General features: G+C 39.3%; 1 non-coding gene and 2 pseudogenes across 3 annotated transcripts; 1 reads left to right on the top strand and 2 right to left on the bottom strand.

Annotated features, from left to right (window-relative positions):
- Nucleotides 1–12,510: 12,510 nt before the first annotated feature.
- Nucleotides 12,511–29,986, bottom strand: LOC143860439 (protein LONG AFTER FAR-RED 3 pseudogene; annotated as a pseudogene). Its single transcript, XR_013239714.1, has 2 exons — nucleotides 29,377–29,986; nucleotides 12,511–15,190 (listed from the first exon to the last, which is right to left on the bottom strand). The product of XR_013239714.1 is annotated as a protein LONG AFTER FAR-RED 3 pseudogene (transcript).
- LOC143860438 (protein LONG AFTER FAR-RED 3 pseudogene) lies at nucleotides 26,092–29,382 on the bottom strand (annotated as a pseudogene). The gene is made up of 2 exons (XR_013239713.1): nucleotides 27,574–29,382; nucleotides 26,092–26,688 (listed from the first exon to the last, which is right to left on the bottom strand). The product of XR_013239713.1 is annotated as a protein LONG AFTER FAR-RED 3 pseudogene (transcript).
- A 30,142-nt stretch (nucleotides 29,987–60,128) lies between the features above and the next one.
- On the top strand, nucleotides 60,129–60,235 carry LOC143862776 (small nucleolar RNA R71). The gene has a single exon (XR_013240486.1). It is a non-coding gene; the product is annotated as a small nucleolar RNA R71 (small nucleolar RNA).
- The last annotated feature ends 11,854 nt before the right edge of the window (nucleotides 60,236–72,089 follow it).

Here is a 72,089-nt window from a genome sequence, read left to right on the forward strand (position 1 = left end):
ACGGCCCGGCCGGGGAGAAACGTTGTGGACGCCTCGCCGGCATCACTACCAACACTCCCCTCTGCTGGGAGATAACTATCCGTTAGGAGCGGAGTGGTGTTCAGATCCAAAATCACTTCGTCCCCAAACTCCTCGTCATCACTACCTACGATATCCACACTAACATCAGGACATGCCATCTGAAATACTCAAGAGGGGGGGTGAATTGAATTTAACTCAAAATTAGGCCTTTTGAAAATTACCTATGAACCCTAATTGGAATTTTCTTCACTTAGTTAAATATTTGGTTAGTGTAAATAATTAGAAACAAAAAGGAAATGTCAAACCAAAAGTTAATAATGGAAATGCAAGACAAGAAAGAACACACCGATGTATAGTGGTTCGGGCAAAGCCCTACTCCACTCTTCTTAAGATCGTCCTTAAGGATTTCCACTATTGGAGACCTCCACGATGCCCGGCTCCGAGGCGGTTACACTTCCAAGGGATATTAAATGAGGATGCCCTTACACCTTTACAAAGACTCTCCTTCTCCGCCGAGTTCTAAGCGGTTGCTCTCTAGGGAATTAAAATAAGGAATGCCCTAGCCACCTATACAAGGAATGAAGATTGAATAGCTTGGCTTCTTCTTGAAAGCTTGATGCTCTTTGTAGATCCTTGATTGCTCTTCAATGATGGTTGCAAGTGAAAGCTCTAAAATCCCAACTCAAATAGATTTGCAAGTTGCAAGGCAAGTTTGGGGAAAACAAAAATCTCAAGCAATAATAGGTTGCAAGTTTTCTTTGATGCTCAAGGATGTTTTCAAATGATCAAGAGAGTGAGAAAAACTTCTCTACATATTATATTTATAGCCTCTCCAAAGAATATGACCGTTTGGGGGTGGAAATATCAAAATACAAGAATTAATTCAAATCCCAACGGCTATATTCTGAGCTGTCGCAGGATTCTCGGAGTTCCGAGAATTCTCGGAGTTCCGAGAATTCTCGGAGTTCCGAGAAAATATTCTCGGAGTTCCGAGACAACGGCCAGAAGAAATAAAATTTCTACTGGACCATTTCTCGGAGTTCCGAGAAAATGTCCAGACGCTACTGGACCTTTTCTCGGAGTTCCGAGGGAACTCTCGGAGTTCCGAGCTCGGAGCTCTGAGAAAAATCTCGGAGTTCCGAGAAGCCTAAAAATCCGCAGTTTTTTATTTTTATTGCTTGTTTGATTTTTAGCTTTTGGAACTCAACTCCTATGGTTATTTTGGAATGTTTATGAGGGTCCCAACATGTTGGTCTACCACATAACCATTCACTAATCCATTTTAAGTTCTTAAGTGTTCTTTGAAAAACAAATTGAAAACACTTTGAAAATGTTTTGCCTTGACTTGAAAATCTAAAGAGAAAGGATGTACAATGATACCTATGCAATCTTCGATCCCTCTTTAGCTTTGGTCTTCAAATGATCTTCCATCTTTGGATACTTGCTTGAGTGATGATGTGAGCTACACTTAGCTCCTTTGGCTCTTGTTTGGTACACCTTTAAGCATGACCAAGTTGAGTGTTGGTTTCTTCAACGATCAATCCTATCTTAAACACAACACTTCAAAGCAAATTGATTAGTATTCAAAAACACAATCAATTATGTTTAGAATCATCAAAACAAGATAGGAGAGTAGACCCTTGGGCTTACAATCTCCCCCTTTTTGATGATGACAAACAAAATTGATTATGAGGTGTGTGTGGAGTGACATAGTAGGCAAGTGAATACTGGAACTCCCCCTCAATATATGCACACATATAAATGATACAAGTTATAAGCAAGTGGTGCATATAGTCAATTGAATAGATAATCAATTTCAAACTTCTCCCCCTTTTGTCATCGACAGAAAGGGTGTAAAAAAAAATTTAGGAGTGGATAACTCCCCCTAAATCAATGCTTATGGTATAAAAATATATAACCAAGTAATGCACATATACCTGTTCATGATCGAGATGTTGACATATGTCAAGATGTTAGGTATTTTAATTAAAGTGAAGATACCTCTCCAACTTAGAAAAACTAAGAAGGCTAAGAATATCAATTGAGTGATTTTTAAGATTAAAAATTTGACATCTCATTCATGCAGATACTACCAAACAAAGATTATATATATAAATACTATATAGATAAGCTGGTTAAAGGCACAAAGTATTTATTTGGCAATTTCTTTGATTTGATCCGCACTCCATATGTTTAAGGCACTTCGGATATAGCAAATTCTATCATCACTAAGGGGTTTTGTAAAGATATCCGCTAATTGTTCTTCAGTGTTGATATATTTTAAGCAAATATCCCCTTTTTGTGAGTGATCTCTAATGAAGTGGTGCCTGATCTCAATATGTTTTGTTCTTGAGTGTTGTATGGGGTTCTTTGTTAAGCTTATAACACTAGTGTTGTCACATTGGATGAGAATATTGTCCATTTTAATTGCATAGTCCATCAATGTGCTTTTCATCCATAGGACTTGAGCACAGCAAGCTCCAGCTGCCACATATTCTGCTTCTGTTGTGGACAGAGCTACTGAATTTTGCTTCTTGCTAAACCATGAAACAAGTGATTTACCCAAGAATTGGCAAGTCCCACTAGTGCTTTTCCTATCTACTCTACATCCAGCAAAGTCTGCATCTGAATATCCGATGAGAGTGAAGGAAGATGATCTTTCATACCACAGTCCTAGACTTTGGGTTCCTCTTAAGTACTTGAAGATCTTCTTAACTGCTGATAGGTGAGATTCTTTAGGATCCGATTGAAATCGAGCACAGAGACAGACAGTAAACATAATGTCTGGTCTGCTGGCTGTCAAATAGAGCAAACTACCTATCATACCCCTATACAATTTCTGATCCGCAGATTTGCCAAATTCATCTTTTTCTAGCTTAGCAGTAGTACTCATGGGAATTCTTAATGTCTTACTGCTATCCATGCCATACTTCTTTAATAACTCCTTTGTATATTTTTCTTGATTTAAAAATATTCCATTTTTGTATTGTTTAATTTGGAGTCCTAAGAAGTAGGTTAACTCTCCCATCATGCTCATTTCAAATTCATTTTTCATTAAGGTTGCAAATTCATCACACAATTTTTGATTAGTTGAGCCACAGATGGTATCATCCACATAGATTTGGACAAGGAGGATATCATGATTTTCTCTTTTGATAAATAAGGTTTTATCCACCTTTCCCATTTCGAATCCCTTTTCAACTAAGAAAGTGCAAAGCCTCTCATACCAAGCTCTAGGAGCTTGCTTTAATCCATATAAAGCTTTATCAAGCCTGAAGACATGATTTGGATGTTTGAAGTCTTCAAAACCTGGAGGTTGCTCAACATACACTTCCTCTTGGATATAGCCATTTAGGAAGGCACTTTTGACATCCATTTGATATAGTTTAAATCCTTTATGAGATGCATATGCCAAAAGTATCCTAATAGCCTCCATACGGGCAACAGGAGCAAATGTCTCATCATAATCTATCCCTTCCTCCTGATTGTACCCTTGGGCTACAAGCCTAGCTTTATTCCTAGTGATAATTCCATTTTCATCCAATTTATTTCTATACACCCATCTCGTGCCAATGACTGGATGATCACTAGGTCTAGGCACTAGCCTCCACACTTTGTTCCTTTCGAATTGACTTAGCTCTTCTTGCATAGCCATCAACCAATATTCATCCTTTTCAGCTTCCTTGATGGATTTTGGTTCTAATTCGGATAGGAACGCCAAATTGTTACTCACACTACGATAGTATGATCTAGTTCTTACTGGCAATGTGGCATCGCCTAAAATTTGGGATTCAGGATGATCTACCAATGTTCTCCTATCCCTAGGCAATGAGTCATCATTTTCATTTTCTACTTCCTCACTAGGTAATGTATGACTTGTTGATGCATGAGGAGGAGCACTCAATTTTGGAAAAAGATGTTCAATGGGTTCATCCTCATCATGTGGCATTTCTTGTGGTGTTGGCTCTCTTTCATCAAATGTCACATGCATGGATTCTTCTACTACTAGGGTTCTCCTATTAAATACTCTATATGCCTTACTATGAGAAGAATACCCTAAGAATATTCCATCATCCGATTTCCTATCAAATTTGTGTAAATTATCTTTAATGTTCAAAATGAAGCATTTACATCCAAACACTCTAAAATAGCTTATATTTGGTTTCAAATTTTTCCAAAGCTCATAAGGTGTTTTCTTAGAAATTGGCCTTAAATATACCCTGTTTATAATATAGCAAGCGGTGCTAACCGCTTCCGCCCAAAAATATCTAGGGAGATCATTTTCATGCAACATAGTTCTAGCCATTTCTTGGAGAGTTCGATTCTTTCTTTCTACTACTCCATTTTGTTGAGGTGTTCTAGGTGCGGAAAAATTATGTTTTATGCCATGTTCATTATAATAAGTGTCAAAATGTACATTTTCAAATTCAGTTCCATGATCACTTCTAATGTAAGAGATAGCAACACCTTTTTCATTTTGTATTTGATTGCACAATGTAAGGAAGTTTTCATAAGTTTCATCTTTGTGTGCTAGAAATATGACCCATGTGAATCGTGAGTAGTCATCCACAACTACAAACACATACCTCTTTCCACCTAGGCTACTAGTCTTCATTGGTCCAAAAAGGTCCATATGAAGTAGCTCCAAGGGGTAGGAAGTTGAAATCATATTTTTAGGTGCAAATGAGCATTTCAATTGTTTTCCTAATTGACAAGTTCTACAAATGTGATCCTTGATGAATTTGAACTTAGGCAATCCTCTAACACTTTCTTTTGAGGAGAGGGTCGAAATGAGATCCATTCCGGCATGACCCAACCTCCTATGCCATAGCCAAGAATCCTCACTAATGGCATTAAGACAAGTTACATTTTGGAGTCTAAGATCATCTAATCCAATTGTGTAAATGTTATTGTCTCTAGAACCTATGAATTTGACTACTCCATCTATCTTATTTTTAACAATGCATTTATCGGGATTGAAGACAACTTCAAAACCATTATCACATAATTGACTAATGCTAATAAGATTATGGGACAAGCCATCAACAAATAGTACATCATGTATGGGAGAGGTAGAGTTACCTATGGTGCCTTCACCTTTGACTTTTCCTTTCTTATCATCTCCAAAGGTAACGTCTCCACCATCCTTGAGCGATAGGGATGCGAATTGAGTAAGGTCTCCGGTCATATGTCTAGAGCATCCACTATCAAGGTACCATGTGTTCTTCTTGTTATGGCTTTTAAGGCATACCTACATATGAATAGGCAAGTGAGATCCCTTAGGTACCCAAATCTTCCTAATCTTGCTATGTTCATTTGTTTTCACATTAGAGTTCAACTTAATCTTATCTTGTTTAGCATGTAAGCAAGCAACCTTGTAATGACCTTCTAGACTACAATAAAAGCAAATTTTGGTACCGCTAGAAGAAACCTTTTCAAGTTTAGTTTTATAGTTGGATATTGTGGTGTTCCATTTATGTCCAAGTCCACTTTTGTCACTTGACATTCTTTGAAGAGTTACAAGCCTATCCAATTTTAATGAACTATTTTCAAATTTTTCAAAAAGTTTCTTTAGTTCATCATACTCAAAAGATAATCTACCATTTTCATGCTTTAGATTGTTGTTTTCATTTGAGAGTTCTTGTCGGTTTTTATTTAAGATTTTGATAGAAGCATTTAACTCATTAATTTCTACTTTGTATTTTTCATTCTTATCATCTAAAAATTCATGATCCTTTTTTAACCAACCAAATTCTTTTGTCATGTTAGCAAGAGAATTTTCAAGTGATGCAATTTTATCAAATTGAATTTCAAGTTCATCATTTGCATTTTGTAGGGAATCAAGAACTTCTTTTAAAACAATAACATCATTTAAAGTGTTTACCTCATTGTTGTCGTTTGTTGAGGCCATGAAGCATACGTTCCTTGCTATCAAGCAATCTTCGCCATCATTTTGTTCGCCTTCGCTTTCAATTTCCTCATCCCATGTGGCGGTCATTCCTTTCTTGCCTTCTCTTCTCTTGAAGCGGTTGTTTGAAGTGGGTTCATTGTTGAGTGGACAATCCGGGCGAATGTGTCCAAGCTTCTTGCAACCGTAACATCGTGGTTGAGAAGATCCATCACCGAGTTCTTCTTTCTTCTTGAATGGAGGGTTTGTCCTTCTATTTCTCATCCCTCCCATGTTCCTTTGCAAGAATTTGATCCTTCTTGTTAGGAGGGCAACTTCATCTTCCATGTCTTCTTTTGCATCTTCATTTTCACCTATATTACAAGCAAAAGCAATTCCTTTTCCTTTTTCGATTTTAGTTTCGATTTCGGGTGCTTTTGTTTTGAAAATCATTTCATGGGTGATCAAGGACCCTATTAGTTCATCTAGGTTCAATGTGTTCATGTCCTTGGCTTCGGTGATTGCGGAGGTTTTGGATTCCCAAGACAAAGGTAAGGACCTAAGGATTTTAGTCACTAAATCTCTATTGGAAAATTATTTTCCAAGACCCCTTAATCCATTTACAAGATTGGTGAATCTAGTGTACATATCGGCAATTGTTTCATCGGGTGTCATTTGAAAGAGTTCGTATTGCCGAAAAAGATGGTTCATTTTAGATTCTTTTACTTGATTGGTTCCCTCATGGGTGACTTCTAGAGTGTCCCATATTTCCTTAGCCGAATTCAAATTTGATACTCTATTGAATTCTCCGGGAGATAGAGCACAAATAAGAGAATTCATGGCTTTGGCATTATAATTCGAAGCTTGTTGTTCGGCTTCGGTCCAATCATTTAAATTTCTTGTGGGTAAGATGTATTCATTATTAATTGCTCTCCACATTTGATAGTCTTGGGTTAAAAAGATTTTCATTTTGGTTTTCCAAAAACCATAGTTTGTTCCATCAAAATAGGGTGGCCTAGTGTTTGAATAACCTTCATGGTGTTGAGGGTAGTTTGCCATTTTAGAATCTTTACTCTAGACCGGTTAGGGTTTTCTAAAAATTAGAGACGAGGCTTTGATACCAATTGAAATACTCAAGAGGGGGGGTGAATTGAATTTAACTCAAAATTAGGCCTTTTGAAAATTACCTATGAACCCTAATTGGAATTTTCTTCACTTAGTTAAATATTTGGTTAGTGTAAATAATTAGAAACAAAAAGGAAATGTCAAACCAAAAGTTAATAATGGAAATGCAAGACAAGAAAGAACACACCGATGTATAGTGGTTCGGGCAAAGCCCTACTCCACTCTTCTTAAGATCGTCCTTAAGGATTTCCACTATTGGAGACCTCCACGATGCCCGGCTCCGAGGCGGTTACACTTCCAAGGGATATTAAATGAGGATGCCCTTACACCTTTACAAAGACTCTCCTTCTCCGCCGAGTTCTAAGCGGTTGCTCTCTAGGGAATTAAAATAAGGAATGCCCTAGCCACCTATACAAGGAATGAAGATTGAATAGCTTGGCTTCTTCTTGAAAGCTTGATGCTCTTTGTAGATCCTTGATTGCTCTTCAATGATGGTTGCAAGTGAAAGCTCTAAAATCCCAACTCAAATAGATTTGCAAGTTGCAAGGCAAGTTTGGGGAAAACAAAAATCTCAAGCAATAATAGGTTGCAAGTTTTCTTTGATGCTCAAGGATGTTTTCAAATGATCAAGAGAGTGAGAAAAAATTCTCTACATATTGTATTTATAGCCTCTCCAAAGAATATGACCGTTTGGGGGTGGAAATATCAAAATACAAGAATTAATTCAAATCCCAACGGCTATATTCTGAGCTGTCGCAGGGTTCTCGGAGTTCCGAGACAACGGCCAGAAGAAATAAAATTTCTACTGGACCATTTCTCGGAGTTCCGAGAAAATGTCCAGACGCTACTGGACCTTTTCTCGGAGTTCCGAGGGAACTCTCGGAGTTCCGAGCTCGGAGCTCCGAGAAAAATCTCAGAGTTCCGAGAAGCCTAAAAATCCGCAGTTTTTTATTTTTATTGCTTGTTTGATTTTTAGCTTTTGGAACTCAACTCCTATGGTTATTTTGGAATGTTTATGAGGGTCCCAACATGTTGGTCTACCACATAACCATTCACTAATCCATTTTAAGTTCTTAAGTGTTCTTTGAAAAACAAATTGAAAACACTTTGAAAACGTTTTGCCTTGACTTGAAAATCTAAAGAGAAAGGATGTACAATGATACCTATGCAATCTTCGATCCCTCTTTAGCTTTGGTCTTCAAATGATCTTCCATCTTTGGATACTTGCTTGAGTGATGATGTGAGCTACACTTAGCTCCTTTGGCTCTTGTTTGGTACACCTTTAAGCATGACCAAGTTGAGTGTTGGTTTCTTCAACGATCAATCCTATCTTAAACACAACACTTCAAAGCAAATTGATTAGTATTCAAAAACACAATCAATTATGTTTAGAATCATCAAAACAAGATAGGAGAGTAGACCCTTGGGCTTACAACATCTTTGGGGCTGACGTCCTGGTCGGCCTATCCTGGGTCCTAATTGATGAACTAGACCCCGAGCTACTAGAAGACGACTCCCCTGAACTGGACTCAGAACTAGAGCTATTACTTGACATGAAAGCAGGAAAAGAAACGAATGAAAGGCGCGCTCAAGAAGATTACCAGTCAGAACTGAAATCCCCCGGTTTCTAACTGAAAGTTCCCAAGTAGGCAGCCGTTCACAACAACGAACTACGCGAGCCGAACTGGTATGAACCGAATTGGCAAAGCAAAAAAAAAAAAACAGGAGGAGTGAAAAGTGAAAAGTAAGAAACGAAGGGTGAAAACCCTCCTTTTATAAACCTTGGCGATGGGGGTGTGCATTTAATGAAGGGCACGTGCGTTGAGGGCACCTGTACGGTGCCACGTATCTTTCATTAATGACGGGCGCGAAGGATAGCCCTCAAAGCAATTGAGTCCGGCTCAAAAATCAGTCCGGCCCAAGCCGGACTGGATATGACGCGTCTCGCTAGGCGACAAAAATCAGTCCGGCCCAAGCCGGACTGGATATGACGCGTCTCGCTACACGACAAAATCAGTCCGGCCCAAGCCGGACTGGATATGACGCGTCTCGCTAGACGACAAAAATCAGTCCGGCCCAAGCCGGACTGGATATGACGCGTCTCGCTTCACGAAAAAAATCAGTCCGGCCCAATCTGGACTGGATATGACGCGTCTCACTACACGACAAAAATTAGTCCGGCCCAAGCCGGACTGGATATGACGCATCTCGCTACACGACAAAAATCAGTCCAGCCCAAGCCGGACTGGATATGACGCGTCTCGCTACACGACAAAAATCAGTCCGGCTCAAGCCGGACTGGATATGACGCGTCTCGCTACACGACAAAAAATCAGTCCGGCCCAAGCCGGACTGGATATGACGCGTCTCGCTACACGACAAAAATCAGTCCGGCCCAAGCCGGACTGACAAATTTCCGGACTGACAAAATTTCCGGACTGATTCACAAGCTAGACTGGCAAATTTCCGGACTGATTCTCAGGCCGGACTGGCAAATTTCCGGACTGATTCACAGGCCGGACTGGCAAATTTCCGGACTGATTCACAGGCCGGACAGGAAGATTTCCGGACTGATTCTCAGGCCGGACTGGCAAATTTTCGGACTGATTCACAGGCCGGACTGGCAAATTTCCAGACTGATTCTCAGGCCGGACTGGCAAATTTCCGGACTGGTTCACAGGCCGGTGTGGACCCCGATCCGAGGACGAGTGCCGAGGGACACGAGATCCCTCCTGCGATCCTCTAAGATCTCCACAACGTGAAGGAGAGCTCTGCCAAGGAACTCTCGAAACTGGTGCCACCCTCACAGCATAGCACGAGTGGCGATACAAAACGAAAGAGATACATCCTGATCCGGAGCCAGGGCTCGAAACCAAGATATACCTAAAAATAACTCAGAGTCGCCATCCATGGACACGCCATGGAACCAAAACAAATGCTCTGTTTGCAATGGATAACCAGAGATACAAAAGGTCCGTGCCTGATGACGAATGGAGAAGGTCCGAAGAGCGCCCCCAATTCGCCCGAGTGCGAACACTTGGTCTCTTATGCCATTTATTATTAACCTCGAAGAGTTTTGGGCAAATATCATGTGAAATGGGAACAATCCTCAGGAGTCGTCTACCTAAGCATGCATTTCCTGAGGATAAAGATAATAAACACCCATAAAATAAAATGAAAGATGTGTTTCCTAAGCATAGCTAGGTTATGAGTGACATGCCTAAAGGGTGTCTAAGTTCTGATGTACAAACACATGCAAGCTATAGCTAAAGGTATAAGATCAGTACAAGAAAGTAAGAAAACACAACAAAATACACAATATAACAACACCACAAATCGTAAGACTCTAAAACGATTTAGCCCGAGTCCTCGGATGGTCTGATATTCATCCAAAGAAGCCTACGTATTCCCGCCTCCACGAGAATCAAGGCAACGTAGTTCTTCGCGCCTATTCTAAACTAGGATGCCTGAGACACCTAGACCTCTATCCTAGACTCGATCTAAAAGACCGGACCAGTTCTTAAAGCTTCTTGTACGATTATTTAAATTCCAGTAAATTGTAGATTTTAGGACACCCTATATGCCCTAACTAAATGCAGGTTAGCCCTAAGCTAATGCAGGTGGTTCCTACAACCTACGTGTAACTAGGCTGTATGCCCTAAGGAAAACAATAGGATTGCTAACGTATCCAAGACCTAATCATCAGTCGGCGATGTGAATCGCCAACTGACCGAACTGAGGCGCTCCTAGCTAGGACAAACTCCTAATTCTAACACAAACACACAACAAGCACACAACAAAAGACAAACTCCTAACTCTAAAACAACACAAACAAGCACACAACAAATAAAAGACAAACTCCTAACTCTAAAACTCTCTATCTAGGACAAACTCCTAACTCTAGAGGAAGATCTTGTTGAAAACAAGGTTTTGAAGAAAAAGGGTTAAAACATTTATTCACAAAGTTTGGCTGGACTTGGGATAAAGATCCCAAGCTGCACTACGTACCTCGTGGAAGAGGATCAAGCCAACGTAGTTCGAAACGAACTCTCAAACTACGCTTCTAAAAGAAACACTCAATACTTCAGATTTTTTAAGGTTTTCTTATATTTTCAAATGTTTTTGATATTTTTAAAGTTTTCAAATGTTTTTGAGTTTTAAATTTCTAATGTTTTTGGATTTTAAAGCTTTTCCAATGCTCTAAACCTTTAAATGTTTTCAATCTTAAAGGGGACACGCAAGAACAACCACAAACTAGGGCAAAGCCCTAAATCCAAAAGGGGAAACCCCGAACAAGCAACTAACGCCTCAAAGAGACGAACCACAACAAGAAAGATAGCGCTCCAAGAAGAGAGAAAACGATCCAAGATCCCAAGCAAGCAAAGCTCTAATAAGACTGAGTTAGTCTCTAATCAAAATGAAATAACGACAACTCTAAAGGAGAAACTCCGAACTAAAAACACTAAAGATGGGAGAACAAATGAGTCAGAGACTCTCTAATAACACTACCGAGTCAAAGACTCACTCTAAAAGAGGAGGCCACTCTATCATGAGCCTAGGTAAGCCTCCTAAAGGGGAAACTCTCTACATGAGACAAGGCTTGTCTCCGAGACACAAATGACGTAAAAAGGAAAAAGAGACCCTGTGCATATTTGGCAAAGGTAAAACACCCAGCCGGGCCGGACAGCTACCTAGCCCTAGGGTGCAACAAATGTGCAACCCAATACCCATAAGGGTAGGGGTATGCTGCCAAGCCGAGTAGGGTGTTCTCCCAAAACCAAACGGCGCACAAAGAGGAGGTTTAGCAAGAGAATGAAACTGGGCAAGTCTCCTATATACAAAGGAGGGGTATGCTACTCGGACTGAGCAAGTCCCCTAAGGATGGGCTTGGGCTAGCGCCTTCATCGCCCTCGCAATGAGAGGGGATTCTAGTATCTAAAGAAATTTAACAGAAATCTATAAGACTGTGTTAGTCTATCAAAGAGAGAAGAAAAGGCTACCAGGTAATCGCAAATTCCATTCTATTCTTATAAAAATAAATCAAGTGCTAAGCAAAGAAGAATTTTCAATTAAAAAATGCACAACCTATAGCAATCATAAAATGATAAACATAAATTAGTCCAGACCAGCCGCTGGATAGCCTAATAAAGTAAAATAAAACAATATCAAACACTTCTATGCCCAACCACAAACACCACCCCAATATGGGGATGAAATCAGATGATGCTAAAGTAATCATCTGATATCATAATACACATGATATTATTTCTAATCCCGCCTTGAAATCAAACAGTACTCATGTCGATAATATCGAATAGAGTAGTCATCTGATCTCCTTCTTTCCTAAAACAATTTATTTAAATAAAATTAAACAAATATGATAAGCTTCAAGATAATCTCACCTGAACAGTCCATTCATTATTGTCTTCAGAACCTAACTCAATGCTTAAGATAAGAAGAGTATTAGAAATATCAAAAGATTATGATAATTCCAATTAGTAAAAATTTCAGTGCATACAGGGGACATCAACTTGTGCAGATCCAAGTGCGAAGCGGTGAGCTACAAAACATAAAGACGGGCTCCAAGTAACCTTATCATTGCCCTGAGAAGGGTTCTAACTGGCTAAACACTCTAAGAGGAGAGAATCCCTTAACCTGCGAAAACTATAAGGCAGGAAGGGAAGAGGTTGGCTCAAGAAACATTCCATCGTCGCCAGAGCCCGACAAAGTGTTCCCAAAATCGAGAGAATCCCGAAACTCAAAAAGGATCCCGAGGAACGTGCAAAGAATAGTCCCGAAAAGAAAGAAAACCCCTCAAACCCTGTGAAGACCCTAAGATGAGGAAAATGATAGGAAGGGCAAGGGGCTGGCTCAAGAAATATTCCGTCATCGCCAGGAGAATGATCCGTATTCCCAGATTTTCAAAGTAGGAGGCAACACAGAGCGGTACCATCACCATTACATGATTATGAGAGTATCACTAGTCAAAGTTGAATTCTCACAATAATCCAAGGATTATAAGAAATGGGGTTCAGAGAAAACATCGGATCAGAAACCTGTAATCTACAAAATGCTACTGGGAACCAAAATCCGAAGCTCATTTCATCCTTAAGATTAACAATACTTAATCAATGAAAAGGAATGAAAATTCAAGATTGGAAAATCAAGGTTTGCGAAAAAACCAAACTCTGTTAAAAATGACAATCGAGCACAACTGGTAATTCTAAGCCTAGCACATCAATAGGATAGAAACATTCAAAGGATCTAAGAACTATGGAAGTGCCAGACTACATAAATGAAGAGAAGGAACTAGAAATTACCTGCTGAAGCAAAAATTCAAGGGTTCAGATCTTTTCTCTTCTTTTTTTCTTCCTTGCTCTTTTTCTTGGCAGTTTGGATTTGCTTTGACCGCAGATTGGCATCGATAATGGTGCGGATCTTGTGGAGGTGTCCGGACGAGATGAAGGCCAGAGGTCTGCCTCTTCAAGCTTGAATTAACGATTAGGGATATGCACGTACACCACCAACATATGTTTCCAAGACGGAAGCTGATACTTCTTCTGCAAAGGTCTCCCATGAATCAGCAGACAAAACCACGAAATCTGCAAACTTTCCCGGAGATAATGACCCCAACTCATTGTCAAGCAAGCTTGAATAAGCAGCTGAAATAGTATACGCATTTAAAGCATCATTCAGTAACACACGTTCAGACGGTATCCACGCATGTTCCAAACCAGGAAGTATTCTCTTCATCGCAATGCTGATCCCTTTTAAAGGGTTAGTATGTGCCAGTGGCCAGTCAGAACCAAATGTTAAATGGGCATTGCCGGATAAGAGAGATTGAAATAAAAATGACCCCCTTTTGAGCCCTATCCTCCCCAAGCTTCTTTGTAGCAATATCAGCATTATAGAGTAGGTGCTCTGGCTGTACAGAAGCGATGACCCCTTGCTGACCAAAATGAGTTGTGGCCCCAGGTGCCAAATGCTGAGCGTGCTCAATCCTGAACCTTCTGTCTCTTTTTCCGTTGGAAGATTCAACTAAGTCATACGCATTTAGAATTAAATCATTTGCTATATCTCCCATAGCATGAACAGCAACCTGAATTCCTGATTTATCTGATTCCATGGTCATGTTGTGAAACCAATCCAGATCGATCACTTGTAAACCATAATTGTGGGGTTCATCCATGTAAGGCTCGTAGAAAAGTGCACTGTTGGAAGCCACATACCCATCAGCAAAAGCTTTAACACCGCCAAGATAAATCCACTGGCTGAAGACCCGACCTGTCGCTTGGAATAGATCAGCTAAACGAGCCAATGTCAATGCATCCCTCTTATCATCAATTGAGTCCTTAGGAAGCCAAGGGAGTAGAAGCTTCATTGCAGAATCAACCAGAAGTCCAGTGAGTTCTCCGCCAGTGGTTCTCATGACAGTTCCACCAATTGGATCTTCTGTGTAATTTGTAATCCCAGCTATTTTTAATGCTAATGTGCTGGCTAGTGCCATATGACCATCCATTTTTAAGAACCAAACAGGATTGTTAGGTGTAATATCGTCAATCCAAGAAGCAGCTGGCAAGTCCCCTCCCCAGAGTTCACTGTTCCACCCATAACTTAATACCCAAGAACCCTTGTCTTTACCTCTCACTGCTTCTTTGACCGTTCTTACAAACTCATCTTGGCTTTTGACATCTAGAAGGTCCACTCGTTCCATCTGCAAGCCTCCAGCAATCAAATGCACATGGGAGTCGATAAATCTTGGAACAACCACCTTCTCATTAAGATTAAGCTCTTGAGTCCCGTGACCTATTAAATCCTGAAGGGAAGAAAAATTGCCAAGTCCGAGAATTTTGCCGCCCCGAATAGCCATAGCTTGGGCAAAAGGGAAAGAGGGATCGCTCGTGTAGATGGTCGCATTCATCACCACCAAATCTGCAACCCTAGATGATTTCATTGAGGACCTTAGAATTGTGTTGAAGGCGGGGAGGAATACGATTGCCAGGATTGCAGCAGCCATAGCTGAGATGAAGATGAAGAAATTCCTCCCGAACTCCATGACTCACTTCAGACAAGAAAGCACTTGCTTCAGTTGGAGCTTTGAGCTCCCCAAATAACAAGTAAACTCTCTCTCTCTCTCTCTCTCTCTCTCTCTCTTTGCTGCTCTTTGTGCTAGGGTTTCAATGGAGAATGAGGGAAGTGGGCTTGAAGCAAGAGATGGAGAAGAGGGTCTGCAGATATGGGTTTGAGGTGGGTTTCGATGGATTATAGAGGTGGCTGTCGGAGAAGGTGGTGGCTGAATCGAAGGAGGTAGAAGGAGGTAAAGATGGAGGGATTGGGTAGGAATGGGGTTTGGAGGGTGAGATTGGTAGTGGTGGTGGAGGCGATTGGGGAAGTGGCCGGATTTAATGGTGGCCGACCGGAATCCGGTGGGTTTGAAGGGAAAAAATGAAATGGGTTTGGGTGAAAAATCAATTGGAGGTTGTGGATGGGTTTGAGGTGGAAATGAGATGGGTTTTAGAGAGATGGTGGTGGCTGTGAGGACCTTGCCGGATTCGGCAAACCCACCGGAGAAGATGGGGTGGCGATTTGGAAGAAAAGGAGAAGAAGAAGAAGAAGAAGAAAAGGGGTGGTGGTGCTAGGTGGAGCTCGGCTCTCCCTTTGCAGCTCCCGCTCTCCCGCTCTCCCTCCCTCTATCTTTCTGTGCGGCTCCTCCTACATTCAGAAAAACTGGAAACCCTAGTTCACGGGTTTTATTGAAAGGAAAATGATATATTTAGCCCCCTTTTCTCCCATGGGCAGCCCCTACCAGTGTATTTATCACTACTCTCTCATCATATGGAGGGTGGCTAGGCAAAGGGGAGGGGAGGGGCAAATATATCATTTCTCTTTTAGGACAAAGGGATTGGTATTGGCACACATCCCTTGTCCAAAATAAACCCCCTTCTAGTCTTGTTTAACTAAGAAAATGATATGAGAGCAACCATTTTTTTTTTTTTGGTAAACGCACTCGCCGGCTCACCCTTTCTCTTTTGGGTTAAAAGTAGATGGGAACTGACATGGGAACATCGCCGGCTCACCCTTTCTCTTCCGGGTTTTCAAAGATATTTTTTTATGTAAACGGGGGAACTTTGGATTTTTCAGGTTCTTTCGCACTCGGAACTAGATTTTTTTTAAAATTTCGAGATCGATTTTGAGAATTTGAAATTGACTCTGAATTCGGTTTCAAAACTCGGGTTTTGGGATTTATTCATTTTTGGTAAAAAAGGGTCCGGTCAAAATGGGGTGTCTACAGATGCCCCTCTTTGGCAGAGTGTGCTTGTCACACGATTGGCAAAGCTGACAAGACAACACATTTTGGCCGGCCCGATTGTCAAAACAAAACAAATTTTTTTTTTGATTCTAAAATGATATTCACATGGGTAAAACAACAGAATAACACTACGAGACTCAAAGACTGAAAACAAAAAGGAGATAACCTCTCACCGACTCTTAACTCGGTGCTTGCATTGAAGAATGAAGATTTTGATTGACAATTTAAACCAAGAATCACTTGGCTAATTATCGGGTGCTAAAACGGGTAAAAATACTTGAGAAGACTAAAAAACGGATTATGAAATTACCAAAACGGGTAAAGAAGTATTTGAGAAAACTCAAACTATCAATACCGGACTACAAGACGGGTAAAGAGCGTTTGAGAAGACTCAAACTATCAATACCAGAATACAAGACGGGTAGAGAGTGTTTGAGAAGACTCAAACTATCAATACCGGAATACAAGACGGGTAGAGAACGTTTGAGAAGACTCAAACTATCAATACCGGAATACAAGACGGGTAGAGAACGTTTGAGAAGACTCAAACTATCAATACCGGAATACAAGACGGGTAGAGAACGTTTGAGAAGACTCAAACTATCGATACCGGAATACAAGACGGGTAGAGAATGTTTGAGAAGACTCAAACTTTCAATACCGGAAGGATGATGATATATCGAGTTTTTATCCTGGAATCGAGAGCCAGATCATTCAAAACGGGTAACGAATATTTGAGAAGACTCAAACTTTCGATACCGGATTACAAAACGGGTAGAGAATGTTTGAGAAGACTCAAACTATCAAGACCGGATACATCGAGTTTTTATCCTGGAATCGAGAGCCAGATCATTCAAAACGGGTAAAGAATATTTGAGAAGACTCAAACTTTTGATACCGGATTACAAAACGGGTAGAGAATGTTTGAGAAGACTCAAACTATCAATACCGGATACATCGAGTTTTTATCCTGGAATCGAGAGCCAGATCATTCAAAACGGGTAAAGAATATTTGAGAAGACTCAAACTTTCGATACCGGATTACAAAACGGGTAGAGAATGTTTGAGAAGACTCAAACTATCAATACCGGATACATCGAGTTTTTATCCTGGAATCGAGAGCCAGATCATTCAAAACGGGTAAAAAAAATATTTGAGAAGACTCAAACTTTCGATACCGGAATACAAAACGGGTAGAGAACGTTTGAGAAGACTCAAACTTTCAATACCGGAATACAAGACGGGTAGAGAACGTTTGAGAAGACTCAAACTTTCAATACCGGAATACAAGACGGGTAGAGAATATTTGAGAAGACTCAAATTTTCAATACCGAATTTCAAAACGGGTAAAGAATGTTTGAGAAGACTCAAACTTTCAATACCGAAATACAAGACGGGTATAGAATATTTGAGAAGACTCAAATTTTCTATACCGGATTACAAAACAGGTAAAGAATGTTTGAGGAGACTCAAACTTTCAATACCGGATGAGGTGATGATATCTCGAATTTTTTATTCTGGAAATGACGGTCAGATCGCTCCTAACATAACCTCCTAGAGGTCAGAGAGGAGGAAAAAGAGTTAAAACATAGCATAGCTGGAAACGGTTAGGAAAACATGACTTTTACCAAGGTATAACTCGAAGAAATTTGATGACATCTTGCGGGCATTGGCCTCTTTAAATAAGTAAACCAAAAACTCTGCCTATATCTTGAAAATTGCAAAACTGAATTTCAAATTCCAATGAGGATTGGATTTTTTTTTTTGAAAAGAAACTGGAAATCGAGGGTCCATAGTAATAACCATGAAGAGCCACGCAGGAAATCCAAGGTCTGTGGCATTATACCACGAAGAGTTAAGCAAACAGAAATCGAGCATGAAGAGCATAGCAATAAATCCGAGGTCCATGGCAATTAGCCACGAAGAGCCTAGCTGAAAAGGAATCGAGGGTTCAGGACATTAAACCGTGAAGAGCCAAGCATTAAATCCGGGGTCTGCAGCAATAAGCGACGAAGAGCCCAAAAGGAACAAAGATAAGTAATGGAAACGAATGGAATGATCATGGATAGTGGGTCCATGATATACAAAAGGATATATCACAAAGAGCCACTCATAGAGCAAGGGTCCATGGTGTACCTGACTGGTAGACCATGAAGAGCCAAGAATGAACAAGGATAATGACAACCACTGGAGATGAATAGAATGAGTATGGATAGTGGGTCCATGATACAACTTGAAGGGCAGATCACAAAGAGCCACTTGGGAAGCAAGGGTCTATGGTCTACTGGAATGGTAAGCCATGAAGAGCCAAGAATGTATAAGATTTACACAGAGGACTTACTGATCGGAGAATTGATTTTCCTATGATTAAATGTCTCTTGCCGAGAAAAATGAGAGTACGAGTTCCTTGCTGAGGATCGGACTCAAATAACTTGCAGGGATTTGGATATTGACCCTTCTTTAACAGATGAAAAGCATTCTGCTGAGGTTTGAAGTTACGGGAGCAAATTCTAAACTCTGCTGGGAAAATTGATTTTCTTTGGAAATTGACTCTTTTAAAGAGAGGGCTCACTTGAAGAGTTCAGAGATTTGGCTCAAGACGTGCTCGCATCTCTCCTACTTCAACTTGTTGTAAACACGGACATTGATTGCCTTTGTATGCTTGATATCTTTTATGACGCAAGTCATAAAAGATGCCCCTAGTGTATTGTACTTCCATGACAAGAGTCTCAAGGAAAGTAGAACAAGGATAGATAAAGAAATTTTGGATTTGCATGGGTTCTTTCTTGGGAATGAAGATGGGAAAATGGCTAAGCTCAAAGACTTCTCCTTTCATTGACCATTATTTGAGGTTCGTTCTTTCTGCCACCCACTGATTGAAATTTGACATATTCAACCTGTCTGAACAGGATACATAAACCAGGATCTTTCATTTTGGAAGGTATACACCCCTTCCTTTCAGTGCCGGACAAATTTTTGACCTTGAAAGAAAACAAATATGAATGAGGAATAGACTCCCAAGGACTCTATCAAAGAAGGTGTAGATTATTCAAGAGACTCGACTACATTCTGATTCACCCTTAGATCAAATGTGCTATTTTGTCATGTTAAGGCTAGCCACTCTTAGAGTAATCTCGAAAACCATGTCAAGAGGATCTAATTTCCTCCATCAGGATTCCGTCATGGTTATTACCCCCTTCGGATTGTTCCGTCTTAATGCCCCTGGTTTAGAAAAGTATCAAAGCAAGTCTTGCCGACACTACTCGAATTCTGGGATCCTGCCCTATTTGAGAATGCTTCTCTGTCTCCTTGATTTCTCTCTTCAAAAGAAGTCACAACTCAAACTTTGAAAATTCTGCATAACTGAAGAATTCCTTCGGTATATCATCAATTCTCTCTTCATGGGAATTCTTTGCCTCTGACTAGATTGCCTCTTCAAATTTTCAATCCAGCAGACCGCTACCCTTACTTTGCATAAGCCAATCCCTTTGGTTATTGACTTAGCAAAAAAAAACAACTTTCACCTTTCTCTAGGCCGCCCTTTCGGGTTTTCAACCTAGTGGGTCTTCAGACTCTCGTTCTTTTTTCTGTTTTTGCTTTCATTTGCCTTGAACCTTTGCTTGTTTCACCAGAAGGACTTTCTAGGTGGGCTTGGGTTCAAAAGGGTTGGATACCTAAGGTTCTAAAGATTTGGATCGAATCTGATCTTGTCAGACTTCCTACGTACCCCAAAAATGGAGGATCAGATCCGCGTAGTTCGTTTGGGGTTTAACAAAGGATGGTTTAGCTTTAAGCTTCAAACTTTTGAAAGGGGAATGATTTAGCTTTTATCCCCGAAGGTTGACCGAATCTGAATTAATCAGACGCCTACGTACCCCTGAAGAGGTGGGGATCAGGTCATAACGTAGTTCAAACCTCTAAAAAAAAATGCCCCTGGTTTATATTGTGGCTAGAAAGAAAGGGTTTGATTTGACTTTTGGCCCAAAAGGTTTACAAATGGATTTTAAAATGTTAGGATTTTGGCTAATAAAGGTTCAAACGTCCAAGGATGGCCTCCTAATATATTTGATGTACAAGCTCTTTTGAGTGAAGAAGGTTCAAAGGCATTGAATATTTTTATTGAGGAGTCTGGCGGTTTCCTGGCGAGACTTCAACCACAGTGCCCATCTCTTGCCTTGAAAATCTTGAATCCATGTCTAAGATTCCACAACTCTCTTGAGTCTCCAAATGTTGAAGACAATAATCATATTCAGTTTATCTCACTGACTCCATCATCTGGGTCCTTGATATTTCTAAGGAGTTGTCTTAGAGACTCAATCACTTCTCTTTCTTCTTTTTTTCACTTTTTTTTATACATTAGAAATGTCCATACGCTTGAGATGTTGCGACTCAGAATCCCGTTGAATACATGTAGACCAAGTGTTTCTTTTCTTTAGGGCTCAAATCAGTGACTTCATTTTTCGAAAGTCTTCTCTCAATATCTTATCAGCTCCACTGATGTCTGATGCTTCACTCTAAAATTTTTACTTTCAACTTAATGTCTAAAGATGGTGGAGCCCTGTCTTGCATCACACCAGAGCATTCACCCGGTTTATCCTTGTAGGATCAAACAAGACTTTCTTGAACCCCTCTAAATAAGTTTATCAATTCTTCACGCTCCTCGGGAGATAAAGTTTTGCCAATCCATCTTTCCCGAGTTACGGATTTCGATACCACTATCGATAGCTTCGATTTCTTCTTCAAGTGGCTATGCTAGATGCTCTTCCTCTCGTTTGACATTTTCAGATCTCGAGTGGAATTTCGTATGCAATCTGATCCAAGAGGGTGCCTTTAGTTATTTAAACATTAGATCTACGAGTGAATCATAGAACATCAAAGATTCGAAAACAACAACTTTATTGAATTGAAGACTCTTAAGTACATCAGTAACTCTTTTTTTTTTTTGACGCACCTCAATGGGCTCTACATTGAACTTGAGAAAGGACGTAAACTACAGACTCTGAATGAACACGACTGACAAACATGACACATCTCCTCTTTTTTTTTCTTTTGACATTAACATAGTAAGACTTACCAACTCTGAGGGAAGAAAGTTGGTATAAACTCAATGAGAGACAAACCTTAACAACACAGGACATTTTTTTTTTCCGATAATGATGAACTGGCACTGAAAATATATGAGTAGTACACCTTCTTCCATGGTGTCAATGACTTGGGGTTCCACCCTGATATAAGTCCCGTTGACTTGATTAGGTGAAATGAAAGGAAACTGGTCCAACAAATAGGTGAGGTCAATTAGGTCAGACTCCTGTCATGGAATTGACAAAAATTGATTTTAGTATGAGGCAATCTCATGAAAATGATATACACAAGTTGAAACAAGAGATAATACAAAAGCATCTCTCCCTTGGATAAAACTAACAGCAGAACTGTAAGAAGGATCACAGTAGGATAAGCACATGACTCATCAATAATTCTAAAGGATAGTGATCACACTGAAAATGAGTTGAGTAAAATCCGGCAGCATGACGGCCCTAAAAAGGATCGTGGTAAAGTAAACTCATGGCTTATTAATAACTCTGAAAAGATAACAATCATGCTCAAGGTGTTTATATAAAATCCGGCAGCATGACGGCTATATACGGTGATCCCCACAACTCAACATAAGGGTAAATGAATAGAAACTCAGTAATGTAGGACTCTCAGCAAGGATACTTGCACTCAAATAATGATGGCAAGATCAGCACACAATCGGTAAGCGGAATATGGTCACCACGGAGATATAATCACACGAAAGACTGACCATGAATGACGACGCTCGGTCATGGGTTGGATTTGCGACCAAAAGATCAAAAGATATATCATGGCTATAGAGACACCGGACAAGCCATCGACCAGATCTAAGGCACAACAAAGAATGGATATACAATCAAAAGGGCAACAAGTAGACTGTGGCCATGCGAGTGACAAGTACGGGCCACCCGTCAGGTGAATCTAAAAGAATGTAAATATAATTGATTAAACTAGGAATCCCCCACTAGAAATGGGTCCTAATCTAATCAACCGACAGAATCATATACAAACAAGAGATATGTACAATCCGAGGAAGAGAAGACAGATTGCGGTTTCAACAATGGCAATGGAAATGCCACCAACCGAATCAAGAGAATGTAGATAGGATGAATTAGACCAGGAATACCCACTGAAAATGGGTCCTAATCTAGACAATCAGCTCAACAAATAGTGTAGGTACAAGAAGGTAACTACAAATCGACTCAGCAAATAAGTTATGTACAAAGGAACGACACAACTATACACTCGAGAGACAAAAGGCAGACCATAGTCAGAATAATGATAGAGGAAAATTACTGACCAGGTCCGAAGGCTGGGGAATGAAACAATGTGGCTAATGGATAGACCAGAAAACTTCCTTGATAGACAGGCCCTGGTCTAACAGCTAGCAAGGAATGATTAGGTTCACAAATTTTAAATGAGACGGATAACGAGGAATCGAGAAATGGATCGTGGTCATAAAAGGTGGTGAATAAGAACCATCGGCCTGATCCAAGACTGAAATAGTGAACAACCTCTAATCGGCGATAATAGATCAGAAAATCTTTGTAGAAAGTAGGACCCTGATCTGACAGCTGACGAAACGGATAGATACTAGAATCATATGATAAAGATGATAGGGTAGACCGCGATCTGGATGATGACTAAGCAAAAGCAAGGGTCATCGACTAGGTCTGAAAGAATGGTATGATTGAAAAAGATAAAGGAACCTTATTCGAAAGGATAAGCCCTAATCTAAGAATAATACACTATACACACACATATATATATACATATATATACCCTAACCAGGGGCACCAGCCCTAATCTAATCTAACGGAGTCGAGAAAGTCTTGACTCATGACAGACTCGTGAGTGTACTAAGACCGTGCTGTAGCCACGCAAGGTGAGCTACCCTAGTCTACAAATGGGACAAGGCTTCCACCTCTAGGCTCCACATGTGTGAGCAACACATGTTCGACCCTATATGAATGCAATATACTTATATAAACACGGGTACTTCCTAGTTGGGTTTCACTAAGTCGGTACGTATATACATAATATATAAAACAAAGTATGGCTCCGGACTCAATCTAATGGGTACTATGCGTATGAAACATACTTAATATGTATAACAAAAGTACGCCCAATGTTATACATAGTATGCTTCATTGCTCATCGGCTGCTGTAAACACAAGTACGCCCAGTGTTTACGGCTGCAGCACCGGCGCATAGCTTGGAAATAGATTCAACAGTACCATCAGGGTGTAATGACATCCCAGTCGGGCACGCATTGAATCTATCCCGTGGAGCCAATAATGAAAAACAATAAAAAACAATGAAAGAAATAAAAAATATGACAATGCATGATGTGTAGTGTGTGAATCCCTTGTTTTAATTACGCACCTGTCTGGTGCCCCTGGATTCTAACGATAGAGTTCCCATTTAAAATGATTTTAGCTCAAATTTCTCCAAAGTTAGTAAAAATGGCATTTTTATAGAGTTAGGCAATGTTTCAAAAACTCCCCAGCAGAGTCGCCAGCCTGTGGACCCCGATCCGAGGACGAGTGCCGAGGGACGCGAGATCCCTCCTGCGATCCTCTAAGATCTCCACAACGTGAAGGAGAGCTCTGCCAAGGAACTCTCGAAACTGGTGCCACCCTCACAGCATAGCACGAGTGGCGATACAAAACGAAAGAGATACATCCTGATCCGGAGCCAGGGCTCGAAACCAAGATATACCTAAAAATAACTCAGAGTCGCCATCCATGGACACGCCATGGAACCAAAACAAATGCTCTGTTTGCAATGGATAACCAGAGATACAAAAGGTCCGTGCCTGATGACGAATGGAGAAGGTCCGAAGAGCGCCCCCAATTCGCCCGAGTGCGAACACTTGGTCTCTTATGCCATTTATTATTAACCTCGAAGAGTTTTGGGCAAATATCATGTGAAATGGGAACAATCCTCAGGAGTCGTCTACCTAAGCATGCATTTCCTGAGGATAAAGATAATAAACACCCATAAAATAAAATGAAAGATGTGTTTCCTAAGCATAGCTAGGTTATGAGTGACATGCCTAAAGGGTGTCTAAGTTCTGATGTACAAACACATGCAAGCTATAGCTAAAGGTATAAGATCAGTACAAGAAAGTAAGAAAACACAACAAAATACACAATATAACAACACCACAAATCGTAAGACTCTAAAACGATTTAGCCCGAGTCCTCGGATGGTCTGATATTCATCCAAAGAAGCCTACGTATTCCCGCCTCCACGAGAATCAAGGCAACGTAGTTCTTCGCGCCTATTCTAAACTAGGATGCCTGAGACACCTAGACCTCTATCCTAGACTCGATCTAAAAGACCGGACCAGTTCTTAAAGCTTCTTGTACGATTATTTAAATTCCAGTAAATTGTAGATTTTAGGACACCCTATATGCCCTAACTAAATGCAGGTTAGCCCTAAGCTAATGCAGGTGGTTCCTACAACCTACGTGTAACTAGGCTGTATGCCCTAAGGAAAACAATAGGATTGCTAACGTATCCAAGACCTAATCATCAGTCGGCGATGTGAATCGCCAACTGACCGAACTGAGGCGCTCCTAGCTAGGACAAACTCCTAATTCTAACACAAACACACAACAAGCACACAACAAAAGACAAACTCCTAACTCTAAAACAACACAAACAAGCACACAACAAATAAAAGACAAACTCCTAACTCTAAAACTCTCTATCTAGGACAAACTCCTAACTCTAGAGGAAGATCTTGTTGAAAACAAGGTTTTGAAGAAAAAGGGTTAAAACATTTATTCACAAAGTTTGGCTGGACTTGGGATAAAGATCCCAAGCTGCACTACGTACCTCGTGGAAGAGGATCAAGCCAACGTAGTTCGAAACGAACTCTCAAACTACGCTTCTAAAAGAAACACTCAATACTTCAGATTTTTTAAGGTTTTCTTATATTTTCAAATGTTTTTGATATTTTTAAAGTTTTCAAATGTTTTTGAGTTTTAAATTTCTAATGTTTTTGGATTTTAAAGCTTTTCCAATGCTCTAAACCTTTAAATGTTTTCAATCTTAAAGGGGACACGCAAGAACAACCACAAACTAGGGCAAAGCCCTAAATCCAAAAGGGGAAACCCCGAACAAGCAACTAACGCCTCAAAGAGACGAACCACAACAAGAAAGATAGCGCTCCAAGAAGAGAGAAAACGATCCAAGATCCCAAGCAAGCAAAGCTCTAATAAGACTGAGTTAGTCTCTAATCAAAATGAAATAACGACAACTCTAAAGGAGAAACTCCGAACTAAAAACACTAAAGATGGGAGAACAAATGAGTCAGAGACTCTCTAATAACACTACCGAGTCAAAGACTCACTCTAAAAGAGGAGGCCACTCTATCATGAGGCTAGGTAAGCCTCCTAAAGGGGAAACTCTCTACATGAGACAAGGCTTGTCTCCGAGACACAAATGACGTAAAAAGGAAAAAGAGACCCTGTGCATATTTGGCAAAGGTAAAACACCCAGCCGGGCCGGACAGCTACCTAGCCCTAGGGTGCAACAAATGTGCAACCCAATACCCATAAGGGTAGGGGTATGCTGCCAAGCCGAGTAGGGTGTTCTCCCAAAACCAAACGGCGCACAAAGAGGAGGTTTAGCAAGAGAATGAAACTGGGCAAGTCTCCTATATACAAAGGAGGGGTATGCTACTCGGACTGAGCAAGTCCCCTAAGGATGGGCTTGGGCTAGCGCCTTCATCGCCCTCGCAATGAGAGGGGATTCTAGTATCTAAAGAAATTTAACAGAAATCTATAAGACTGTGTTAGTCTATCAAAGAGAGAAGAAAAGGCTACCAGGTAATCGCAAATTCCATTCTATTCTTATAAAAATAAATCAAGTGCTAAGCAAAGAAGAATTTTCAATTAAAAAATGCACAACCTATAGCAATCATAAAATGATAAACATAAATTAGTCCAGACCAGCCGCTGGATAGCCTAATAAAGTAAAATAAAACAATATCAAACACTTCTATGCCCAACCACAAACACCACCCCAATATGGGGATGAAATCAGATGATGCTAAAGTAATCATCTGATATCATAATACACATGATATTATTTCTAATCCCGCCTTGAAATCAAACAGTACTCATGTCGATAATATCGAATAGAGTAGTCATCTGATCTCCTTCTTTCCTAAAACAATTTATTTAAATAAAATTAAACAAATATGATAAGCTTCAAGATAATCTCACCTGAACAGTCCATTCATTATTGTCTTCAGAACCTAACTCAATGCTTAAGATAAGAAGAGTATTAGAAATATCAAAAGATTATGATAATTCCAATAGTAAAAATTTCAGTGCATACAGGGGACATCAACTTGTGCAGATCCAAGTGCGAAGCGGTGAGCTACAAAACATAAAGACGGGCTCCAAGTAACCTTATCATTGCCCTGAGAAGGGTTCTAACTGGCTAAACACTCTAAGAGGAGAGAATCCCTTAACCTGCGAAAACTATAAGGCAGGAAGGGAAGAGGTTGGCTCAAGAAACATTCCATCGTCGCCAGAGCCCGACAAAGTGTTCCCAAAATCGAGAGAATCCCGAAACTCAAAAAGGATCCCGAGGAACGTGCAAAGAATAGTCCCGAAAAGAAAGAAAACCTCTCAAACCCTGTGAAGACCCTAAGATGAGGAAAATGATAGGAAGGGCAAGGGGCTGGCTCAAGAAATATTCCGTCATCGCCAGGAGAATGATCCGTATTCCCAGATTTTCAAAGTAGGAGGCAACACAGAGCGGTACCATCACCATTACATGATTATGAGAGTATCACTAGTCAAAGTTGAATTCTCACAATAATCCAAGGATTATAAGAAATGGGGTTCAGAGAAAACATCGGATCAGAAACCTGTAATCTACAAAATGCTACTGGGAACCAAAATCCGAAGCTCATTTCATCCTTAAGATTAACAATACTTAATCAATGAAAAGGAATGAAAATTCAAGATTGGAAAATCAAGGTTTGCGGAAAAACCAAACTCTGTTAAAAATGACAATCGAGCACAACTGGTAATTCTAAGCCTAGCACATCAATAGGATAGAAACATTCAAAGGATCTAAGAACTATGGAAGTGCCAGACTACATAAATGAAGAGAAGGAACTAGAAATTACCTGCTGAAGCAAAAATTCAAGGGTTCAGATCTTTTCTCTTCTTTTTTTCTTCCTTGCTCTTTTTCTTGGCAGTTTGGATTTGCTTTGACCGCAGATTGGCATCGATAATGGTGCGGATCTTGTGGAGGTGTCCGGACGAGATGAAGGCCAGAGGTCTGCCTCTTCAAGCTTGAATTAACGATTAGGGATATGCACGTACACCACCAACATATGTTTCCAAGATGGAAGCTGATACTTCTTCTGCAAAGGTCTCCCATGAATCAGCAGACAAAACCACGAAATTTGCAAACTTTCCCGGAGATAATGACCCCAACTCATTGTCAAGCAAGCTTGAATAAGCAGCTGAAATAGTATACGCATTTAAAGCATCATTCAGTAACACACGTTCAGACGGTATCCACGCATGTTCCAAACCAGGAAGTATTCTCTTCATCGCAATGCTGATCCCTTTTAAAGGGTTAGTATGTGCCAGTGGCCAGTCAGAACCAAATGTTAAATGGGCATTGCCGGATAAGAGAGATTGAAATAAAAATGACCCCCTTTTGAGCCCTATCCTCCCCAAGCTTCTTTGTAGCAATATCAGCATTATAGAGTAGGTGCTCTGGCTGTACAGAAGCGATGACCCCTTGCTGACCAAAATGAGTTGTGGCCCCAGGTGCCAAATGCTGAGCGTGCTCAATCCTGAACCTTCTGTCTCTTTTTCCGTTGGAAGATTCAACTAAGTCATACGCATTTAGAATTAAATCATTTGCTATATCTCCCATAGCATGAACAGCAACCTGAATTCCTGATTTATCTGATTCCATGGTCATGTTGTGAAACCAATCCAGATCGATCACTTGTAAACCATAATTGTGGGGTTCATCCATGTAAGGCTCGTAGAAAAGTGCACTGTTGGAAGCCACATACCCATCAGCAAAAGCTTTAACACCGCCAAGATAAATCCACTGGCTGAAGACCCGACCTGTCGCTTGGAATAGATCAGCTAAACGAGCCAATGTCAATGCATCCCTCTTATCATCAATTGAGTCCTTAGGAAGCCAAGGGAGTAGAAGCTTCATTGCAGAATCAACCAGAAGTCCAGTGAGTTCTCCGCCAGTGGTTCTCATGACAGTTCCACCAATTGGATCTTCTGTGTAATTTGTAATCCCAGCTATTTTTAATGCTAATGTGCTGGCTAGTGCCATATGACCATCCATTTTTAAGAACCAAACAGGATTGTTAGGTGTAATATCGTCAATCCAAGAAGCAGCTGGCAAGTCCCCTCCCCAGAGTTCACTGTTCCACCCATAACTTAATACCCAAGAACCCTTGTCTTTACCTCTCACTGCTTCTTTGACCGCTCTTACAAACTCATCTTGGCTTTTGACATCTAGAAGGTCCACTCGTTCCATCTGCAAGCCTCCAGCAATCAAATGCACATGGGAGTCGATAAATCTTGGAACAACCACCTTCTCATTAAGATTAAGCTCTTGAGTCCCGTGACCTATTAAATCCTGAAGGGAAGAAAAATTGCCAAGTCCGAGAATTTTGCCGCCCCGAATAGCCATAGCTTGGGCAAAAGGGAAAGAGGGATCGCTCGTGTAGATGGTCGCATTCATCACCACCAAATCTGCAACCCTAGATGATTTCATTGAGGACCTTAGAATTGTGTTGAAGGCGGGGAGGAATACGATTGCCAGGATTGCAGCAGCCATAGCTGAGATGAAGATGAAGAAATTCCTCCCGAACTCCATGACTCACTTCAGACAAGAAAGCACTTGCTTCAGTTGGAGCTTTGAGCTCCCCAAATAACAAGTAAACTCTCTCTCTCTCTCTCTCTCTCTCTCTCTCTCTCTCTCTCTTTGCTGCTCTCTGTGCTAGGGTTTCAATGGAGAATGAGGGAAGTGGGCTTGAAGCAAGAGATGGAGAAGAGGGTCTGCAGATATGGGTTTGAGGTGGGTTTCGATGGATTATAGAGGTGGCTGTCGGAGAAGGTGGTGGCTGAATCGAAGGAGGTAGAAGGAGGTAAAGATGGAGGGATTGGGTAGGAATGGGGTTTGGAGGGTGAGATTGGTAGTGGTGGTGGAGGCGATTGGGGAAGTGGCCGGATTTAATGGTGGCCGACCGGAATCCGGTGGGTTTGAAGGGAAAAAATGAAATGGGTTTGGGTGAAAAATCAATTGGAGGTTGTGGATGGGTTTGAGGTGGAAATGAGATGGGTTTTAGAGAGATGGTGGTGGCTGTGAGGACCTTGCCGGATTCGGCAAACCCACCGGAGAAGATGGGGTGGCGATTTGGAAGAAAGGGAGAAGAAGAAGAAGAAGAAGAAGAAGAAGAAGAAAAGGGGTGGTGGTGCTAGGTGGAGCTCGGCTCTCCCTTTGCAGCTCCCGCTCTCCCGCTCTCCCTCCCTCTATCTTTCTGTGCGGCTCCTCCTACATTCAGAAAAACTGGAAACCCTAGTTCACGGGTTTTATTGAAAGGAAAATGATATATTTAGCCCCCTTTTCTCCCATGGGCAGCCCCTACCAGTGTATTTATCACTACTCTCTCATCATATGGAGGGTGGCTAGGCAAAGGGGAGGGGAGGGGCAAATATATCATTTCTCTTTTAGGACAAAGGGATTGGTATTGGCACACATCCCTTGTCCAAAATAAACCCCCTTCTAGTCTTGTTTAACTAAGAAAATGATATGAGAGCAACCATTTTTTTTTTTTTTGGTAAACGCACTCGCCGGCTCACCCTTTCTCTTTTGGGTTAAAAGTAGATGGGAACTGACATGGGAACATCGCCGGCTCACCCTTTCTCTTCCGGGTTTTCAAAGATATTTTTTTATGTAAACGGGGGAACTTTGGATTTTTCAGGTTCTTTCGCACTCGGAACTAGATTTTTTTTAAAATTTCGAGATCGATTTTGAGAATTTGAAATTGACTCTGAATTCGGTTTCAAAACTCGGGTTTTGGGATTTATTCATTTTTGGTAAAAAAGGGTCCGGTCAAAATGGGGTGTCTACAGCCGGACAGACTCCCACCGATCAGAGATGTAGCTCACCATACTTCCCCAAGTCACCCTAATGACTTGGAGAACTGGGGGGCAACTGATGGGGTATAAAAACAGCAGCCTATTAGCTGTCGACACATGGCCCAAGGATGGCCCACCGCAGACCCCACGTCAGCAGGGATAGTTTGGTTATTACAACAGAGTAGGTGAACTTTAACCTATAGCTGGCCGACACCTGTCCTGGAGTAATAACTCTTCAACTACCCCAGTCTTCCTTCTATAAAAGGGCTTCCAAAGCTCATAAACAGGGGTAATAACTTCTCACCCACCACTCTTAAACTCGCTCTGCACTCCTGCTCATATTGACTTGAGTGTTGAAGGGCCTGTCCGGAGTAACACTCTGGGTTGGTCATTTTGACCTTGTTTGCTCTTTACGCAGGGCTCAGCTGCTCAGCTCCTTCACCTCGGTTTCTCGGGTTCTCCAGCTCGGCTCTTACGTCACTGTCATATCTGTTACCGATTTTAGGCCTAACACAATCCACTACCATAAGATGATCTAAACAGCACATTTGGTGGGCCTTGGGATAAATTGCTTGTATCCCTCGAATCATTTTCCAAAGCTATTCCGAGCGAACCAATTGGTGAGCTATAAAATGATCCGAATCCTTCAAATGATGCGCCACAATGGTGGTGATCCCATAGTTGTTCTCACACTTGAATTTTTGTTCGGAATTTCATTTTTTTAGCTCCATTTCTAGTCAAAATCCAGAAATAACCCTGAAGCACCAAAAACAAAGAAAATACCTTAGTAGTACCGCTCTAAATATAAAATATGCATGTTTTTCCTCCTTACAATTCACACATAAATGTGCTCAACAACACACTTGTTATTTAATTTTCCTAATTAAATAAACTTATTTCCTCCCATCTAATGGAATAAAAGCTCCATCCATAATATTCTATAATTTTTGAAACACCCTTAAGTTAACAATTAACCCTTTGGATATTCCAAATGCGTCTTACGGTGTGTATACACCAAAGGAACTACGTAAATATTTTCCCTCGCATCAAATGTGATGAATCTAGTCCGCCCGGACAATCTAGTAAATGCGGGACCCTTATTTAAAGGATATAAATGGGTCATTCGAGTTGTGAGTGGAATAGTTGCAGGGATCCGACATTCGATCTTGCAGAACCCAATGATGGGCCCGACTGCGATCTTGCTCCATATCTAGCAACTACAATCATATTGGATTAGTGGCCTCCATTGAGATTTAACCCTCAAGATGACTGTGAAATCATCATACCTCTAATCACATCTAATATGTGCAATTCCCTTCTCCATTCCACATCTACTGAGTTGAGTCTAACGAGGGGTGGACAACCACTACCCCCTGGGCGCACTCATGGTATACCTTCCAGTAAAGCAGTTAGGGCACACAAATGCATTTGCAAAATTATTTCAAAAACATGCAAGTGTTTTAATAAAACATTTGATAAACCATTTATCAAACCCGCTTGGCCAAGCTATTTTATAGGCCTACTGCTCTAACCGAAACTGCAGATGATATCCTCGTAATTGGGGCGAAGAATTCCATGTCGGATATCCTTATTAGCCTCGTGAGTTTGTTCAAGACTCCAGTACTACCCTTTGGTGATATCTAGAAGGACCATGGTTAGATAGACCAAGAATCAAGGCCGGACCCATAGACCAATATGATCCCTTAGGGGTCCTGTCTGGTAGAATAGCTGTCACGCCCTCGACTCGGACCCTCGGGGTGCGTGGCAGGCGCCGCATGCTCGCTAGGTGAACCCTCAAGCGTGCAAGGCCTCTGAACAGATAATCATATAGATAAGCATGGTAGAAACATAATATCCACAAATAACTAAGAGACAAGAAATAAAAGAAACTCTATTTCATTTACACAACCGCTCAGGTTCTATTCATAAACAGAAAATAATTACAATATACAAGCCCGTACTCACTGTAGTATGGTCACACTCTCACTGTCTCAGCAAGGCTCGCGAATGGGCAACTACTCAGGGTCTGAAATGTGCAACATCGAGCACATTAGAATATAGCTTGTAAGCAAAACAATAATCAACTAGTGTATCATAATTTGTTACTTGTTATAGTAACATATACATACTATACTATATCAACATCGAGCACATTAGATACAGTCATACAATCTCTGAGACATGAACCAAAATAAAATACAATGCCGCTCTAGGCAGATATCCTATATATCCATAATCATGCCATACAAGGCATATCCATCCATATTTGTATACACGTAAATGCCCCTACTGGGCACAGAACATCCATCACCAATCATAAAGCCCACGCTGGGCATCTAACCAACAATATCCACAAGCCCATCTAGAGCAACATCCATACAGTCATAACCCCATCCTAGGTATATAAATAGACCATCAAAATCTATATACAGCAGATAACATCCATGAAAGGAAAGAAAATATAAACATAGTCCAAAAGCCCAAACTGGGCAAGAAGAAGAGGCCAAAAGATAATCAAGCAGCAAAAAGATATGACTCCAATGTACTTGCTGCCGAGAAGATGCTGGTCATCTGTCACTCCTGAGGAGGAGGCTGATGCTCACCAGATGAAGACCGAGAGGTGTAGTATCTGGTGACCTGACTTCTCTGATAAGCTTGCATCATCTCCCTATGCTGCCTCGTCATAAGATCCATAAGTTTTTCATGATCAGAGGCTCTCTTTCTCTCTGTAGTCGTAAAAGCAGTAGAGAGACTATCAAACCCAGTCGTGAGAGTGTCCATGCCAGACTTCAATGATGCAATATCTCTGGCAAGATCCTCATATGAACCAGTGGTAGGGGGCTGCCGCTGCTGAGCCTGTGCCTGCTCATGTATGCTAATCTGCTCCTGCATCTGAGTTACACGTTCAGCTTCAGCTACGGCCTCATCAACCTCATCAGGTGTAACCCAACTAAGACCACCTACTCCTGGTATAGGAATTCTCATAAGGGTAATCGTGGAGTGGTTGAGTGGTAGATCTGGGTTTGTTAAGAAGATTTTTTTCAAAATTGAACTTATGGCACCTTAGTAGCTTAGTAATATGGACCCCATAAGGAAGACCATGTTATCCTCTCTTGACTGCCTCATCCATATAACTCATCATAATGAATCCTAGGTTTAACTGGATCTTTTCCATAATGCAATGGATTAAGAGAGCTTCGAAGGGCTTTACGATATCAAAGTTTCCTGCTCTAGGGGTGATGTTGTAGGCCACAATTTCATGAATCAGTCTTGCAGTGTAATTCATCGAGCTGGCATTGATATTCAGTTTTTCTCCAGAAGGGGGTACAGTTCCTGAGGTTTTTTAAACATCCGTACTTGAAAAATGTTTTTATATTTTATCCTTTTTCCAAAAGAAAATCCTTCTCCCGTCATTAGGTATATCAAGCCAAGCACATAAGTCCTTCAAACTTAATCCAAATTGTTCTCCTCAAAGGTGGGTGTTATTACTACTCCTCCATGGGTAATTTCGAGATTGGCATAAAGATACCTAATAATTTCAGGATAGACCAAGGCGGAATATATGAGGAAAAAGGACTAACCATGGAATTCAAAAAGCGATAGAAGATCGAACTTATTAAAGTCTTGAAAAATCAATTTTCGCCCCGCGATGACACCTCTCTGTTGAGAAACTGTGAAGAGATTCATGGCCTTTTTGTTGAAAAAGTGTTCGGTGGGGAACGCCTCTTCTTCTGGTTCCATTCTTACTCACTTCCCTTTTTGAGCTAAGGTTTTCCTTGACATTTTAGTTTCTAGGGTTTTGAGGAGGGATAAGAAAAACACGAAGAAAATGAGGTAAAAAGAGAAGGATGATGGAGAATGGATGGAGAAGGTGAAGGATGAGAGAAAACAATGGATTTAGAGATAGATATGACGAGAGAAATAAAAAGGAGAAGAGATGGAGTGGAAGATAAGAAAAATGGAAGAAGAAGAACGAGAGAATGAGAGGAGGAAATGGAAGAAAACTCACTATACCCCTTTAATTTTGAAGTTCTTGATTGAAAATAGCTTGGGAGCAAGGAGGGAAGAAAAAACGGCAGGAGAGAAATGAGCGGCGAAAGTTAGAAATGACTTGCGGTCGCCCTTTAAAACAGAGTTTTCGACCGTCGCGGTCAACCGGGCTATCGCGGTCGCCCGCCGTGACCCACCTGTCCCTTTTTATTTTTGTCCAGGTTGCCTTCCGCTGTAGCCCTCCAAGGTCCGGTCGATCGCCACACCCCTGTTTTTTATTTTTCAATACTTTTCATGGGATTTTGTGATCTAACCCATTTTTTTCTTTTTTTCTTGCATCTATGGGATTCTAATGAACATGTAAACTCGATCCCTAGGCTATGTGAGCTCATCTAAAAATTGATTTATATATTTCTAACATTTAAGCTCATGAGAATGAATGGACATATGTTTTCAATGAAGTTCTTTGCGGATGTGTTTTGATGAAGTTTGCTAGATACAAAATGTGACACTTGTTAGATCTATGTCTAGCAATATTTAACATGTTAGCTCATATAATTGTGGATGCTAAGTGCATATCTGTGTGTTTTTGCACTTAAATGGATTTTACTAAAAGATTTTTAACAAAGCACAACATATAGTCTAAAGAGGTAATTTCTTGTTTTCTTTATAGACTATAAGTGATACATGATGTGATCATGAAGCTCAATAAGCAAGGATACATTCTATTAAAAACATGACTAATGGTATGTATCTATGCTTAATTATAAAGTGATATATCATTAAAGCACAAGTGATCTAGAAACATTGAATGTAACATTGAAATAGTATTTAGATAGAATTCATATGATATAACAATTAAAGCGCAACCCATTTAATCAAAGTGTTCAATGAATAATTTGAATGGGTGATTTTGGAACCCAAATTACTTTGGTTCCAACCAAGCTTGTGTGTGGAAGTGTATCTTTTTTTATCCACACGAACTTATTTGATTTCACAAATCTAAGCTTGCACCTAGATTTGTGATGCCCTAATCTACCACAATATATACATGAATAATCAAGAGTAGATGAAGAGCAACTAGAACCACAAGAATACATATGTGAACATATATGTTTGTCTTTATTCTCTTGTAATCTTTGGTTCTTTAATGAGAGTTCTTTATTTACTAATTTTATCTCATTCAATTGACTTTCAAAGCAATTTGTTTGTTGAGATAAATTAGCTTTTAATTTTTCTTCATTTTCACAAACAAGTATGTATTTTTCATTTAGATTCTTGTTTGTGGTTTCAAAGCTTTCTTTTTCTTTTCCAAGAGTAATGCACTTTTTAATTAAGTCATCATTTTTGTTTATCAAGATTTTGCTCAAATGACTTAATTTTTCATTTCTTTCTAAACATTCATTAACCTCCGATTTTAAATTTTCAATTTGTTTTTCCAAATCAGAAATTGAATGTTTGAAAGAATTTTCCTTTGCAAAAGATTTTTGTAGAGTCTCTTTTTGATCAAAGATAATATTTTTATCATTTGAAGAGAGACTACTATTTTTCTCATAAGGATTTTCAAGAATAGTCCAAATATTTTTTGCATTTGTACAAGATGAAATTTTCTCAACTATCGCGGTCGACCGGACCTATGGCGGTCGACCTCCAAGCCCAACCGCGGTCGCTCGGATTACCTGGGTTGACCAACCCGATAAATTTTGAGATGCCCTAGAATTTCAGGTAGCATCCTGCGGTCGCCCGGCATAGGTCTTGATTTTGCATATCATGGAGTCAACGGACTTCTTAATCAACAAGTCCTTTTTATTTCTTTCCATTAACTCTTTATTAAGCTCTAAATATTTAGTTTTGAGTTGCTCACTTTCTTGTACATCAATTTTAGTTATTAGTGAGACAACTTTGAAAATGTTGGGTTATTATAATGTTCTTTAAGCTTGTTCTAAACTTCCTTAGCACTTTTGCATGATGATACAACATTATATACATTAGTGCTTAAGGCACAACACAATGCAATTAGAGCTTTTGAATGCAAAATAAATTGTTTGGTGTCTTTATCAGTAAATTTTCTAGTATTAGGGAAAATGACTCCCTTTTCTATGGTTTGCTACACACCAAACTCTAGACTTTTAATATAGGTCATCATACGGATCAACCATGATCCATAATCCTAACCATCAAACATGGGAAGTCTAAAATCTATTGGTTTCCTTTGATCTTTTCTCCTGAAGGTTTTCAATGAAAACCTATGTAAGAGCCTTTAGCTCTGATACCAATTGAAATCCCATTAGACAACACAAGAGGGGGGTGAATTGTATTATTAAAATTTTTGCCCTTGTTAAGTACACTTTTAAAGTTAATAGTTAATATTCACAAATATCAATTGTAAACCTTACCCTTGTTCAATTAGCAACGATAATAGAAAAGTAGGGTTTAGATTATACCATTTACCACAAGAAGAAGGAGGAAGAAGATAGGAGATGACACAATCATTTATAATGGTTCGGTCACAAACGGACCTACTCCACTACCCAAGTACTTGGTCTTTCCTTGGGATTTACCTTCACTAAAATGATATTTCGCACGCCGAATCTCCCGGCTTTTACAACAAACTCCTTCAAGGGGCAAACCCCCTTTGTACAAACTGCCTCCAAGGAACACCACCTCTTTGCAAACCTCCTTCAAGGTAATTGCTCCTCTTAGCAAGAACGCCTCCGAGAAGATGAACCCTTTTTCGCAAACCGCCTTAAAGGGAACCACTTCTCTTTGCGAATACAATGAATTATAGAAGAAGGTTTAAGCTCACAAAAGCCTCTAAGTAGGCAAATAGCATACTAAAGCTCACTACAAACTCTCTCTCAAAGATAAGCAATAAAATCCTAAATCTAACACTTTGGATGAAATCAAAATAAAGGCACAAGTGTTTGAGGAGAGGTTTAAAAACCCAAAAATGATCACCAAGTAGATTTGTGGGTGTTAGGCTATTACAAAATATTTTCATCAAGTTAAAATAGAGCTTGGATCTCCTTTTTATAACCTCTGAATGAATATAGCCGTTGGAGGGCAAAACCGTCAAAACTAGGTGCAAATTAAAACTGTGCAGGAAACCAACCGACTAGTTTTCCAGAGAGGGGCGGTCGACCAGGGTGTCGCGGTTTCCCGCGCCTCATCGGGCCCTCTTTGTTAAATTTAAAATCTTTATCACCGCGGTCGACTGAGTCTATTGCGGTCACCCGCGGGCCATGTTCCGTCAAATGTTAAAAATCGATTTTTCCTCATCGCGATCGACTGGGCCTGTCGCGGTCGCCCGCAGAACGCTTTCTGACCAGTTTATATTTCACCTTTTAAAAGGGCCGGTCGACCGGGGTATAAGGTCGGTCGACCGCCAATTGCAAAAACTGTGTTTTTCAAATCTTTTTCAGAGTTTCTTTTGCAATCCTTTTGGGTTCTCTCTTAGACATAAAAACTACAATTTTGGGGGGTCCGAGAGACTGTGCCTTGATAGAGAAAACATCAAGAGTGTTAGAGATACAACCTATACTCGGATTTAACACTTCTTTAGTTTTCTCTTGAACATGATCTTCAATATGCTCCGTTTGATGCCTGACTTGTTTGAGATCTTCAAATCTTCACTCTATCTTGTAGGACCATCCATCGAATGCCTTTTTGAGCGTGCTTCCATCAAGATTGAATTACTTCATGTCGTGTCCACATGGATCTCCAGTCATGCATTGTGTTGTGTAATGTAATGTACTGTCCTTTTCCTGTTTCAACACAACACTCAAGGCAACTTATTCGTCCTATTCTCCTAATCAATTTGTGTTTGTTAATCATCAAAACATGGGTGAAAGTATTAGGAGCCCTTGGGAGAACCCTTGGGCTTACAGTGCTGACTATTGAAAACTATTTTGATACCCCTTTGACATCTGGGGGACCTTTGACACGTGGAGTTTGCCGGTTATTTTTACCCCCATCATGTTGCGGTCAAAATCTGTGAGTGGTTGAGCTGGTGACGAAGAGTGAGTGGGGGACTTGTAAGCCCAATGGTTCCCACCTTGGCATTCCCATCTTCTTTTGATGACTCCAATACACAAGTGATTTAATATCACTAATGTGTTTGATTGTCTAAGTTGTAGATCATGATTGTTTAAAGACAAGATTACTTGGATTGAGGCCAAGAAGCTCTCATTGGACCACATTCAGAAGGCCAAGACATCGGAGATCCAAGACGCATGAAGACTTAAAGCATCGCAATTGAAGATCGAAGTCATTTTAGAATGTATAAGATCCAATCCTAGTTTAGATTTTAAAAGGCATAAATAAAGTAATCTCACACACCCTAATATGACTAAGAGATTGTCCTTGTGGTGTTCCAACACTTTGGAACCCTCATAACAATCCCAACTTGGTGTAGAGTTGGAAGCCCAAAACAAATAAGAAACAGAATTGAAAATCTGTTGGAAATAGGCTTCTCGGAGCTCCGAGCTCGGAACTCCGAGAGATTCCTCGGAGCTCCGAGAAATGGTCCAGTAACATTTTTCCAACTTTTGTTTGTATTCCCGGAACTCCGAGAGAAATTCTCGGAACTCCGAGGAATTTCTCGGAACTCCGAGACCACTATTTCGGGAAGAAATTATAGCCGTTGGGGTTTTCGCCAGATTTACCACTATGCCCCCAAACGGTCATATTTTGGGTTTTCTATATATATGGGTATTCTAAAATTTTCAATTATCAATTCTAACACTCTAAAAACCTATTGGAATATCCTAAGAGTGAATCAAGCTTGTTTATGCCTCTCATCCTCTAGAATTAGGATTTGGATCATAGACTCAATTTGTACATCTTCTACAAACATTGTGAACCATTGTGAGGAATTTTTTGTTCTTTCTTTCTTGTTCAAAGGATTGTATTCGGGCGAGTGTTCGGAGAAACGGAGCCCACTCTCCGTGGTGAGGATTGCCACCAAGGTTAAAGACAATTGGAATTGTAATCGGCACCGATCTTCGCCGAAGTTAAGAAGATCAAATAGTGAAGCCATCAACGGGTTTGGTTGGTGGAGTGGAGTAGGCCTCGCGTTTTGAGGACCGAACCACTTTAAATCTCGGGTGCATTCTCTCTTATCTCTTGCTTTATATTTGCATTGCACTTAGGATTTAACTTGTGTGCTTAATTGCCTTTTTGATTTCTTAAATCTTCAAAATTGGGTTAGAGTTTTCAAAAGCTTAAAACTTGTTAGTAACCTAATTTTCTCTCCTCATAAGTTACCATTAGAGTAAGTACTTGGGCCTACTCTTGGATTTTCACTTGGTATCAGAGCCTTGGCTCTTAAAAGATTTTCTTTTCTTAAAATCTTTGGTAAATTTTTTAAAAAAATTTTAACAAGGGAAAGATCATAAGATCTTTGGCAACTTTCTAATTGTGAAATGGCAAACATAAATGGAACCGGACTTCCGGAAGGCCATTCCACAACTAGACCTCCTTTCTTTGATGGGTCCAACTATGGACATTGGAAGACAAGGATGCGCATCTATCTTCTTTCGATAGATGTGGAGCTTTGGCATATTGTAGAAAATGGATACACTTTGCCTTCCAAGCCATTTGAAGAATGGAATGTAGTAGAGAAAAGGCATGCAAATTTAAATTACAAAGCTATAAACTCTTCGTTTTGCGCCTTATCTATGGAGGAGTTTAATAGAGTAGCTCTTTTTGATTCCGCCAAGGTTATTTGGGATACTCTTGCCGTTACCCATGAGGGAACATCACAAGTCAAGGATTCCAAAATAAACTTGTTAAAGAGCAAATATGAAATGTATACCCGATTTTCTAAAATATCAAATGAATTAGCTAATCTTGATAAATCTTATCCTACTGATGACCTTGTGAGTAAGTTGCTTAGGTCACTTCCTCCATATTGGGATCCAAAGGTCACCGCCATACAAGAATCAAAGGATCTCAAGATGCTAACTATGGAAGAGCTTGTAGGATCTCTTATCACTCATGAGATGCTCCTCACTACCCGACAAGAGGAGAAGAAGCCAAAAGAGAAAGAAAAAGAGAGTAGATCCTTAGCACTCAAGGTGAAAGCGGACTCATCTTTCTTAAGTGAGGCGGATAGTGATGAAGAAGAAGCTTTGAGAAAATTCAAAAGCTTATGGAGAAAGAAGCACAAAAAGGATAAAAAGAAGAAGTAAGAAGAAAGTGAAGTAGAAGGATGAATAAGGTGGTACAATTGTAAGAAGACGGGACACAAAAGACCGGATTGTCCACTTCTCAAGTCATCTTCCTCGAAGTACAAGGGAAAGAAGGATTGGAAGAAGAACAAGGGTCTTGTAGCCGCTTGGGATGCTTTTAACACCTCGGGAAAGAGCTCGAGTGAAGGGGAAGCTAATAAGGATGATCTTTGTTTCATGGCACTCACCCATGAAGATGAGGTAAATTCTAACCCCTCTTGTAATTCATCAAGTAGTGATAGTGGAAACATATCTTATGATGAATTATGCATTACCTTGCATTCTCAAATTTTAAAAAATAAAGTTCTTAAAAAATCTATTTCAAAATTAGAAAATGAACTTGATGTTTTGAAAAATGAATCTTCTTCTTCCAAATCTCAAGCTAAAGTAAAAATTAAAAATTTTAAATTTGAGACCCTTAAGGGTTGTTTGGATGAGAAATCTTGCCAAATTGCTAAACTCCAAAATGTGGCAAGCTCTTCCAAATCTTATGACGATGACACAAATGATTTTCTAAATCAAATAACCCATCTTCATAATGAAAATGAAAGGTTAAGATTATGTCTCCATGGATTCCTAAATGGTGATAAAATTATTGACATAATCTTGAAGAAGACTAGTCATAGACCTAATCATGTATTTTATGATAGGACTAGTCTATCTAACCCTTATGTTAGATGCCATTATTGTGGAATCAATGGTCACTACCAATTCCAATGTGCATCTAAGATTAGGGATTGTGGTGGAACCAAGAAATCTTGGGTTCCTAAAGCTCCCATATGATTCTCTTCATATGTGTTTTTAGATTAGGGGCTTGCACTTAAAATTGAATGTCTTTTTATGGTTATTTAAATATCCCCTCTTGTGTTGAATAAAAACTCTAAATAGGGGGAGTTTTATGTTTGTCTTTTTCCTTGAAAAAGGAAGAGCTTAAAATTATAAATTTTATCCCTTTGATTTTCTTTTACCCCATCCTTTTTATTGATGCCAAAGGGGGAGAAAAATCTAGTGTAAGAAAATATATGTATGCTTTTATTGGAAAATCTCTTGTGCTTGTCATCATCAAAAAGGGGGAGATTGTAAGCCCAATGGTTCCCACCTTGGCATTCTCATCTTCTTTTGGTGACTCCAATACACAAGTGATTTAATATCACTAATGTGTTTGATTGTCTAAGTTGTAGATCATGATTGTTTAAAGACAAGATTACTTGGATTGAGGCCAAGAAGCTCTCATTGGACTACATTCGGAAGGCCAAGACATCGGAGATCCAAGACGCATGAAGACTTAAAGCATCGCAATTGAAGATCGAAGTCATTTTAGAATGTATAAGATCTAATCCTAGTTTAGATTTTAAAAGGCATAAATAAAGTAATCTCACACACCCTAATATGACTAAGAGATTGTCCTTGTAGTGTTCCAACACTTTGGAACCCTCATAACAATCCCAACTTGGTGTAGAGTTGGAAGCCCAAAACAAATAAGAAACAGAATTGAAAATCTGCTGGAAATAGGCTTCTCGGAACTCCGAGAGAGGGAGCTCCGAGAAATGGTCCAGTAACATTTTTCCAACTTCTGTTTGTATTCCCGGAACTCCGAGAGAAATTCTCTGAACTCCGAGGAATTTCTCGGAACTCCGAGAATTCTCTCGGAACTCCGAGACCACTATTTCGGGAAGAAATTATAGCCATTGGGTTTTTGCCAGATTTACCACTATGCCCCCAAACGGTCATATTTTGGGTTTTCTATATATATGGGTATTCTAAACTTCCCAATTATCAATTCTAACACTCTAAAAACCTATTGGAATATCCTAAGAGTGAATCAAGCTTGTTTATGCCTCTCATCCTCTAGAATTAGGATTTGGATCATAGACTCAATTTGTATATCTTCTACAAACATTGTGAACCCTAGTGAGGAATTTTTGTTCTTTCTTTCTTGTTCAAAAGATTGTATTCAGGCGAGTGTTCGGAGAAGCGGAGCCCACTCTCCGTGGTGAGGATTGCCACCAAGGTTAAAGGCAATTGAAATTGTAATCGGCACCGATCTTCGCCGAAGTTAAGAAGATCAAATAGTGAAGCCATCAACGGGTTTGGTTGGTGGAGTGGAGTAGGCCTCGCGTTTTGAGGACCGAACCACTTTAAATCTCGGGTGCATTCTCTCTTATCTCTTGCTTTATATTTGCATTGCACTTAGGATTTAACTTGTGTGCTTAATTGCCTTTTTGATCTCTTAAATCTTCAAAATTGGGTTAGAGTTTTCAAAAGCTTAAAACTTGTTAGTAACCTAATTTTCCCTCCTTATAAGTTGCCATTAGAGTAAGTACTCGGGCCTACCCTTGGATTTTCAGGACTTTAGTTTGGGCCTACACACACGAGCGAACGGTTAGAAGACCGACCTGCAGAGGGGTTTCTCTAGTAAGGCCCTTCGATGCTTAAGTCAGTGACAACAATAGATAAGGAAAACTCAATAGAAAATAGTAAGTTTTGGGAATTGTGTCCTTTACCATTTGGGTTTTACCCATATTTATAGTGGTTGAGTGTGTTAGGGCTAATCTCTAATTTCCCTTGTGGTATGATTACCATATTGCCCTTGAGTAGGTGGTAATGAGGCGTAAATACCGCTTTTTGTAGGGGTTTTGTGTTGACTATGGGAAATTACTTCGATACCCCTTTGACATCTGGGGACCCTTTGACACATGGAGTTTGCCGATTGGGTGGTTATTTTTATCCCCATTAGTTGCCCCCCACTCCTTCCGGCCGCTTTGAGGTCTGGGAGAATGTGACCTGCTTGGGCGCTACCGGAGAGTTGGTCTCCCCTCCCCCCCCCTCCCCCTTTTTTTGTTGAGGTCAGCTGAGGGGTGTCGGAAAACCTTATTCGGCCAATCTCCTTTATCTAACCTACAATTGTTGGGTTGTGGAGAGATCGATTGTGGACATTGACGACCTCTTTTTTTTTTGAGTCGATCTCCTTTAGCTGATCTCTCTTTGGACGATCTTCAGACGTTCTTTTGCAAAGAGGCCGGTGATTCACATAGACGACCTTAGTTAGTCGGTCTCTTTTTGTACGGCCCACCATCGTTGAGCCATGTAGAGATCGGTTGGGATCTTAGATGAACTCTTTCTGGCCGATCTCTTTTTGGAGGACCTATCGTTGTTGTACTGCGAGGAGATCGACACTTTATTCGGACGATCTCTTCTCGGATGAACTACAACTTAGGATTTTCTGGAATCCTTCAAATGTTGCAAAATATGGAGGTCGGCTGAATTTTGGGACGACCTCTTTATCTGGACGTCCTCCAACTATTGCACTGCGAGGAGATCGGCACTTTATTCGGACGATCTCTTCACGGACGATCTACAACTTAGGATTTTCCGGAATCCCTCAAACGTTGGAAAATATGGAGGTTGGTTGAATTTTTGGACGACCTCTTTATTTGGACGTCCTCCAACCGTTGCATTGCGAGGAAATCAGCACTTTATTCGGACGAACTCTCCACAGACGATCTACAACTTAGGATTTTTCGGAATCCCTCAAACGTTGTAAAATAGAGGTTGGTTGAATTTTCGGACGACCTCTTTATCTGGACGTCCTCCAACCGTTGCACTGCGAGGAGATCGACACTTTATTCGGACGATTTCTGGACGAACTACAACTTAGGATTTTCCGAAATCCCTCAAACGTTGCAAAATATGGAGGTCGGTTGAATTTTCGGACGATCTCTTTATTTGGATGGCCTCCAACCGGGGCATTTTTCTGAGCAGAGATCCTAATGATGAGGTTGATGATTTGCCGATTGGACTTGGATACTCTGTGGTCCAAATCGATATCGTATTTGAGTCGGAGGAACCCTTGCTAAAGCCATCCCTATACCTCAAGACTATTGGAGATGCAGCGGGAGCACCAGTTGCTTGGCAGTCCTATCTTGTAAGTAAATGACTAATGAAAATTTTACTACTCCTTATTTTTGTTGTTATTAACTTGGTGTTCTAATTTATTTCAATATTTTTTTGTGTGATTTCTTCTTGCAGATTAGACCAGCTCATACCGCTTGAGACCGACCTCTACTATATGTTTTGATTGTTTTTCAGTTTCATTGTTGATTTTCGGACTATATACCTTTTGTTGCATTGTAATAGACATTTTGAGTTTGTATTTCTGTCTTCGTTTATGGACTTTTGTATATCTTCTTCATATAATGGGTCTCTTACTTTATCCAGAATTAAAACTTGTGCGCATTATATTGCTCGTTTGCCTATTTTATTGCTATGGTGTTACTGTTTAACTTTGAGGCTTTGCTGGTTTTGAGTAGATACCTAATTACTGAACTGCAAATGTGGAGAAGCTCAACAAGGTACAATTCAATCAATTTTGTATGTAATATTACCTTATTTGTCTTCTTCTTGTATTTATTCACCCATAGGTTTTCTTCATGAGTTCGTTGTAGAGCTTGACTGCCATGACTGAAATGAATGGGATGTAATGTTCTACAAGACAGATACGGATTGGACCGGCTACTACCAAGAAGAATATCGGTACTCATCAACAACAACAATATCATGCAAAAGGTGTGCATAGTCACATGCAATATTTTAGTTAGTTTGATTGTGGTTATGATCATATTTTTTTGATGGGATGATAATTAGAGCATTTTGCAGGGAAAGTTTGCCATTTAGTTGTTTATTGATGCTAAAATTCTGAAACCGACATTCTTCTTGTTTGTTTATATCATTTGATATGTTAAATAGGATCATATGTATGATCTATATATATTTTAAAAAGCCTTTAGTGTATTTTGCCTCTCTGTGTGGTTTCAGCCAAGAGTGTCAGTAAATCTGAATGCAGACCGTCTTGTCTGACATAATTTTATATATGCCAGAACTGTAAAACATTAAGACGATCAGAATCAGCATATTCTATTTTTTTCATTGACAAACATGCAGAATGGCCTCTGTTGCGATCATTGAAGAGAAAGGATAGTGTTACAGAACTATAGTTGTCAGATATGGGACTGGTTTTTCTGATGGTTCTGCTTCCTAGGGTGTCCAGCCAGCGGGAGGACATGCGTGTGGGGGACATGAAAATCATGGTATACTTACAGTCCAGATTGGATAGCTGCTCATGTCTGAGAATTGGTAGCTTATGTCAGGTGGGGGCTGGGTAGTCTAGGCATGGGTTTGGTGATAGGCGCATGATCAGTTGAGGAGGATATGGGAGGATGAGGATTATGGTGGGAGGGACTAGCCTCGGCTCTCAGTGAGAAACTTGATTCCAACTTAGCTTATGCCAAGGACATGACAGTCTCACCATCTCTAGGAATGACCTGTTGTAGGCAGTTTAGGTGGTGTGCGAAACTGTTGGACTGGCGATCTCATCTCGATAATGGAATGCATTCCTTTTTTTGTAGTCTGGGATGTTTCAGCCAGGTGTTATGGCTGAAACATTCTGTCGTTAAAGGTTTTTAGATTGCAGGTGATGATTGTAACATTGCGGGTGGCAAGGATGAATACTAGTGGGGCTAGATATTACAGATTATGGATTGATGTCTATGTTTTGGTTTTTGTAAAGGGTGGAATTAATTTGAAGCTTATATGTGGGGGATGACTCGTACCCAGCATTGTAAGGTGTTTGTAACTTGATTATAGCAGAACCAATAAGGAGTTGGTTCTTTTCAAAAAAAAAAAAAAACATTTCCATGGAAAAACATATTGCGGTTAGAGGATAACCCCATAACCATTTCGATATCAATATTACATCCACTTTTGTAAAATTCATTGATTAGAAAGATTGATTCATATTAAAGGAGAAACACAAGTTCAAAAGGCAAAAGAAAGCTAATAAAGAGATGAAAAAGGTGGAGGTGGAAGATATGACAAGAGAAGCCATGGATGCTCTAACAAGCTAACAAAACCTCAAACTTGCACTACTACTGATACTACTAGTGAATAATAACAACAGAAATAAGTGGTTGCTTGTTCTGGTAGTTGATGCAAGGATCTGCTATTTATAGAGAAAAATTGCAACTAGACCAACTGTCTAACTGTGTAATATGCAGGTGCTTAAGCTGTCCCAGATAGCTTGGCTTAGGTTAAGAGGTTGGACTTTTAACCGTATTAAAAAGACACTTACTGGGCCCACCTTTGCCTCGTTTACATGCGGAATGAATGGATTGTTTGAAACCATTTATTTTTTAGGTCGTGCCCCAAAAATGTGGGCCATAGGATGATCCTAAACCCATCGATTTGCGGAGTTACGATAACAGTTAAAAAAAAGGGTTACAAATTGAAGGATTTATGATCATTTCATGGGCCACATTTTTTTAGGCGCGACCTACAACCAGGGGCAGAGCTTCATGAAGCATAAGGGGTGCAGCTGCCCCTATTGAGTTATGTGTTGCATCACAATGGAATTGTTGTTTCATTAACTTGGTGGAGTTAGTACAAAACTCCATTACATTTTGCATTGAATGTTTTTGCATTTTATGATTGTTGTTTCATCAACGAATGGTATAAAACTCTCATTTGATACCTATTTATGCCAATGTGACCAATTTGTTTTCCTTGCAAATGTAATCTGATGGTAGATTTTCTGAGAAGGTTTCTGGAGCAATCTTTGTAACTACTCATCATTTATCTATTTATGTAATGATATTGTCCACATAGTGTATTCTTAATTACGTCATACTTGTCTATCTCATTTCAGGTTTATTTACCAGCTGTCCATATGAAAAGGAAGCTAAAGATTGGTTCATATTCAGTAAAACCTAAGCCCCTCTTTCCTGGCTGCGTCTTCTTACCGTGTGTATTAAACAAGGAGATACATGACTTCATCAGATCATGTAATGGAATAGGGGACTTTCTTCGATCTAGAATTGGAAGTACGTAAGAAGCATGGATTCTTATACTAATATATTAAACTTTTAAGAATTATTTGGTGTAAATATGATACAGATGGCAGTTCAACATCCATTTGGTGTAGTTATATTCTCCTATTGAGTTTTTAAATTTGGTATTTGATCCCTCCTTCGCTTGCTTTTGGTATTTATTGTTGAATGCTCTTTTATTGCACCTGCTTGTATCATCCATTATCATTGTGATTGAATTGTTTCTGAGGATATCATTTGTGAATGGCTATGGATGGAAGGTGGGGTGCTTTTCACGCTCATAGTACTTGCGGGAGCGCAGGGTTACGTGGAGGGATGAACAAGAAATATAAGTGATGTTATTGGATGTGTAGTTCTACTTGTGTCTTTGATGTGGATAATGTCTTAAACGATAATTTGTTATCAAGTATATATGTTCCCATGAAGGGAATGAAGAATAATAACCGTTTTTTATTAAAAAAAAAAAAAACATTTACCGGCTGTCATGAACGCCGGCAATTAGTTCGATTTTTAATCTTAAAATAACCGTTTTTTTATCTAAACCGCCTGCAAAACTATTACATCACGCACTGGATAAAACTATTACCGGCGTTTATTAACCGCCAGCAATTAGTTTGATTTTCTGAGGCATTTTCTAACCGCCGGCAATAAATGCAATTTAACACTTCTCTCCGACATTGGCCGGCGTTTATGACCGCCGGCAATATAGGTTATTCGCCGGCGGTTCGCTAAAACCGCCGGTAACATCTTTACCCACAGTAGTTTCTCCGGTGGTTGTTTGACCACTGGATATTCGCCGGTGGATAGGCCATCTTTTAGCGGCGGTATAGAACGCCGGTGAAAACCTTTTTTCTTGTAGTGCCACCATTAGTTTGGTCCGCCGATGTGGTTCGTTGAAGTGGCATAAAGAACACGGTTGGATGTATTTCAGCCAAAGAATCGGCGTGAAGTTGATATGGGGAACACTGTCTTCATGGGTGGAAGAACAAGTATTTCTTTGTCCGTTCTAGGATGAACTGGACTTTTAGAACGAGGTGGAGGCATATGTACATAGATGAAATTAACATCCCCCCTCAACTGAGTCCGGATGAAGCGGAGATCTTTGAAGACCTCTGTAAGGAAGAATCGATCAATTGGCCAGAGTTCATAGTTGAGAGGATGTTGAAGTGGTGCAACGTTAGCTCCGCCACTAATGAAAGTGAGTCCCTGCTTTAAGGTTCGAACTATGACTTAGGAGATTTTCCTTAACGTTTGGTCTTTTTCTCATCCTTTGTTCTACTCGGGTAGAAATGAACGCTGCTGATCGAGCCGGTTTGAAGAAGGCCTTAAAGAAGAGTGTTTGTGATATTAAATAACCACAAGGTGCACGGATCGTGTAAATACGGGTTGAACTCTGGGAAGAGCTTATTGTGATTTCTACGCTTATACTATTTGGAAAATAAACTTACGATATATTGTTGCCTGGAATGGACTCAGGATTTCCGTGGACTACAACCTCAGATCCAATAATATATTTTAAATTTACAAACTAAATAGACACAGGTTGAACACAATAAAGAAACGATTACCAAGTTAATCCTTATATCTAGGCAAAGTGAACCAATAATCTAAAGCCTATATTAATTGGAAAATTGGATTTGAAAAATTACTCTAACCTAAATTGGAAATTGATTGCAAAAGGAATTGAAAATTAAATTGGAACCTTAAGTTTGGTTAAGTCCTAGTTCATCAATTTTCTTATGGGTTTGAGAGTTTTTGGGTTCCTGCTCAAACATTGCTCAAACGTTGTGTCATAAGAATGTCGGCTGGATTTCTGGACAACCTTCTATTGGTCGACCTCCAACTGTTGAGTTGTTAAGGGATCATCCTTAATGTGGACGACCTTCCTTCGTATGATCTGCAACTTCGAATTTTCTGAAATCCCTCAAAAGTTGCGTCATAAGGTCGGGTGGATTTCTAGACGACCTTCTATTGTTTGAGCTCCAACCGTTGAGTTGTGAAGAGACCGTTCTAAATGTGGACGACCTTCCATCGTAATCTACAACTTGGGATCTTCTGAAATCCCTCAAACGTTGTGTCATAAGAAGGTCGGCTGGATTTCTGGACGACCTTCTATTGGTCGACCTCCAACCGTTGAGTGGTGAAGAGACCGTCCTTAATGTGGACGACCTTCCTTTGTACGATCTACAACTTGGGATTTTCTGAAATCCCTCAAACGTTGCGTCATAAGAAGGTCGGTTAGATTTTCGGACGACCTTCTATTGGTCGACCTCCAACGGTTGAGTTGTGAAGAAATCGTTCTAAATGTGGATGATCTTCCTCCGTACGATCTATAACTTGGGATTTTCTGAAATCTCTCAAATGTTGCGTCATAAGAAGGTCGGCTGGATTTCTGGACGACCTTCTATTGGTCGACCTCCAACCGTTGAGTGGTGAAGAGACCTTCCTTAATATGGACAACCTTCCTTCGTACAATCTACAACTTGAAATTTTCTGAAATCCCTCAAACGTTGCGTCATAAGAAGGTTGGTTGGATTTTCGGACGACCTTCTATTGGTCAACCTCCAACCGTTGAGTTGTGAAGAGACCGTCCTTAATCTGGATGACCTTCCTTCGTACGATCTACAAGTTGGGATTTTCTGAAATCCCTCAAACGTTGCGTCATAAGAAGGTCGGTTGGATTTTCATATGACCTTCTATTGGTCGACATCCAACCGTTGATTCTATTGGTGACCCTGTTATCTCATTGCACATAATTAAGGTTTGAAACGTAGTTCTGAATTGAGGAGATAAGTAAGGATCTAAGTGATCACTTTGATTGATAAGAAAAAACCCTGCTTACAACTGGGTCATTACACCGACTTCTTTCCTTTCTGTTTATTAATAGAACATTCGGAGGTTCCTAGAGTTCCATGCGTGGGGGAGCGAATGGCCATCCAGTGTTTCCAGCCAGTAGGCCCCCGGTCTTATGATTCTTGCGACTTTGTAGGGGCCTTCCCAGTTTGGGGTGAGCTTCCCTACCTTGGTTGGTTGTGATACGGCGGCCCGCCTTAGGACCAAATCCCCAACCCAGTAAAGTATTTCTTTCACCTTTGTGTCATGGTACCTCTACTCTTTGGTGATACGCCGCCATTTTGATCCATGCCCTTTCTCTTGCTTCCTCCAATAGATCGAGGTTGGTCCTCAGCCCATCAGAATTGTGTTGCTCGTTGAAGTACTAATTTCTGAGCGCGGGGGTATCAATATCCAATGGTATCAGTCCTTCGGTTCCGAAGGTTAGATTGAAAGGGGTTTCTCCCGTTGCAGTCCTGGTCGTTGTGCAATATGCCCATAAGACATGGTATAACTCGTTGGCCCATCTTCCCTCGCGGTCATCGAACCACTTTCTGATACCTTGCAGCAATATGTGATTGGTCACCTCAGTTTGTCCGTTGTTTGGGGATGGGCCACTGACATGAATCGATGATCTATTTCCAGGTGCACAAAACCTTCTAAACTTAGCATTGTAAAATTGTCTTCCGTTATCGGTGACATGACCTTTAGGGATGGCGAAACAGCAGACCACTGATTTCAAATTGTCTTCCGTTATCGTGATGTTGTGCTCAGTAATCTTGGCCAAAGGCTCGGCTTCGACCCATTTTGTGAAGTAGTCGATTGCAACGACCACAAACTTTCTCTGCCCACTTGCTGGGGGGAACGGCCCCAGAACGTCCATTCCCCACACCGCAAGGGTTATCGGGCTTAGAATCGGGACCAGTGATGATGCGGGGAGATGGTCAATCGTAGCGAACTTCTGACATTTTTGCACTTCCTTACAAGCTCTGATGCATCTTTTCTGAGAGTGGGCCAGTAGTATCCTCTCCGGAGTACTTTGTGCGGTAGGGCTTTTTCGCCCAGGAGCTCTCCGCATATATGCCTTCATGAACTTCCCTGAGTGAGCGAGCTGCTTCACTTTGCCCTGGGCTTTTTAGATAGGGCCACGAATATGATCTTTTGTACAGCTCGTCTTTGTGTAGAATGAATCGGGCGGATTGTAGGATAATCTTTTAGGACTCTTTCTTGTCTTCGGGCAGTATCCCGTGTTTCAGGTATTTGCCGATGTCGTCCATCCATGAGGGTCCTTGATCGATTTGCAAAACTGTTTCTTCTTGTAGACACCCTCATGTTGCTACGCTTTAAAAAGCAAAAGGTTTGATTGGTTTATTAAATTCTAAGTCAGTCTCTTTGCATTAGGTCATGCATTCTTGTGTTTTAGGGTAAATTTCATCTTATTTCAAGTGTTCCAGTGTTGATACGCAATCCCGAAGGTTTTCAGGGGGTTCCATTAGTCTCCCGATGTTTATATCTTGTGTTTCCAATCAAGTGTGAAAACATGCTATTTTTAGAATTTCTCATGGCTTTCGCCATTTTTATCATTTTCCACATCTTAGGGGTATTTTGGACATTTTCAATGTATCCCAAATTATCCCGAAAGTTTGGCTGAGAAATCATGAATGATTTTGAGTATTTTTGAAAATCTGTTATTTTTAGAATTTCTCAGGGTTTCTATCTTTCTTGAAAATTTTGTGGTCTAAGGGCATTTTGAGCATTTCCAGGGAGTTCCAAATGATCCCGTTTGACGGCATCGACCATATGAAATGAACTTCAATACTTTCTATTTTTGAAAATTTCCCACATCTACTTGCCATTTTTAACTTTACCCTTAAGGGGCATTCCGGTTTGATGGCATTTTGGTGACTTTTTCATACGTGTTGATCAAACGAGGTCATTTTGGTCAAAAAAGATTTTTTCAAGGGGGGAGAGAGGTTTGGTCATGTGTGTGGGACCCACGCATGTTCCCAACACATGGTGTGGACCTGCTCTCAACTCTTTAATTCGACGACAATGGTTGGGGGGCCACTATTTTATGTTTAAAGTGAATTACCTCACGTATAAAGAAAGACTTAACATGCTCAGCTCGCTAAAATGACCATAACGTTTTAACCACTTCTCTAAACAATTCGTACTTGTACTTGTCGGAAATATCTCGAGAAGGGCTATAACTTTCTAGTTTAAAACGTTTCGTGATTCTTTCACGAAATAAGTAAAAAATGAGCTTTAAAATCAGGCAGTGCCATTTGGATGGGAAATTTAGTCTACTAAAATTGTCGTAACTCTTTAACCGATGGGCCAAATTTAAAGTATAAATATGCGTTGGAAAGATCTTGTAAAGGGCTACAACTTTGGAGTTTACAACTTTTCGTGATTCTTCCGCTAAATAGGTCAAAAAGGAGCTTTAACATTGGAAAGTATTTTTTGGACAGGAATCACCATGATATCTTGTATTCTTTTTATTTTATTTTGGAAACTACAATATTTAGAAATGCAAAATAGAATGCCTTGGTCATTAAGATAGCCTCTTGCATTCAATATAGAAAGATGAACAATTAAGAAACAAGGAGGAAAAGCAAGCCAATAGAGAGAATTAGAAAGAAAGCTAAAATGACAACTCTCACGTGGGAAATTGCTATTCTTGCTTTTTGCCCTAGCTTTCTCTACATATATGGATCAAGCCAACCTTTGTATCTTTGGAATTTCATCCAGCTGTTCCTCTCTCCCATAAAAAATTCGTCTACCCCTTTTTGTGGAGGAATTAGCCATATTTCTTCGAACTCTAGTGAAGGAAACCCATCTCCTTCATCTTCTCTTGGTCATTATTCGAAGCGGTTCATCTCTTCTGGCGATTCTGGTTTTCTACTACGTATTAAAAGGCTTTTCAAAGCAAATATCTTGGATCAAAAGCCATAGAGACTTTGGATAATGTTTGAAGGTTGGTACCCTAACTCTTTTAGAATAAGAGTTGGAAGTATGCGTAGGGTTAAGATTTTAGAATTTTACATGTAATCATCAAGCATATGAATGAATTTTCTTGTGAAATTTTAGTATGTTATAGAAGGATCTAATATATGATATTACCTATTTTTTTGGCTGAAGAAAAATTAGTTTTGCTAATTAAAATTGATGGTTAAAACCCACTTTTCAAAGTAAGTATTGTAAAACTCCAAGTTTTTCTGAATTTTTTGATTCCTGAGTAAAATATATATTAAAAAATGATTTAAAATTAAAATTTCCAGCAAGGTTTGACATGTTTTGTTAGCTTTGTAATCTTTCAAAAATTACCTAGAAAAGGGTTTCTTTCTGAAAGATTAAATCCAAAGTATGTCAAAAGACGTCCAAAATTGCTAAAGCTTTGTTTCCAGTAGTGTTTTAAGGTATTAAGCCTACACAAAAAATTTCAAGAATTTTCGGCTTAACTTGGTATTTTAATAAATTACTTGTGAATTGTTTTTATTACTAAAAAGAGTAAAATACCTTGAAAATTTTCAAAATTTTTCAGGAATCAATTTCATATATGTCTTAGAAGATTTGTGTTTTAGAATTTAGAAATATCAGTTGTTTTCATGGATTTATAGTCAAAACATTGATTTGCTCATGGTGATGATTTTTTATATTAAAAACACTAATTTTTGAGATTTTTCTCTTGTAATGGATTAATAATCTTATTAGAATGTTCCAGTAAAATTTTGGTTGTTTTTAAAGGTGTTTTGATACCTATTATTCATTAATATCGGTAAATTGATAGAGAAAATAATTGATTTTCAACTCAAGGTGATGATTCTGATGAAAAAGAAATTTTTCGAGGCTGAAATTTGGTAATAAAATACATAGGTCTTTCCTTGACATACCATGAATTTTTTATAATATTTGGATATTATTAGATAATTTTCTTTTCAAATCAGCCTGATCTTGATTAATTTGTAAAAAATAGTAAATCACAGTAAAAATGTCTAAAATTTCTACTGTAAATTACTACTGCTATGAGAATGTTTCAGTACTATTTTGGATCGACTTGCACTATATTTAGTATAGGTTGCTTTGGAACATCGATAAATTGCCTAAATTGATAAAAATCATTAAAAATTAACTATATTTCTTAAAATCCTGAAAAATTCAGAACATCAATATTTTCCAGAACCATCATAATCCTTAAGTTACTGAAGTAAAAATTCCCAAAAATCACTGAGAGTCTTCATAACTTGCTGTTTTGGTCAAAATCTTAGCCTACGTGAATTTACCCTTAGAGCCTTAGAATGCCCTGATTTCTAGGTGATAGGGACCCCTAAAATAAGAAAATTACCAACTTAATAAATTGGGTTGGCCAAACCCACATGCAAAATGATTCTGGAACCGTTGGATCACGGTCCCACCTCGTAGGAACCTTTAGAGCCCCTTTAGGAAAACTTATGTCACGATTGAGTCCTAAGTTCTAGGAAGTTCTAGAGTTAGGAGTGTGGCAAGCCTCATCACATCTGGTTGCTATAATTAGTAACTAAGCTTTAGATTAGGTTTCACGTAGTTAATCCTCTTTCCCTATAGGACATGCCTAGTTAACCTAGGATGTAGGGCCCACCTGTATTAGTCTAGGGAGTATCTTGCATTTAGATAGGATCATATAGCATCTTAGATGGAGTCTTAAGATAATAAAACTTAATCAACTTGAATTAATTAATCTCTCATAAACTGTTGAAACAGTGAGTCCAGCTTAGATCGGTGTCCTAGATGAGTTAGGCATATGTAGTTTAGTTTAGGTCACCGAACTACGTCGACCTTGATCCAAGTGAAGCTTGGGTACGTAGGCCACTTGTATGACACTCCAAGCTCAGGTCGACCTTACACACACTTCGGTAGGATTTTAGGGTTGTATTTTATTTCTTGATTATTTTAGAACCCTAAATTAACTAAAACAAATCAAATAAATCATCTAGGATTCCCTCAAATTAGATTTTAGGAGAACTTTCACTTAGATTTAATCAAAGTAAATTAATAGAATAAAAAAATGCATCTATGAACCACATTGAAATTAGATCATTTATGGTGCATACCCAGTAGATCACATCAAGAGAGTTTAAATGAGCATTTTATAATAAATTTAAGTGAGTTAATCTTTGGAATTGAAGACCGGATTACCAGACGAGAATGGTGCATATAGTGGTAATCTATCATACCTTCCATTCACGTAATCAGGTAATGGATCTAGACTTCTAGGATCACAGATCATTGCAGTGTCACTTATGGGTCCTAGGTCCCTTAGCTAGGTGGCGACTCTGGTCATTCTCTTTTACGTGAAATTCGAATTTCTTTAGTGATCCCAAGTTCACAGAAAAGATGATTTATATTAATAATCAATAGCACACGCTGCTCTCGTAGGTACGAGAGACCAAGAGAGAGGCGGGTCACCCCCCTCGCGGGATTGGGTCCCACAGACTGGCGACTCTGCTGGGGACCACCTAACTTCATTATAATTTCAAAGGATAACTTATTTGAATTTAATTTATTAGGCTCATAAAAACTCTTTCTTCTATGCTTGTGTTGCTCTTTGATAGACTTATTTGTATGCTAAAATTTATTTTCTTATCACATTACACTGCAGACTAAATCTAACAAAACTTGAAGGCATCATAGATTTCGGAAACTTGTTTGCACACACTATCATCACTTCATCCAAATCCTTACATATCACATACACACACGTCCTATTTAGGCACACAGAGTGTTATGTAGCATGATGGTCTGGGAGGTCATGACCTAGTTACTCTTGTGTTAGGGAAACATTCTATCCTTAGCACAATACCTTCATGATGCGTAAACAGATCCGCTAATTCACGTACTGCTACCCGGACACCGGTAGAGTACATTGAACACGGATTCGCACTAAGGGAACTCTTGGCCTTACCCCTAGATTACCACACACTTGCATGTTGTACGAACACATGTGCATCACGTGTGTGAGCCTAGACTAGGATGCCTTACCCATTTGTGTCTAGATTAGGCCGTAGTCCATCTTCCAGTGACTACGATCGGTTCTAGGTACACGAACAAGTCATGAATTGAGATCCTCTCTCGACTCCGCTAGATTAGGATTAGGTTGTGATGCCTTTAGGTAACACCAGATAAAATGTAAGAAGATAAAAAACTTTTCCTTTGAGATTAGGATAGAAATCTCATCTTTCCCAACATCTCATAGGTTAGTCTCTTCTTGATTTATCCTTCAAAATCAATCATGAGCGATCTCGCCAAATCATTCGATCATAAATTTTGATCTTTCTCCTAACGAATCCCATCATCTTTAAGTCTAATAAATTCCTGCTCATTCAATTTCATAATTCTCAAATTCTATAAATTCCTTCTCTCATTTAGTCATGTCATTCTCTATCATTATATTTCATCATTCTTAGTCTTAGGCAATCCCAGTCATTAGCCTAGGCTAAGAAAATTCATTTCTTAGGGTATCTAGTCTTTCTCATAGATAGTCACCTCATTGTCATCCATTTGGTCTTCGTTTTGTGATTCTTTGTCTAGGTCTCATTCTGTGCATCACTTGGTACTCATTTTCCTATTATTAAAGGTCATGTGTCCTGTAGCTTAGGGTTTCCATTAGACATTTCATTTATCTAGGATAGGATTTCCATCTTCAGTCATTTAGCCTAGGTCATCTTTCTCGTAGAATCATTGCATCCCTAGTTTAAGGTCAATCCCTTCTTACTCTAAAGGCAACCCTTTTTACGATCATCTGCTAAGCTCTTCAAAGTTCATTGTGATAGTCCTTAAACTAGGGGCATCCCCGTGAACCGACCATGTCATCTTTATCATGTCTCAGTCATTTAGGATTCATTCTATCACTACATATTTACTCCATAATCATTTTCAATCATTGAGAGATAACACTCCATGAATGTCAAGCTCATATACTATTTTTATTATTTCCATATCAGGATTGTTCACCACTGAGAATCCAGGAAAGTTCCTTGGGTTTGAATCTATTCTCAGTTAGTGAGGAAGTTAATTCCCCATTTTCTTCGAAAGCATCACCATCTCCTCTTTCCATACTCATGGTGGATTCTATGAAAAATTCCTAGCTCTCTTGCATCATGGAAGCCTTGACCCTGCTTGTCCAACAGATGAAGGAACTGAAGGAAGAAAACCAATCCATCAAGGCTCAACTGACTGAGAAATTTGGTCCAACCATTGTCGCTTCTAAGGGCAAAGGTCCTAACTTCCCCTTGGCATCTGAGTATTCCTAAAATTCAATGGTTATGGGTTCTGAAGAACTGATTGTGAATCTCACTAGACAAGTGGTCGCCCTGGCGTCTGAGGTTCATCAAATGAAGTAGCAAATGCAGACGAATTATTCCCAATCTCAAGACTCCGACCACCACGATAATAGAGCACAAAGTGTTGTTATGTGGAACTCAGCCAGACATAGTTCAAAAGAACCTCTCAGGCCTCTAACTCATTGTAAGCCCAAGGGAACATCCCTCTCTTGTTTTGATGATCAACAAACCCAAATTGATGGTAGTTAGTGATTGAGAAATTAAATAACCGCAAGTGCACGGATCGTGTAAATACGGGTCGAACTCAAGGAAGAGAAATCTAGTTGTCAATCCTATTCTTATACTGATTAGAATACTAGCTATGATATAATGTTGCCTGGAATGGACTCAGGATTTCCGTGGACTTAGACCTCGGAGCCAACACTATATATAAGCGTATATTCTATTCAATCTAAGAATCAAATTCAACTAAGATCTTTTTTATTTAAAATCCTAATTTAAGCAAAGTGTACCAAATTTTAATGATCTCTATTAACTACTTATCTAATTTAATTAGAAAACTTGGTTGCTTACCCAATCTAAAGACATTAAAATCAACCGATGTGTTTCCAAAAGATAATTTCATTAATCCATTTCTACAATTAATTAGAGCGTTGCTAGTGGCAAGGAACAGCCTACCAAGGATGATAGGAATTTGATCCTTGATATTAGCAACAGGCTCGGTATCTAACACAACAAAATCTACGGGAAATAAAAAATCACCTACTTTAACTAACACATCCTCAACCATCCCTTTGGGTGTTTTAATTGATCTATCCTCCAATTGAAGAGTGATGGTGGTTGGTTTGAGGTCTCCTAATCCTAGTTGCTTAAATACAGGAAAAGGCAAGAGATTTACACTTGCACCCAAATCCAAAAGAGCATGTTCAATATTTGTGTTACCAATAGTGCAAGAAATAGTAGGACATTCTGGATCCTTATACTTAGCCACCATTTGTTGAGACAAGATGGAACTTATATTTGCGGCCAAGAAAGCTTTCTTGGGCACATTAGTTGTGCGCTTTTGTGTGCACAAATCTTTCAACACTTTAGCATAAGTAGGAACCTGAGAAATCGCATCTAATAAAGGAATGTTAATTTGCACTTGTTTAAACACATTTAAAATTTTATCCATGGCATCCACCTTCTTATTATTAGTAAGTCTCCTTGGAAAAGGAGCTTTAGGAATGAAATCTCGTGCAGGGGGAAGTTACCTCTTCTGTACTTACCTGTTTGGGTTCCGCAATCGAACCTGTTGGAGGGGAGTCTTTTCTTACCTCTTTGGATGTATCTTGGATATCCATAGAATGTTTAGATCTAACTTCCTCCTTGTGGTAATCTCTACCACTCCTTAAAGCATATACGACATTACATTCGTTGGAGGGCTCTTGCGGCGGCAAAATTGGTTGAATGGCATTAACTGATTTGGCGGTACCTGTTGATTCACATTCATATTCACGTTCCTTGGATTAGGAACGGGTTGACTTGGCATCTTCCCCTTTTCCCTCTCATGCAACGCCATGGCAAGTTGGGAGATTTGCTTCTCCATGTTGTGTTGGCTTGTCATGAAAGTGCTAGTGAGAAGTTCTATGCTTTTTTCTAAGGAAGCTATGCGTGCCGACTCTCCTTGTTTTTGAAAATTCGGTGGTTGCTGATTTGAAACATTATTAATCATGGGGTTTTAAAAAGTCGGAGGGGAAGGGGATGGCCGAACAAAAGTGGGAGGGAAGGTGGGCCTAGGTTGGCCGAATTGGCCTTGGCCTTGGAAATTAGATGGCCCACTTTGACTCCATGAAAAGTTGGGATGATTTCTCCATCCCGGATTATAAGTGCTAGGATAAGGATTATTAGCATAAAGAGAACTCACATTCTCATTAGAATTACCAAATTTAGCAAGAGTTGAACATTCTTCCATGACATGGTCCGTGGCTTGACACCAATTACACATGGGAACATTATGTGCAATTTGATTGACTTGTGAGGGTCCTTTGACAACTATTGCTTCTAGCCTTTTGATTAAGCTATCAAGATGAGCCTCTTTTGCCACGGCACCCTCTATTAGAAATCTCTTACTTGAAGTGGCTCTCTCACCGTGTTGAGTGGATTCCCACTCTCTTGTTTTTTCTGCCAAATCAAGTAAGAAGTTCCATGCCGCGGCCTCATCCGTGAAAGATGTAAAACCGTTAGGACACATGATTCAATAAGTTGCTTTGTTTGGTAATCTATGCCCTCATAAACAATTTGGCATAAGTGCCACAAATCAATTCCATGGTGAGGACACTCTTGGAGTAGGTCTTTGAACCTCTCCATAAACTTAGAAAATGACTCTAATGGCTTTTGTTTGAATTGTAAAATATCGTTCCTAAGCTTATTAGTTTTATGTAATGGAAAAAAAAATTTAGGAAAGCGACGGCGAACTCCTCCCAAGTGGTGATGGAGTTCGTTGGTAAGCCATAGAGCCACTTCTTGGCTCCATCCTTGAGTGAAAACGTAATAAACCGCAACTTTACCGCATCATCGGTAAGTTGTTGCAACTTAATCAAAGCACATACATCTTCAAACTCACGCAAAAATAAATAAGCATCCTCCGAAGGGAGGCCATGAAAACGAGGAAGCAAAGAAATAAATTGTGATTTTAGCTCAAAATTATTGCCCTGCGCAATCGGCAATCGAATGCAAGAAGGTTGCGCGGTTCGGGCCGGATAGAAGCGATCGTGCAAACTCTTGGGCGGCTCTTGTTCTTCCGCCATGACTACTTGATTTGGATTTGGTTCGATGTCTTCCGCCGTCTCTAACCTGTTAGTTCTTTCTAATCGATTGGCCGGGTTCCGCACCCAACCTGCACTCATAAACACAAATAAACCAAGTAAGAGAGATGGATAAGCAAGCAACCAAAATTATAACTAAACTAAAAATAACTACTAATCTAACACTTCGAATAATTAAGATTCTAATGCAACTCTCTTCCCCGGCAGCGGTGCCAAAAACTTGATTGAGAAATTAAATAACCGTAAGTGCACAGATCGTGTAAATACGGGTCGAACTCAAGGAAGAGAAATCTAGTTGTCAATCCTATTCTTATACTGATTAGAATACTAGCTATGATATAATGTTGCCTAGAATGGACTCAGGATTTCCGTGGACTTAGACCTCGGAGCCAACACTATATATAAGCGTATATTCTATTCAATCTAAGAATCAAATTCAACTAAGATCTTTTTGATTTAAAATCCTAATTTAGGCAAAGTGTACCAAATTTTAATGATCTCTATTAACTACTTATCTAATTTAATTAGAAAACTAAATTCTAAGGGCTTAAGTAAATTGGAAAATTGCAAAAGTAATTTGGAATAATGTAAAAACCTTAATTCAATATAAGAGAATACTTAGGGTTAGAATCCACCATGGGTTTGGATAAAATTGATTAATTAAAACAATCATTTGAATTAGATTGAAAATCCAACTAAACAGTCAATAAATAATAAGATCTAAAAGATGTAATTATTTATGAGTATTTAATCAAATTAACCCTCTAATTTATATTAATTATATAGAATTTAATCTTTGTACAAATCTCAATCATCCATACGAAAGGGGAAAGCCAATGGCATGGATGATTGGGATTTGTACAAAAACAAAACCCTACATAATTTGTTATATAATCTACTTGTTTTAATTACTTCTCTTTCTCTTTCCCCATGGCTTCATCTAAACCCTAAGTATAGTGGGTTTAGCTACTCATGGAGAAGAGGAAAGAAACACAGAAAATAGAGAGGGGAGTTGGAATTGCCATTAAATAAACAAAGAAAGCTCTACTTTAATTGAATTTGAAACAAAAATACATTGAACTAATTCTTAGAAGAAAGAACAAAAATAAAAGAACACTTAGTCTTTTCGCAATGATTGAATCCTTGACCGAGAGATATGACGGTGCCGAAACATAAACTTGAAGAAGAATAATGTTGAACCAAATTTCCAAGTGGGAGAGATCTTTGTTGATGAAAATTCCAAGTATTACAAACTAGAGAACCAAAAAATATGAAAGAGTGAGAGAGCTTGAGAGTGGTAGAGAAGTAGAGAGAGGAGAGCATGGGAGAGCAAGAGATTAAAGAGAGAGTAGAGAGAATGTGTAGAGAGGCAAAAGGGAGAGAAGTAGATAGAGATAGAGCAATAGCCGAACTCCACTGTGGGAGAAAAGAAGAATGCCAAAGAAAATCTTAAGAGAATAAGAGAGAGCCTTTTGTCATCCTTTGATTGCAATATATAGAGGAAATCTCCTTCTATTTTCAGCTCCAAAGAAGTTCACAAAAATAAGAAACTTGGCATCTTTGTATTTTTTCACCTTTCACCTTGTCTTTGTAATTTCAGCAACTTTCACCTTGGGTGTGCAATGGTTTCATCAACTTGTAACAACAACTTTGGCAACATTTTCTTTTTGACGTGGGAATAAGAGGCAAGGGCTACTGTTTTCTTCCATGGTGTTATATAATATATTGAAGCAAGTGAGGACAAAGTAGCAATTGGGTCCCACTTTCTACTGCATATGTATGCAATACACTTAAATAGAAGTTACTTTTTTTTTCAATTCAAATACGTGGAAGTGGCTGCTATATAGAGAACGAATTTGCATGTAATTCCCATTGTAGCTCAAAACTTTCCAACGTGAACAGAACTGCTGGGTATAGAATGTAAGTGGGTCACACTTGATCACACCAAGTTTGATCCTTTTTTTTTTAGTAATAAATATCTCCAATTTCAGTGATGAAAAATCTAGCATCTTCTTTCCTCTCTCACTTCCATATGTCGCCACTTATTTCCATGTTTTTTTATAACCATAAATTAATCAAGAGGCATAAAATGGCACTAACAATAACAATAGCATATGGTTGCCACGTTAAGGCATGGACCAGCCCATATTTCCACCTTGTATATTTGTTAGCACCACACCTCTTCAATTGATATCCAACAGCTGATTTTTAATTGATGTTTACAACTCACTCAATCCGATTCAACACACCTTGGCACGTGTGAATATGTTGCCCCCAACAACACCGTTTGGGGACAAGTGTGAGTGAGCCCTACTTTAAAAAAATAGAAAGAGTATGAAAGTTGGGATCATGGGATTAATCCAAACCGTCCATTTTAGTGGGTCCCACTTACAATTCAGTTATCTCTCAATTCAGCACAATTCCAGCAATATGATTCCAGTATCTATTCCCATTCCAATTCAGCAATTTCTTTCTATTCAACAACTGATTCCAGCAGCAATGTAATTCCAGTGGGTCATCCAAACCGTTCATTTAAAGATAAAGAAATATTTATATAAGTGGGCCCAATAACTCTAATGTGGCTGCAAATTTAATTGGGTATGATACTGGTTTGGTGAGCCCCAAATCCATTGCCTTATGATAATCTAAACCGTACATATGCTGAGCAATAATGAACGAATTGGCCATAATGTAAATTTGATGTATCTCCAATTTATTTTCATAGACCGATCCAAACCATCCATCTAATTAGACCATAAGATGATCCGATTCATCAAAATTGTAGCCTATCACATGCTTACTTTGGATCATCCATTTTAATGGCCAAGATATCAACTGATCATTCCTCTAATCCTTTATTCATAAGTTGATTCGACCGTTATATTACTCATCCAATTCGAAATCTTAGCAATGGGCCAATAATGGAAAGTTTAAAATTAAATTGGGATCATCTGAATCATTCACTCGGTGGACCCTTCTCTCATTCAGTTAGCGTCGAATCTTCGGAATTTTTACTTGTAGCTGCAAAATGATATTTTCTGTGGAACTCCATCTCATTAGCTGTATTTTCTGTGGACATCCAGAAAATAACCTGAAACACCAAAAACAATGAAAATACCTTAGTAGCACCGCTTTAAAGGATAAAATATGTGTGTTTCCTATCACTACCATTCACACATAAATGTGTTCATCAGTTAGCTAATAGTTGCTCTAATGTTGGATTTAGACAGGTTTCATTCATATAAACACTTGGAGCAAGAAGAACAAGGGCTAGTCTTGGAGAAAGTCAAGTCATGGTGGTCATCCTTGGAGACGTATTGTCTATCGAAGAATCAAGGAAACAGCAAGTGCGAGATCAATTTTTGAAGACTATCTCAAGACAAGGAGAAGCTCATGCAAGCGCCCAACAAGATTGAAGCAAGAGAAGACTCAAGGTTCATGTAGTTTAGAATGCTTTGGAGTCCTCTTGACATTTAGTGTTTGCATGATTTAGTATTTTCAAAACTCATTGAAACCTATCTTTACAACTTTTAAAAGATATTTGAAAACACATGTACAAAGCCCAAAGACCGTTGAACAAAATCTTTAAAATCAAGTTTTTAACACAGGGCCAGTCGACCGGGCTAGGCTGGGCGACCGTGGAAGAGGCGTCCTTGTGTCCAAATGATGCAACCCTCTCGGTGAAAGAGGCCCGGCGTTGTCAGCTCCCTGCTATTGTACCCGAGCCAAGTTAATCCTGAAGGAAAGACCTCGAGAATTTATTTAAAGAGCTTCATTTTAAAGAAGATCAGTTCAGAAGCATTCTGAAGTAGAAACATTAGAAAGTACAGTTTCCATAAGAAGACCGTACCCCAGAAAGGCACCTAAGGCTTGGGAGAGTCTCGTATGTGATGATGGTTGGGCCAGTTTCTCAGAGAGATGAACCATTAAAATTCAGAATTTTCTTCTAGTCAGTTGAATACTATCCTAGTGAAGAAATGTTTGTTTAAACACCTGTCAAGAGAAAAATCCCACTTTCCAATTTCAGTGTCCAAAACAAAGCCTTTGTTCTAGATTACCAGTTTCATGTATTTAGATCAAGGTTTCAGTTATCAATACCCAAAATTCTCAGCAGAAAAGACCAACAATCTCTTTGCGAAAAGAAAAATCTTGTTAAAGCTTCCTGAAAGTCTTCTTAATGTTTGTCGTCTCGTCAATCGTCAAAGTCCTAGTGTCAATGTCTTCATAAGGCACAATTTTTATAGTCCCCAATTTCATCCTTCATTAATTTCAAGCCTCTAAAATTTGTCAAATTCAAGTTCATGAAAAATTTTCAAATTCTCCATTGTTGAAGTCATCAATTCATCTCAATCAAAGCCGTCTCTACTAATCAATCTTTCTCAATTGATCAATCAGGCAATCTAAATCTCAGTCCTATTCATAACCTCACTCTTCATTAAGCAGAATCCAATACAATTTCTTTACCCCAAGCTTGCTCGTAGCCAGGTCAATCCCTTAGCTTCCCGTCTCGCGGACCCCTAGTCCCGCTAGCCGCGTCTCACTCGCAGATAGGTCAATCAGACAAGCTATTTTCATCCGTCCATCCATGCCAATCCCTTTTAATTCCCATCTCGCTAACCCCCAATCTCATTGGCCGCGTCCCATTTCGCAGACAAGTCAATTTCGTAAACAAATCAAATTTTCTTTAGATCTCGTCTCGCTGACCCCCAGTCCTGTTGGCCGCGTCTCGTTCGCAGACAGATCAATTTCACAGAGAGCTCAATTTCGCAGACAAATCAAATTTTCTTTAGCTCCCGTCTCGTTGACTCCCAGTCCCGCTGGTCGCGTCTCATTGGCAGATAGGTCAATTTCGCAAACAGGTCAATTTTGCAGACAAGCCATTTTCATCCAGCCATCCAGGCCAATCCCTTTTGATTCCCGTCTCGCTGACCCCCAGTCCCGTTGACCGTGTCTCATTCGCTTAAAGGTCAATTTCGCAGACAAATCAAATTTTCTTTAGCTCCCGTCTCGTTGACCCCCGTCTCATTTGCAGACAGGTCAATTTCGCAGGTAAGCTATTTTCATCCGGCCATCTAGGCCAATCCCTTTTGATTCCCGTCTCTCTGACCCCCAGTCCCGCTAGCCGCGTCTCATTCGCAGACTGATCAATTTCGCAGACAAATCAAATTCTCTTTAGCTCCTGTCTCGCTGACCCCAGTCTCGTTGGCCCCCGTCTCATTCTCAAACATGTCAATTTCATAGACAAGTCAATTTCGCAGATAGGGTATTTTCCCCAAACCCGTTTGAGCAACGGTGTCTCCCATTTCTCCAAGCACGTTCGTAAGCGGTGCCTCCTTCCTTCATCGTCCGTCTGAAAATGGCACCATATCATAATTTTCTTTTGTTCTGGGTTGCATGATTTTTCCACCCAGATTAAATCTAGTTCTCCATTATTTCGAACTACCAGCTCATGGTATTAAGAATAAATAATTTTTTGATAACATTCCAATTCAAGGACTTCGTCTAGGGTCTTGCATTAGGAAGCATTTAGCATATATCTGCATTTAGGTTGCATTTTGTGTAGAGAATCTTTTGTTGATTAAAGCTACCCAAAATGGCTCTGTCACTTTTGCTTTGGTATTTGATGGCTATGTCATCTCTACTAAAGAGGGGCATCTGTAGACACCCTCATTTTGCTACGCTTTAAAAAGCAAAATATTTGATTGGTCTATTAAATTCCAAGTCAGTCTCTTTGCATGATTAGGTCATGCATTCTTGTATTTTAAGGTAAATTGCATCTCATTTCAAGTGTTCCAGTGTTGATTTGCAATCCCGAAGGTCTCCATGGGGTTCCATTAGTCTCCCGATGTTGATATCTTGAGTTTCCAATCAAGTGTGAAAACATGCTATTTTTAGAATTTCTCATGCCTTTCCCCATCTTTATCATCTTTCGCATTTTAGGAGTATTTTGATCATTTCAATGTATCCTAAATTATCCCGAAAGTTTGGCTGAGAAATCATGAATGATTTCGAGTATTTTTGGAAATCTGTTATTTTTAGAATTTCTCAGGGTTTCTATCTTTCTTGAAAATTTTGTGGTCTAAGGGCATTTTGGGCATTTCCAGGGAGTTCCAAATGATCCCGTTTGACGGCATCGACCATATCAAACGAACTTCAATACTTTCTATTTTTGAAAATTTCCCACATCTACTTGCCATTTTTAACTTTACCCTTAAGAGGCATTCCGGTTTGAGAGCATTTTGGTCACTTTTTCATGCGTGTTGATCAAGCGAGGTCATTTTAGTCAAAATGATTTTTTCAAGGGGGGAGAGAGGTTCGATCATGTGTGTGGGACCCACCCATGCTCCCAGCACATGATGTGGGCCCGCTCTCATCTCTTTAATTCGACCACAATGGTTGGAGGACCACTATTTTTATGTTTAAAGTGAATTACCTCACTTATAAAGAAAGACTTAACAAGCTCAGCTCACTAAAATGACCATAACATTTTAACCACTTGTCCAAAAAATACATTCATGTACTTGTTGAAAACATCTCGAGAAGGGCTATAACTTTCTAGTTCACTACTTTTCGTGATTCTTCTACGAAATAAGTCAAAAATAAGCTTTAAAATCAGGTAGTGTCATTTGGATGGGAATTCCAGCCTACTAAAATTGTCATAACTCTTGAACCGATTGGCCACATTTAAATAAATATGCGTTGGAAAGATGTTTTAAAGGGATACAACTTTGTAGTTTACAACTTTTCGTGATTCATCTGCTAAATAGTTCAAAAACGAGCTTTAAAGTTTGGCAGTGTTTTTGGACGGGAATCACCATGATATTTTGCATTGTTTTTTATTTTGGAAACTACAATATTTAGAAATGCAAAATAGAATGCCTTGGTCATTAAGATAGCCTCTTGTATTGAATATAGAAACATGAACAATTATGAAACAAGGAGGAAAAGCAAGCCAATAGAGAGAATTAGAAAGAAAGCTAAAATGACAACTCTCACGAGGAAATTATTATTCTTGCTTTTTGCCCTAGCTTTCTCTACAAATATGGATCAAGCCAACCTTTGTGGCTCTCTTTGGAATTTCGTCCAGCTCTTCCTCTCTCCCAAAAAAAGATTCTTCTACCCCTTTTTGTGGAGGAATTAGCCATATTTCTTTGAACTCTAATGAACGAAACCCATCTCCTTCATCTTCTCTTGGTTATTATTCGAAGCGGTTCCTCTCTTCCGGCGATTCGGGTTTTCTATTGTGTATTAAAAGGTTTTTCAAAGCGAATATCTTGGATCAAAAGCCTTAGAGACTTTGGATAACGTTTGAAGGTTGATACCCTAACTCTTTTAGAATAAGAGTTAGAAGTATGGCTAGGGTTAAGATTTTAGGGTTTTACATGTAATCATCAAGCATATGAATGAATTTTCCTGTGAAATTTTAGTATGTTATAGAATGATCTAATATATGATATTACCTGTTTTTTTGGCTGAAGTAAAATTAGTTTTGCTAATTAAAATTGATTTTAACAAATTGATGGTTAAAACCCACTTTTCAAAGCTAGTATTGTAAAACTCTAAGTTTTTTTGAATTTTTCGATTCCTGAGTAATATATATATTAAAAAATGGATTGGAAATCAAAATTTCCAGCAAGGTTTGACATGTTTGGTTAGCTTTGTAATCCTTCGAAAATTGCCTAGAAAATGGTATCTTTCCGAAAGATTAAATCCAAAGTATGTCAAAACACGTCCAAAATTGATAAAAAATTGTTTCCAGTAGTGTTTTAAGGTATTAAGCATACACAAAATATTTCAAGAATTTTCAGCTTAATTTGGTCTTTTAATAAATTACTTGAGAATTGTTTTAATTACTAAAAATAGCAAAAGACCTTGAAAATTTTCAAAATTTTTCACGAATCAATTTCTTATATATCTTAGAAGATTTGTATTTTGGAATTTAGAAAAATCAGTTGTTTTCATGGATTTATAGTCAAAACATTGATTTGATCATGGTAATGATTTTTGAATGGATTAATGATGTTATTAGAATGTTCCAGAAAAATTTTGGTTGATTTTAGAGGTGTTTTGGTACCTATTATTCATTAATATCGGTAAATTGATAGAGAAATAACTGATTTTCAGCTCAAGGTGATGATTCTAATGAAAACAAAATTTTCAGAGGCTGAAATTTGGTAATAAGATATATTGGTCTTTCCTTAACATACCATGAATTTTTCATAATTTTTGGATATTATTAGATAATTTTAACGATTTTCTTTTCAAATCAGCTTGATCTTGATTAATCTGTAAAAAATAGTAAATAATAGTAAAAATGTCTGAAATTTCTACTGTTATGAGCATGTTTCAGTACTGTTTTGGAGGGAATTGGAATATATTTAGTATACGTTGCTTTGGAACATCGATAAATTTCCTAAATTGATAAAAATCATTAAACATTAACTATATTTCGTAAAATCCTGAAAAATTCTAGAACATCAGCATTTTTCAGAACCATCATAATCCTTAAGCTACTGAAGTAAGAATCCCTAAAAATCACTGAGAGTCTTCATAATTGCTGTTTTGGTCAAAATGTTAGCCTAGGTGAATTTACCCTTAAAGCTTTAGAATGCCCTGATTTCTAGGGGTGTCAACGGATCCACCTATGTCACAGTCCCAATCCATTCAAATTACTTATCGGTCGGGTCGGAGTCGGATTGTTCTTCGGATCCTACTTTCCACGTCATGATCATGATCCATTTTAATTCGGACCGTCCATCAGAGTGTCCTATTATGTCCCACTAAGCTAAGTAAACAATTAATTTTTTTAAAAAAAGAGATAGAATGACAGTCCACTATCAGTGTCTCTATGCATTTTCTTCAACTAGATTAACAATTTATCTATGCTCAATCTATGTGTATAATAATGCTTGTAAACAATAAAACTAATCAACATTACAGACACAAATATAATGTATAACTATTATCAAAGAATATGATGCGTAAAGAACAAAACCCCTCTCTTTTCCTTCGTGAAAGTATGAAATGAAACGACTGAAATGAGTGAAATTGCATTCCTATCCGATTCATTAAGTGATAAGAGAGGTTTTGACCAAAATACCCTTCATAGAACGGTTAGCATTAACAAAATTTGGAGGGTATTTTTGTAAACTATTTTGGATCGTGACTATCCAACGGGCATATGTGGCATGCCCATACACAATCCAAAATTTTTCGGATCCCAGATTTGATGATCCGAAATATGCCCATGGATCCTATTCATATGTTTAGATCCCGTTCATTAACATTTGGATTCGGACGATCCATCGGACCGTCTGGATCCATTGACACCCCACTGATTTCTAGGTGATAGGGACCCCTAAAACATGAAAATTACCAACTTAATAAATTGGGTTGGCCAAACCCACATGCAAAATGATTCTGGAATCGTTGGATCACGGTCCCACCTCGTAAGAACCTTTAGAGCCCCTTTAGGAAAACTTAGGTCACTATTAAGTCCCAAGTTCTAAGATGTTCTAGAGTTAGGAGTGTGGTAAGCTTCATCACAGCTAGTTGTTTTAATTAGTAACTAAATTTTAGATTAGGTTTCACATAGTTAGCCCTCTTTTCCTATAGGACATGGCTAGTTAACCTAAGATGTAAGGCCCACCTGTATTAGTCTAGGGAGTATCTTGCATTTAGATAGGATCATATAAATCTTAGATGGAGTCTTAAGATAATAAAACTTAATCAACTTGAATTAATTAATGTCTCATAAACTGTTGAAACAGTGAGTCCAGCTTAGATCGGTGTCCTAGATGAGATAGGCATATGTAGCTTAGTTTAGGTCACCGAACTACGTCGACCTTGATGCAAGTGAGGCTTGGGTACGTAGGCAACTTGTATGGCACTCCAAGCCCAAGTCGATCCTACACAAACTTCAGTAGGGTTTTAGAGTTGTATTTTATTTTTTGATTATTTTCGAACCCTAAATTAACTAAAACAAATTAAATAAATCATCTAGAATTCTCTCAAATTAGATTTTAGGAGAACTTTCAAATAGATTTAATCTAACAAAATTAAGAGAATAAAAAAATGCATTTAGGAACCACATTGAAATTAGATCATTTAGGGTGCATGCCCAGTAAATCACATCAAGAGAGTTTAAATAAGCCTTTTAAAAGAAATTTAAGTGAGTTAATCTTTGGAATTGAAGACCGGATTACTGGGTGAGAATGGTACATATGGTGGTAATATATCATACCTTCCATTCACGTAATCAGGTAATGGATCTAGACTTCTAGGATCATAGATCATTGCAGTGTCACTTTTTAGTTCTAGGTCCCTTCCCTAGGTGGCGACTCTGGTTATTCTCTTTTGCATGAAATTCGGATTTCTTTAGTGATCTCAAGTTCACAGAAAAGATTATTCATATTAATAATCAATAGCACACGCCGCTCGCGTGGGTATGAGAGACCAAGAGAGAGGCGGGTCGCCCCTCTCGCGGGATCGGGTCCCACACTTCCGTAAGGTCGATGCTTGCCTTCTTCAGTACTTCTATGTAGACGGCTCCCAGGTTTGTGTACCCCGAAGCAGCCAGTCATGAGAGGGCATCGGCTTTTGCATTCTCCGTTCGAGGTACTTTAACTATTTCAAACCTCTTGAACTTTGCTGCGAGGGTCTTTACCTTGTCCAGGTATTTAGACATCCTCAATTCTCTGGCTTCATATTCCCCGTTGACCTGGTTGATAATCAGTTGGGAGTCACTATGGGCCTGGAGGTCATCTGCTTCCACTCCCAATGCCAGCTGCATACCTGCAAAGAGGGCCTCATACTCGACCTCATTATTGGAGGCTTTGAAGCAGAAGTGTAATGCGTATTCGACAGATAGTCCGTCTCGTCCTGTGAGTATCTGGCCCCACTTCCCTGTACATTGGAGGATTAGTCAACGAAAACTCCATGTTCCAAAGTTTTCTTCTTTAAGGTTGAGTTTTGCACGTTTTGGGTTTAACGTGACTTTATGGACTTCCTTTAAGAGTCCCACAAATTCTAATTTTTTTAAATCCTAATCTAATTAGACTAGGAAATTTTCTTTCTAATTGGTTTCTTATTAAAAGACCTACTTAAATTGGACTCTTTGTCTGATTTTAACTTGGGACAAAAATGCCCCCTCAGTTGGACGTGTTGTTTTTTTTTTAAGTTTATTTGGGGCATTTCAATTTTCCTCAGCTTTTTGCAAAGAGAGCTTGAGGTATCCTTCTCGAACCCTTTAGCTTACGTGAGAAGCACCCAAAAGCCTTCCCTTCCCTCCTACTCTTCTTGGATGATGGAAAGCCTCCGCTCTTTGACATGAAAGATAGCACTTGCTCTCCTTGCTCTCCAAAACTGAAAACCAGGGAGAGACTAGTGTGTGTTTTTTGTTAAAAGTATGGGAAGAGGTACCCTTGGGCTATATAAATTTCCAATTAGGCAAACAC

Source organism: Tasmannia lanceolata, unplaced genomic scaffold, assembly GCF_043159265.1.
Source record: "Tasmannia lanceolata isolate RefF3 unplaced genomic scaffold, GAP_Taslan_0.1 ptg000037l, whole genome shotgun sequence".
Lineage (NCBI taxonomy): Eukaryota > Viridiplantae > Streptophyta > Magnoliopsida > Canellales > Winteraceae > Tasmannia > Tasmannia lanceolata.